The sequence below is a fragment of the Papaver somniferum genome, chromosome 3 (assembly GCF_003573695.1).
Source record: "Papaver somniferum cultivar HN1 chromosome 3, ASM357369v1, whole genome shotgun sequence".
Lineage (NCBI taxonomy): Eukaryota > Viridiplantae > Streptophyta > Magnoliopsida > Ranunculales > Papaveraceae > Papaver > Papaver somniferum.
Window position 1 is genome coordinate 25,422,472 of NC_039360.1, and position 72,089 is coordinate 25,494,560.

At 36.7% G+C, this 72,089-nt stretch overlaps 2 protein-coding genes and 3 pseudogenes across 2 annotated transcripts; 1 reads left to right on the forward strand and 4 right to left on the reverse strand.

Moving 5' to 3' along the window:
• Window positions 1–18,469: 18,469 nt before the first annotated feature.
• Window positions 18,470–19,877, reverse strand: LOC113361047. The gene is made up of 2 exons (XM_026604430.1): window positions 19,072–19,877; window positions 18,470–18,957 (listed from the first exon to the last, which is right to left on the reverse strand). The coding sequence occupies exons 1-2, from the start codon at window positions 19,167–19,169 to the stop codon at window positions 18,579–18,581; spliced, it is 477 nt and encodes a 158-aa protein (XP_026460215.1). The 5' UTR covers window positions 19,170–19,877; the 3' UTR covers window positions 18,470–18,578.
• A 2,034-nt stretch (window positions 19,878–21,911) lies between these two features.
• LOC113355615 (60S ribosomal protein L26-1) lies at window positions 21,912–22,634 on the reverse strand. The gene has a single exon (XM_026598519.1). It carries the CDS (start codon window positions 22,543–22,545, stop codon window positions 22,105–22,107), a length of 441 nt encoding a protein of 146 aa, XP_026454304.1. The 5' UTR covers window positions 22,546–22,634; the 3' UTR covers window positions 21,912–22,104.
• A 9,919-nt stretch (window positions 22,635–32,553) lies between these two features.
• LOC113361048 lies at window positions 32,554–32,769 on the forward strand (annotated as a pseudogene).
• An 8,546-nt stretch (window positions 32,770–41,315) lies between these two features.
• Window positions 41,316–41,415, reverse strand: LOC113362397 (annotated as a pseudogene).
• A 16,009-nt stretch (window positions 41,416–57,424) lies between these two features.
• On the reverse strand, window positions 57,425–57,524 carry LOC113362365 (annotated as a pseudogene).
• Window positions 57,525–72,089: the final 14,565 nt, after the last annotated feature.

Below are 72,089 nucleotides of genomic sequence, written 5' to 3' on the forward strand. Positions count from 1 at the left end.
ATTAGGGGTATTGAATTTTAGGTAACAAGACTTGATAGGTATGATTTATGGATCCAAGCATATTTTTGTGAGTAATATAATATTGAACCATAGATATTACCTTAGATCCAATTGTATCCCAGCATCGACGGTAAAATGCAGCTTGAAATTTATTAATTCTCCGGAGAAGCACAAGCGTTAGAGCATTGCTCATTCGAACTCACAAGGGTTTCTATCTCAAACTTGTTATCAAATTTAGTTATCAAAACTATATATTGATTTCTAGTCTACATTTAGTCAGTCTCGGATTAGGATAGAAGTGTGTTGTTGAGATTTGGATATCAGTGCTTTCTACCGTTTGAAAACGAAGATCAACATGAGCATTGGAGAACTTCAACATCAGAAGGTAAGTGAAGACTGAACCACCTATTTCTCAAGTTTTACCTTTCTATCTTTGAGACATTGCCGCATAACTAAATTAAACAATACATGCATAATAGAAATTTTGAGTTAAGGTTATCTTGAATATCTTCTCGAAATATAAATACTTAAGATTAAGAAAATTTGTTCATACCTGATGAATTTGGTTAAGAACAATTTAAAGTTCATGACTTAAATTATGATTCAAGATTTAATCATTTGAAAATAGCCTAGAACAGTGATATGTGTCATTGATGTTATTATGGAATGTTTCATATTAATTATTAGAGAGATATAGAACTACTGTTAATCTGGATACATGACAGATCACATACTGGGAGAACTGTTATAAGTCCAGATCCGTAGTACATGTAACCAGTACATGTACCGGCGCAGCTATAGTTCGGCAACGACTTTGTGGTACACATACCCGGTATCCATACCACAAAAGTTTGTGACTCATGAACCAGGAACGGTACACATACTCAGTACGCAAACCGGAAAAGATCTGTTAGTTTTGATACATAAAACGGTACGCATACCCGGTATACAAACCATAAAATATCTGTGAGTTCCTGAACTCGTTTTTGTCTTAAGGGTATCCAAACCCGTACACGTGCCATGACAAAACACATTCACGAACAGGTACAGTACACGTACCATTATTATTTTTACGAGATAGTTAGCATTTGAGAAACTCTCTAAAAACATTATCTACACATTTTTGATCATATATATAATTCAAGAAAAGTCTTAAAATGTTTTATGAAAATGGTTAAGTTTATTGTTCAATTGGATAGTTTCGGCTAACCTGCATGAACTAGTCATTGTATACGGTTCGGTTACGGCCCATCCTTTCCAAAGTGTATATTCTGCTATCAATGTTAATCTCAAGTCAAGTTTTTCATCTAACGGTGCTTATTGATTGCTTGGTTCTAAAGCTATCTTTGCTTAAACATAAAGCAACCTTGACCTTGAAAGTATATAAAATGATAACCTCTAACAACTGGGATCTTAGAGTCGTCCTCTCCATTAACCATTCTAAGATTTAGCGACTATAAAAATTTCACAGGTATTCGCGAAGCCGGGTCCAACTATATTTATCTTGATAGTTTGCGTATCCTGATCTTGTTTGATTGTTGATATGCTCACTCGAAAAAGATAGATAGAAATCAAAAAGTATCCTCGTCTCAGACTTTGTGATTCCACAAGTTTCGACTTCTGAGGTGAATAATAATTTATGCCTCTCTTCGGGAGTCATAAGACCCGATTTTGGGGTTTGCCATACTTTGTCTATTGCAATCGATTTCCTACCTCACCTTGATCTTTGATCAGAACGGAAGTCACAAATATGCTTATCTATGGGAGGCAGATTGGATTAAAGTCTTCAATTAAGTTGAAGAAACTCTTAGACTATAAAGAACATTAGATAATGGAATCATTTGCGCATAGTCCTGCTGGGATTCAAGAGGCATAAGGAGCGCAACTGTAACTGAATTTCTGTGATGGTTTAATTCGGTCTCAACTACATTACAGTCCAAAGTTATGATAGTAGGCTAGTGTCTATAGCGACTTAATATAGTTTGGTGTTCAGAACTGGAGAAGGTCCCGGGGTTTTTCTGCACTTGAGGTTTCCTCGTTAACAAAATTTCTAGTGTCTATGTCATTTCTTTTTCTGCATTATATTGTTTATCTTTATAATTAAAATATAACAGATTGTACGTAAATAGATCAAATTTGATATATCCATACTTGTTTGTTGGATTTGACTTCATTAATTCTTAGATATTTATTTTTGAGATCATCCAAGTAGTCTCACACATAATCAGGTTCACGGATTTGGTTATGTAACTTTATGATTGTGAAACAGAGATATAATCTCTTCGTATAATTTCTTGTTTGAGATTCATTAAGTTGAACTCTCATAATTGTATTCGAGTTTAGTTCATAAAGGTTGCATAATAAAAAGTTGGTGGTGTATTTTGGTACCCCCACACATTGTTAACTAATGGGAACATGATCGGATGCAATAGGTGTATTAGATGTTCAAGATGGGAAACAGTATAACTTTGATCCACATATTGTTAACTAAAGCTCTATCAAGTTTAATAAAGACATGAGCATCTCCATATATATGATCAGACCAAGTAGTATTTGAATCAGTGTAACCAAAATCCTAAACGAACCAAATTGCTGAACAAAATCTCTAATCTAGCATGATAAAGACGAGCCATGTGAAATAAAAAAGCCTAAGAACTGACCCTGCTAATCTTGGTAGCTGAGGCCCACCATTTTGTACATCGGACTGGGCAGACCAGCCCAAGCATGATTATAGTACAGGCCGGACTAGACGGGCTTGCAATCCTTACTACCCATGGTCGGGCAGTAGTAAAAATTTAATGCCCATGACCCGTCCATACCCGTATAACAATACATACCCGGCCAAGTCGGGTCGTGCAGGCCTCAGGCCCAAGAGATAATTAAAAAAAAAGTAGTTTTGTTTTATATCTTGATAATATATATGTAACTCGTTCAAATGATAGTGAAGCAATTCACATTTATTATCAAAAATTTTCGACAACCTCAATAAAAAGGTCCAAACTTGAAATTTAAGTTTTAGTGAAATCCATGACACTACTAGAAAACTTTGATTTAGGTTACAGGGAAGCCAGGCAATTCGGATGATTAAACAGGCTATCAAGCATGCAAACAGGCTGGACTCCAATATTTGAACAAATACCTGGGTCCGCCCATTTATAATCATCGGGCAGTCCATCCAGGCTCATTACATGCTGTCGGGCACCCATAGACTCCTTCGGACCCAGACGGTACATGACAGACTGCAGGATTCTGACATTCTATAGTATACACCCCTATTCACAAGAGATAATCCCTCACGAATTCTCTATATAATAACAGAGTTTTTTAACACGTTCTCATTCACCGGAGCTCCACATTCACCAGAACTCCACGTTAATTCTCGCTTCTGGTTGATTCTGGCCCCACCATTTTATTTTATTTTTGGAAAACTTATTAAATTTAAACAAAAAAAATCAGGAGAATATTTTTTTTATTCCAATAATAAAATAGTTCTTTTAGGCCTAAAATATCTAGATCTTAAGAATCTCAAAACATGCCAAAAATATATAAATTGATTGTTAATCACAGAATCAACGGTTTCATCATGATAATCAACAAACTAAATCACAACATCCATGATTTCATCATAATAAATCGAATGATCATCACATAATAAATATATAATGTCAAGTGTCCAATGTCCAATGCCCAATGTCCCTTTACATTCTTAAAAAAATAGAATTTTCCTAATTACAACCCAAACTATCAATTAAATTCCAAAATAGGTAAATCGGAAGAAGAAAAAAAACCTGATTAGCCCGATCATGAATCTCTTTAATTTCCGCACATCTTTGTTGGTGGTTCTGCACAACAGTTATAATTTTTGTTAGTATTTTGGATGAATAATTTAGAGCAAATATTATGATCTAAATGAAGCCAATACAAAAAAATAAAATAATAAAATACGAGCATGAAAAAAAAATTCCACTCAATAATCGCGGACAAAGGTTATTTTTCTTAGTTTGTTATTTTTTTCATGAATTAAGAAGAAAATATGTTTAGATATTTTGTGTGCAGAAATAGTGATGGACACTAATTGTCATAATTAAAAAGAAAATATGTTTAGATAGTTTGTGTGCAGAAATAATTGCCGACACTAATTGCATGAGGTATTATTTCCTGATTTGAGGATTTTGTTTCCAATTTTAAATATTTTCTTAAATGGAATCTGTAGGTAAAAGTAAACGAATTAGTTTTTTGGAGTTTTCTTTGGTAAGTAATATTGTAATTACCTCAGCTATCCTATTATAAAAGATACCTATTTCGGCTCGGCGTCTCTCTATAAAACGTCTGACCCAAAATCAACCTTTGGACGCGCCTCTCTTTGAACAGGTTAAAGTTTAAAAGTTTATTTTATTTTAGGGTTTCGTTGGCTGCAACCTTCTATTAGCATTTTATTTGATTAATGGGCGTGCTTCTGTGTGTGTTTTCTTTTTTGTACATGATGGACGCTGCTTTTCTCCTTTAACAACACGGGTAACATTTGTACTATCAAAACCCAGATCTTTTCTTGGTATTTCTTCGTTCTGTATGCAGGTTATTTTGCAAGATGCTGTTGTATATTTTTCTACCGTGCCAGATCCCCAAAATCACGTAAATAGGTATATTTTCTTTTTTGCATCTCTTTTTTATCCCTGCACCATTTTATGCTTCTTCTCAGGGCATCATTTTTTTACTCTATCGATCATTGTAGGAGAAAGCATTGTGTACTACGACAAGATCGTGGTTTACAAATGAAATCATTAGCAGTGTCCGGATTTCTCAATAACAATAGTATTAATAGCAAATTGTGGTTTACAAGATCGTTTTTGATTTTGTTGTGTGATCTGTGTCCATTATTTGCTGTAACCGATTGGCAATTGTGTGATCTCTTGCTATTGGTTGTTTCATAGGTATTCACAGAAAGTGTAGTCGATTGGCACTGCGGCAGGTCAGAAAATTGCTAGGGTTTTGTTCTTTAGTAAGGAATTGGTCGTCGTTTCTGTAATTCTTAACTTTGATCTGTACTTGCGGGTCTTATTGATGATTATTTGGCAAGAGTGTCAAGTTAGAGCAGCCATTGCCATATCATATGTTATACTTAATAAGAATAAAAAGGATGACTTACATGTTTTTCCCGTTTCAGTTCACTTTAGCTGTTTGAGAAAAATATCAAGGTGTTGTCGTCAACAAGTCTTTCTCTACACCAAGATCAGAGCCGCTTTTTAGGCTCTCCCTTGCGGGTAATCAATGTTCTTTTTTTTTTTTAATTCATGATGTATACTTATTAAGCAATTAAATTAAAAGTGATTTTGTGTGATCTGTTATATATAAGTGACAGTAGTTTCGAGGTTTTCATCATTTTTTTATGCTTCAAACAAATATAAAATCTTTTAAGAATATTGATTTGAATCAAATTTTTGCATAATTTTCTTTCGTATGTATAGGTGAGTTTATGCTTCAAAACAAATAAAAAATCTTTTATGCATATTGATTTGAATCAATTTTTGCATACTTTTCTTTCTTAACATAGAAGACTATATTTATAGTACTCCATATATAGGTTTATTTAACGGGAGGAAAAACTACACCTGTTTGGTTCATCCTAAGTTTCCATTATTAGTGCAAATCGTCCCTTTTCTGTGGGTTGGAAACATTGTTGAATCACCATATTGTTATGGAATCATTTTCACGTATCTAAAAATGCATATTTCAGCAACGGAATGATGACAATTTGATTTCGTGTTGTTTGTATGGTTTGAGATGCGATCAGGTATATATTTTTAGGAGAGTTTCCTAGCATATCCTAGCCAACTACTGATAGCCCTATTCTCCGAACTTCTTGGTTATCGGTTAGCAGAATTGTCAAGTCAAGAAAACTTAGCAGCCATCACCTGTGTAAAAGGAGTTTGTGTAAGTTGTGCTAAACAGTGGGAAAAGCTGCATTATGCTACTGTCGACTGGCATCCTCTCAGGGTTTATCTTTCAAATTTTTGTTTGAAGATTATGATCCATTTATGAACTTTTAATGGACGAAAATCTCCCATCTTCTCGCAATGCATCAATTAAAGAACATATCCATTTATGAACTTTTAATGGACGAAGATCTCCCATCTTCTCGCAATGCATCAATTAAAGAACATCTTCTAAGATCACAACCAATTTTACCATAGAGTCTAGACCTCAATTCGCCTTTCCCTTATTAGCTTTAAGTTACGGATTCGTTGTTGAATTTTTGAAGTTCAACAATTTTCAGTATCTGTTACAGTAATATTAGTTGCCATTGAGATCCTTCAATGATATGTGTGTTCTTTCAGATAAAAATATTTCCAAACTAGCTTGGCGTTGGAATATATAAAGTAAAACGAACATCTAAGTCACACGGAGGTAGAAGTAATTATCAACCGAAGTTGGGATAGTGTTTCTATGTTTCTATATCACTGACTCACTGGAATAGATACCAACTTCACGGTTACATCTAAGGCTTCATAGGATGGAGATTTTGCATGACTTTATGCATTCAAATGGACTAGGACTACATACTACTCTTTAGTCTTTATATCCCTCCAATGGCCCAAACACGGAAGAAACTACCCATTTCGGTCATGAGGTATCATTTACAACGTTGTTCATAGCCTACAAGTCACTGGGAGGCATCAAAATACTAATAAGACATCTTTGTAGTTACGGAGTGACACGCTATTGGCATAGTTGTTTTAACTACTTGTCCCAAATTAAATATTTTACTTTACACTTTTGATAGCTTCTGGTATAATTTTTCTCAAAATCTTAATTGTGGGGTAGTTTAATATATGCATTGGTGGCTAAGTAGATGATTGCAGGTATACGAGAAACGAGGTTTTATAATTCTTTTAATTTATAGAGTTTTATAGAGTTTATATAAAAAGGCATCAAAAACGTTAGATAATCATTTTGAAATGATTAATTCACATATTGTTGATCATTTTCGGAATAAATGTATTTTTGAGCGACTAAACTCTTTTTTGTCAGACAACTAATTTTTTCATGATGACATTTTTTGAACATCGTATAACACAAATAACAAGTACCGGAGCTGAATGCGGATAATCTCTACGACTCAAAAATATAGTTATAAACATGACAACTATATTTCCCAATGTGACATGTGGTTTCCCTATTGGTCTATGGCATTTAGTCCAGGTCTCACCACAGGGTCCAAAGAGTTTAAGGTTGCCAGATCTAGGATTTGGATTTGGACACGTTATGGGGAAAATAGTGGGGCTATAGGCGAGGAGTGCGTAGCAGGGACTTCTATATAACACAAGACTTAAAGTGGAATGTATACTTTACATAGAGCTAGATGTGCGCCTATGCGCTGCAAGGGCTCAGATTGGTTGTCCAAACCTACACTTAAAAACAAAATTACGCGTGTATATTTATTTTTCTTACCCGTGTAATTTTTTATTTTGCTTGAAGGAATTATTTTCTCATGGGGCCGGGTAAGATTTTTATTTTATTTTAGGTATTATTTTTATTATTTGAGATTTTTGGGTGAGTCCATAAGCTCTTATTTATTATTGGTCTAAATTTTCTCAAAATTTTTTATTGGCCGGAATATTTTATGGTGAGGCCAGAAACTCTAGGAAGAAAGCTTGATTCAGCTTTTAACCACAACAGTGGAAATTCACCTGAAATCATATTATTATTAATAGACATTGGGAGATTTTTTCTACAGTTAAAAAACTAAATTCTCTAAATAAAGTGCAGTATATTAAAAACAGACGTTAGGAAATTATTTAAATGAGTTAAGAAACCAAATTCAGCTTACTATACCGATGGAAAAGAAATCACTACATTGCTAATAATTCACAATCTCAATTTAGTATAGACATTAGGATATACTAAATCTCATCACCATCTACCAATCTCAATTTCGATGGTTAAAAACTCATTAATTTTCAACGATTTATTTTCAAAGCAGTAGATGATGGCGTTATACATATCGAAATATACTCATATTTAGTAGGTATGTATAGCTTTACAAGAAAACTATATATCTCTAGAATATTAGCTTCAAATTCGATACTATTTATTTTTTATTCACGAAAAAGACACTTAAAGTGTAAGATAGTATGAGAATAAAAGTGTGAAAAGATCCTCCTTCTTTTAGACCCCTCTTTTAAATTAATTATCGGGACAAAGTGGAAGTAAGAGAATTCTTTAGGACCGAGCTAACAGGGACAAAATGGACGGTTACCAGGACACAACTAAGGGTGCACACGGTACGGTTCGGCTCGGCTATTGCCAAGACCGAGTACCTGTGCCTCTATAGTCTCGCTTCCAAAATTTTGGACCGGTACATGTACCTTGTACCTCGGTTCCGGTACCATTCGGTACACGTACGGTACCAGGTACGGTTCTGGTTCCAATCGGTTCTTTTCTGTCAGAATTCCAGACAGATTTCTCTGTCAGTTTTCCAGACAAATTATGTACCTTTTTTACCTGTTTTTCAATATATTAAGCAATATCTCAATCAAAGAACAAAGTAACAACCCAAAAGTAGCAATAATTATACTAGCAAACCAAAGTGCCAAACAACCAAAGTCTTGACAAGTAGCAGTAGCACACAAACTGACAAACAACCAAAGTCTTAACAAAATAACAAGTACTCAAGTAGCAGTAGCACAAACACACACACTAATGACTGACCAACAACTAATAGAAAGTTAACAACTAATAGAAAGTTAGTTGAAGTTGTAGCATGGCTGAAGTGGTTGTGGAGATCTATTCCATGGCTACACTGGTGGTGGAATTATTTTTGATAGGACCCAGTAACTCTGCAATAAAAATTAACAGCAAGTTAGGCAGTTAGTAACTATTACTAAAAAAAGTAACAAGGAAAAAGAAATTTGTGAATAGAATATGTTACCTTCTTCAACTTCGACATCGTCATCTGGTATGTAGTCACATAAAAGATCAAATTGTATTGGCTTCCTTAGCCAGTTTTGTGTGCAAAGCAATGCCTCAACTGTCCTTGTAGATAAAGAGATTCTACAAGGACTTAACACTCGCTTTCCTGTGCTAAAATCAGATTCAAAGGCAACAGAAGACACATGAATGGCTAGTATGTCCTTAGCCATATGTCCAAGTATCTTATACTTGTTACTGTTGGTCTTCCACCAACCCAATAAGTCAAACTCATCATCATAACCATCTTCTCCTTCACCTTCTTCAAACTTGTCTATCAAATATCTATCCAACTCTGTTTTTCCCACATCATCATCTGGGTTGCTCTTGAACCTCTTACTCCTTGACATCAACTCTTTCATACGACTTGGGCTGCCCCAGGTTTACTCACTACTGATTTGGCTTGTCCCTGCATAGAAGTACTTGACTCCTCCTTATGAACTGAGTACACATCCTTATATTCTTCAAATAGAATCTTAAAATCTAATAACACACTCCTCATAACAAGTTCAACCTTTGGAGACTTCTTCCCATACAAACACTCAAGAGAAAATTCTAGTCCTTTTTCTTTCTATCTAGGATCCAACAACATGGAAAAAAAAGTTATAGAGTTCATCTTTGCATAATCGCCCCAATATTTGTTATACTTCTTAAACATTTTGGCAGTCATAGTTGCAATAAAAGGATCTTCATTTACATTATCTCTAAACTAAACTAGTTGTTCATAAATGAGAACTAATTGCCATAAGAATGTATGTGTTGTTACCTTAGTTGAGTCTGAAAATGCAACAGTGGCATCAAAGAATACCTTCAAACATTTCACAAGGCCTCTGGCAAAGATCCAATCCTCTTGACATGGAGCAGGTTTCTTCACTATAGCCTTCTTCTTCTCCTTATTCTTCTTTTGTGCCTTCTTCTTGCCTTTCACATCATCTTCTTCTTCTTGTTCTTCTTCACTAAATTCTTCTTCTTCTTCACCAACATTAACATCAATATCAAAATCATTAGCATCGGGTAAATCTTTCTCATTGTCTTTAGTGGGGAAATAAAACAACTTCCGATATTCCTTTTCATACCTTTCTAACCTAGTGAAAGCTCTTTCAAACACTAGTGCATCCTCTAGCATCAAGAATGTGTTGTTCCATCTAGTCTTAACATCTAATATCAGTGTTATCTTAGACTCTATTCCAACTAAATTTGCACAATGCCTAAGCTTAGCCAGCCTAGATGGAGAACCCTTTATATACTTGACAACTGACCTTATTCTTGCAATTGATTTGTTGTAGACCCTTACAGCATCTTTTACAACAAGTGCAAGTACATGAGCTGCACACCTTACCTGAAAAGATGTAGATTCATACAAGTATTAGATTTTTGTACAAAGTAATAACTAATAAACACAATTCTAATTAGGAAGTAAAAAAAATAATCATATACATATACTTACATGCAAATACTTAGCTATCTCTTCTGCCTTGTCATTGAAACAATACTAGTGGTCAAATAATCAATTGCTACCTTGTTGGCACTAACATTATCCAAAGTGACAGAAAAAACATCTTTAAGCCCTCAATCAGACAAGCACTTCTCCAACATCTCACCAATATCAATTCCTTTGTGACCACTAACCTCACAAAACATAATAATTCTCTTTTCTAACTTCCAATGCTGATCAATAAAGTGAACTATTACACAGATGTAGTTGAAATTATTTGGTGAAGTCCATGTGTCTGTTGTCAAACTAACCCTCTGTTTGCTTGACTTGAAGTAAGTTTTCAACTTCTCTTTCTCATCTACATACATTTCTAATAAACATCTGTAAACAGTCATTCTACTTGGTACAACAAATCTAGGCTCTAAGACATGCATCATTCTCCTAAACCTTTACCCTCAACTGCTCTAAAGGACATCTCATCAATTATAATAAACTCAACAACTGCCCTTTTAGATTTGTCTTGACTGAAAATATTAGAGACTAACTGACCTTCATCCTCACGTAGTGTTGCAGGTTTTAATTACAGAGTTTTAGGGCTGTCAACGGGTCCGGGTCCTCCCGGCTAGTACATGGTCCAGAACCGGACCCGACATATCAGCATCGGTTCCGGGTCCTAACGGTTCTGGGTCCGGTTCCATAATTTGTTGGCCCAGAACCGGACCCATTAAAGGTCACGGGTAATCACCGGGTCCGGGTACCCATCGGGTAAAAAAACAAACTTATATGACTTCCCAATTTTATGGCTCCTGAGTACTGAAAAAGGATTATTCAACACCTGAAAAGTGACCATCTTTAACATACATACAAAAGTAGAGTAAACTTGAGCTTAGAATCCTTAGATTAGGAAAATCAAAGTTACTTTCCTAGCTATAAGTAAGAATCTGCCATTATATATGATAAATATTAAATACAAAAGTTGGCAGACATTTTTTTAGCCGATAACTACAAGTAACGCCAGCCCTAATGGCTAATACAGTCTGTCGTATTATAACCACAAAAGTTGACAGACATATTATTCTATAAAGTGTAGAAGCCCCAAAAGATAAATGCGTTTCCTTCACAAGTACATATACAAAAAAGAAGGATGTAGTTCGCACTTCGCATGTTCTTTGGCTATGCCTATATAATATATATATACCAAAAAGAAGTTTCAACCAGTTCACTAAAGATTTCACCATCATATTTCCAATTGTTCTTGCAAGAGAAACAAAAACAGTTGATCATATTCCCAATTTTTCCCAATTCAGAAACCACCTCAAAATTATTATCACTACCACATTCTCTACCAAGTTTAAGGAAATACATTACGTAAAGACAATGTGCTACGAGTAAAAAAGTACAAATCTTGCATCTTCAACCAAACAACGTGTACAAGTAACCATATCACAATCAAAGACCTTGCCTGTGATGAAGCAAGAGTTTCTTCTGTGATTGCACTCACCAAATATACAACTAGCTAGGGCCAGGACCACAAACAAACATTAAAATTCCCAAATATACAACTAGCTAGGACAAATATTGTATAGACAGACACAAGTCAAACTTTCTTACGAATGTATTTCCTTATACTGTACTACTACTAATCACATTTCGACAAAGTTTAAGGAAATACAAATTTGTGCATTCCAAGGTTAGCTGGTTATTTTACCTTAAATTGATAGTCAGTCAGTTAGACAATGTGCGATGTTGCATCATCATCGTCTGACTCGAGCTCCTCCATTGCCTCCAAAAGAGTCTGAAGTGAAGTACTACCTAACCCAAATCACTCATCCAACACAATAAAATAGTTAGTTGACGTACAAGAACCATAGTAAATGAATCACTAACTAAAATTGATATAATAGCAAACATGAATTGAATATGTTACTTACTCTTCAACGCACTTCTTATCCAATCTTGTGTGCATATCAGAGCTTCAATTGTTTCTGGAAGCATTGAAGAACGAAATTTATCTACAACTCTACCACTGGTGCTGAAAACAGATTCAGAAGCCACCGATGACGCAGGAATTGCTAATATATCACGAGCTATCACTGCTACAATTGGATACATTGGTCCATGAAATTTCCACCACCCCAAAACATCAAAACTAGAATCATTCAGATCAATACCACTTCCTTTTCTAATAGGGTGAACGTCAGCTGATAGGTATTGCTCTAGATCTGTGCGAACAACGTCATGTTGTGAATTTTCTTCCAGAAATGCCGTCAAACCTTTCCTTCTAGAAGTAAAAGAACTTTGAGAAGATGAAGTACTACCACTACTACCAACTGAATCTTCCATGTTCACTTGATTTGTCAAAATGTTTGTTGAGTATACATGAGATGAAGAAGCATAATGTGTTGCATATTCATTATACAATCTTTTCAAGACTTCCATAACTTCTAACTTCTTCTCCTCGCTGTTACCAGGATATATTAATGGGAAATAGTAATCCAATAATTTCATTTTAAACCGAGGATCTAAAATGGAAGATATTGCAAATGTTTTACTAGTAAGTTGTCAATATCTTTCAAACTTTTTCATCATATTCACTGCCATTTTTGAGATTAATGCATCATCGGAATCACACCACTCACGAAGTTCTAAATACAAAGAACAAGCAGTATCAAAATAACGATTAACTGTCACGTATGACGTACCTGAAAAGAGAATGGTGACTTCATAAAAGAACTTCAAGAAAATTGAAAGACTACTTGCATTCTTCCAGTCTTCACTCGTTGGAGCAACATTAAGAAAATCAGGTTCAATCTTCCCTAACCGGTTAAATGCTTCCCGAAATAGAAGTGTTGTTTCAAGCATCAGATAGGTAGAATTCCACCTTGTATCAACGTCTTGAATCAACTTTTTATCAGGAGCATTGACTTGCAAGCAAACTTCTTTAAATTTTTGTTGTCTTTGTGGTGAACCTCTAATAAATTTCACTGAATTTCTTCTTTAATTTGCAGCATCCCATGATCAACAATAATGGCAACTACATGAGCAGAAAATCGAACATGAAATAATTCCCCATCCAAAAGTAATCCATTATCTGGTTTTAGCTGAGCAAGAAGTTCACTTACCAGGACTTTGTTAGTTGAAGCATTATCCAGCGTAATTGAAGCTATCTTCCTATCTATATTCCACTTGTACAACTGCTCCATCAGTACCTTTGCAATGTTAACTCCAGTGTGTTGCACATCCACAGCGTTAAAAGATAAAATTCTCTTCTGAATCTTCCATTCTTCATCAACATAGTGAGCTGTCAAAGCCATATAACCTCTATTCTGAGTGGTACAAGTCCACATATCAGTAGTAAGGCTTATGTGACTCTGTACCTTACTAAAAATCTCGTACAAATGCTTCTTTTCCATTTGATAAATCTTTATGCAGTCTGACTTCGTAGTGTTCCGCTTCACAAGTTTAATATTGGGTTGTAATGAAGTCAGCACCCTTCTAAAACCAATGTACTCTACAAATGAGAAAGGGAGTTCATGCAAGATAATCATTCTTGCAATACAATCACGAGTTACTTCTTGGTTAAACTTAAAGTTATAAGCAGCTATTGACCCATCTTGTGTTTCACTAGCTTTCAAGAACATTTGGTTAATTTGCTGTTGTGCTCCTTTGTACGCCATACAACTATTTAGATGTTTCCTCAAACTGCTTGTCCCATTTTTGCTCTCCGCACCAATATTCCTCTTGCAGTGCTTGCATTCTCCGTGTGTTTTCCCTTTTATCAATACCTCTTGAAATTCATCCCAATACTTTGAGGTTCTTTTGCGTTTACGTGTAGGTGACAGAACCACATCTGTTGTTGCCGCTTCTATATGATCAAAATCAGAATCACCAGAATCACTTGACTCACTGGCTACAGTTTCTACTTCTTTCGGCTCTGCTGAGTTTACAACTTTACTCTTCTTTGCAGCCTTCGAAACGGCAGCTTTAGGAGGCGGCATACACGGGGATTTCGAAACGGTAACTTTAGTCTTCTTTACATGAACACAATGATCACCAACACTACTTCCTGTTCGAATTTTCATGTTTCCTCTGCAAGGAAAAACCAACAAACATCTGTATCAGCCTATCAGGTGTCATAAAGTATAAACGATAATAAATTTAACAAGCATATACAGTAAGAAAAAGACAAATGTTCCAAGCATATACGCATAAACAGCATACGCATCAACCACACACAAGGAATTAGTAGTTTATGACTTAATTGCCAAAATGGCAGTAGAAGACTTGCTCTTGTGCATGTTTGCTGCAAGCTACTGAAAACACCCAACCTTCAAGCTATCATTGATTTCTCACAAAAACAACCATAGAGTTCACATATTATTGAGATTACAGGGATACCCATTCAAGCATAATAAGTTTGCCTTGTCTGTGCAAGAGAAATCATCAAGAACAAGGAAAAAAAATGATACAAAATGAAAGAACTTAAACAGTAGACTAATAAGAGATGAGCGATTCATTTCAACTAGACAATTACTAGATAAGAAATAGTATAATAACTAGACACAACAACAAATCTAGGCCGGCCTGTTTGACAACTCTACCCAGAAATCTAACTTTACTAGCAGCAACAATTAGAGCCATAAGTTCAATTATTGAATTTAGAGAAATTGAGCACACCAAATACTGATTAAAATTGAGAAATTGAAAGATACCCACTGATTAAAATTGAGAAATTGAAAGATACCCACTAATTAACCTTATCACCCCTGATTTTTTTAATTGGAATCTCTTCTAAAATCATACTGTAACAGATTCAAGAAGATTCAAAAGCCTCTAAAATCGATTCAATAAAAAACACGCGCATCACTTTAAGAATTTGTAGAGTAGCATATCATACTTTTCTTTCAGTGAAATAATTTGAGAAACAAAGGATTTCCACTTCCAGTGTGTAGAAGTAGTTGCAGGCAGGAGAAGAAAGTAGATCGGCTGAAATGGGTGGTGAGCTTCTCATCCTTTATATATGACCTAATTTTCTCTGGGATTTTTACAGAATTAGCCTTTATGAAATACCCGAATACCCGCGGGTACCCGACGGGTAGGATCCGGATGGACCCGTTCATAAACGGGTATATATGGGTAATTACCCGCCGGGTCCAAAGTGGTTAATGGGTCCAATTTAAGGACCCGGAACCGGAACCGAATCCATCGGATCCGGTTCCGGACCCGGGTAATGGGTACCCATTGACAGCCCTACAGAGTTTGTTGTCCTTTTGGCTTTGGCTTGTTAGGATTCTGCTTGCATCTGTTAAAGTGCTTCCACATTCCACTTGTACCATTCCTTCCAGTACGAGCCTTTATTACATTCTTGCAGTATTACATTCAGCTTCTTGAACATTCTTCCTAGTGAAATGATTCCAAATGTCAGAAATTATTTTATTCTTACCACCAATTTGAGTAAAAGTAGTTTGTACATCTATTACTGCTGGCTCTGCTGCTCCATCTGTTGGTTGGATAGAGGATCCAACAACTGTATCTGTAGCAGTTATAGGTGTAGCATCTGAAGCAGGTGTAGGAGTAGCTGTTCCATGAGCTTGATTTGATGCATCCATGCTTAAGCTTGATCACTGAGAAATCACAAATAAACATAAACATACATTCACATATATTCATACACTTATAAAGAGAAGAAGAAATAAGTACTGAAATACATTCACATTTTCAGGGCTTTCATACATTCATACTTATAAAGTGACAAAGAAATAAGAACTGAAATGCCGAACCTCAAAGGAAGTAAAAATTAAGAACTGAAAGTTCTAAGCATTAAGTTCATACATATAAAGTCTAGTATTGTTTTATACATATAAAAGTTCATAAATATTAAAGACATTGTTCATAAACATTAAAGGCATCAAAGTTCTAAGCATTAAGCATAACTGCATAATTTTTTAAGCATTAATTATGTGAGCTCTGTTATGATTAGGATTGTGGGTGCATCTCTTAAAGTGCTTCCACAAGGCAGTAGTTCCATTTTTGGAGATGTTAGCCCTAAATGTCCTTCCACAATAATTGCAAGTGGCTTCTTCAACATTTCTCCTAGTGAAATGGCGTCATATTACGTTTTTTGAACCCTAGCTGGAATTGATGCATCCATCACTGACAAACAATTCCATATAACCTCAGTAAACTACACAGTGCCAAACTAGTAAACTACACACATGGGTGACATGACACAACACAACAAAAAAGTAAAATGCTAACCAACTAGATGTCCTGTCCTGTCTCTAGTCCAATAACAGATTTCAGCGACTAATCAAGATTACCTGCAACCTTAAGTCAGATAAACAAATCAAGATTATCTACAACTTAAGAACTCATACAACAATACACTTGATCAACTAATCCAGATTATCTACAACTTAAGAACTCATACAAGTCCATCAAAATGTAAAAAGTTCAAAAGCAACAAGAAAAGAATTAAGCAACAATTAACCCATCAATCTAAGTTGTAAAAGAAATCAGAACAAATTGATTAACAACAATTACCAAGAAACAATTACTAACACCCTAATTTCATTAACAATTACTAACACCCTAATTTCATTAACAAAAAGAAAAAGAAGTACTCAAATAGATAATTCTCATAAACCCATTTCTCAAATTGTTCCAATCAACAACATTGCAAGTCCAAAGGATGCAACTTTATTACTAAAACAGCACCATTACCATTCAAAGATTAGCACTAGACAGTGAATTAGGAACAACATAGTCCAAAACAATAACATCATACAACAAATCTCTAACCTTTTCCTTCTCTTTCTCCACTCCATAAGAATATTTCACAGGATTAAAAACAAAGATTTTGATGAACTTACCCTTGGTTAACAATTTCAATTTCTGAGTTGGATTGTTCCTTGAATCTTTTCCCTTTGTCTTACCCTGTGAAAGTGAAACCCTGAATTAAGTTAATCCAGTTGGTAAACAATGTATCAACAGTAATTAATTTGGTAAACAATACAAATCATCACTAATTCAAAACCCTAGGTTCAAAAAATCAAAATAGGAGAACTGAATCAACTGATTCAGCACTTACCTTTGGTTAACAATTTCTCCTTCTTCTTCTGGATCGAGATGTGATAAGTAATGGAGTTAACAATGGAGAAGAGAAGATTCAGAAGAAAATTGTCTCGTCCCTGTAATGGAGTTCTTCACTTCTTCTCCTTCTCAGAGACAGAGGAGAGGAGACGGGAAAAAAAACGAAAATGAGAAGAGAAACCCTAGCCCTATAATGTTCGCTTATATACCAAGCTTTAATCTAACGGCTATTACTGATTTATCATCTCGTAAATCTAACGGCTACTATTACTCAGTACATACGGTACGGTTCGGCACGGGACTAGGTCAGGACCATGTACCCGTACCTCCCTAGTCCCGGTTCCTATTTTTTGGACCGGTACCTGTACCCCGTTTCTCGGTTCTGTACAAAATCAGGTACGGTTCCACCGGTTCCGGGACGGTTCGTCGGTCCGGCTCGGTTCCTGTGCACCCTTAGACACAACTGAAATGGAAGACTGCTTTACAGCCTGGTCAAAAAGAGTGGAAATATGCGCACCAACTCAGACATTAGCTTGGTTTGTATTAGCCAACATGGATCCATAAGCAAGAAACATACCCGTGCATAGCACGGGTGACAAACCAGTCGCTATAATTCTCTCGATGTGTAGTATAACATTTTCGTTTAGACGACGAGTATGCGTAAAAGCCATCGGTCACTTGGTAAGTCACAAAACCCAAACTAAGAAGTATCAAACAAAGATTATCGAGTGAGACTTTGGGATAAAACTTAAAATATATGTGACCCTACTACTAACACTAGTGGTACTACTGACTATGACATGAAATTTCATCTTTGTTTGGTTATGTACTTCATATGTGTAGTACATTTTGAGGAGGAATCTAAGGTTTGGTTGTGCATTTGTCATATTGTAGTACAATCAGAAGATCCCAAATCAATAGAGTTGTACTCCAAATTTTGTGGATAAGATAAAACTGATAAATAGTAAAAATTGGTAGAAGATTAATAAAAATGATATTATTATTGTGCAACACAAATTTTTGACATTTACAAATTACAAGAACTAAGTACTGCCTACTATTATGTACAACTTGTGTGTATTATTCACATGGAAAAGCAGTCATTCACTGTTCTGATAACTCTTCTAAAAGTGAAGCTTGTAGTAGTTCCACGGCTAACAGACTCGGATTTCCGATGAGCTGAAGGTCTAGGGAGATTTTCAGGAACGATAGTTTCGATGGAATTGATATGCCATGGTGGGCATGCTCTAATCTTATCACTCCATTTTGTTGCCGTAACTTCCCTCTGTTGTTCAGATTGGACTAACAACTTCGCCGTCTGATGGTGATCACCAGCACCACCTGTGTAACTATCTGCACCATTACTAATAGAAGGCATCATAATGTCGGATCCATTGATAATCGCGCATGCCATCATCCCAACCATACACTGACGGCTCCATGAACCTGTTTCCTTCCTTTGCCTGCAGATTGATACAAGAAAATTCACATGAATCAAAAGAAAACACAGGCATAAAGCTAAAAATGAAATGAAAAGACTTGCGACATATTTCTATGGAAAGTTATGATCATTTTACCATGGAACAAGATTGGTGGTGGTGGTGGTTTTAGATGAGGATTGGGACGGAGGAGAAGAGGAAACATTGAAGCTGCAATTTATCGCTGAGACGGCCATGTACACCTTCTTGTTTGGATATTCTGCTTTTGATTGATCTTTTTTTTGTAGGTAAAATTGTGGTGGAAGATCTTTTCCTGGTTAAATAGAGCTAGATGGCGTGTGGAGTTACTAATTAGAGAAAAGAAGAAGAAGCAGAAGAAGAAAGAGCGCAAAATTTCCAAGAAGAGAAAGTGCAATGGAGTTATGCTATTATTATTTTGTTATTGCCTTGTTGTTGTTGTTGGTCATAACACGCCTGCTGAAGACTGGGAATTGAACGGTTGGCAACTGTTTGACAAATACTCATGGGACCAGTATTGCTTGCCGTCTCATAGCCCTCGCATTAGGCACGTGGGTGTACATCATTTACACGTTTCCCCCATATCCCACAGGCCACTATGCCTGCACGTTGCACTGCAGTCTACATAAGACTAGCAATTCTGGGGATAAAATGGCATACACGGCGAGAATGGAAGAGGAAGTTTTCCTGCTGCTGTAATATGAAAGCTATAGCCGAAGGGAAAAACAGATGCTAAATGAAACATTTAGAGTAGCCGAATAAATGGACAACACGACAGGAAGGGTTGACGGGTAGAGTACCTACTGCCTAGACAAAAGGAATTGGAGCAAGTTTAAGGACACTCTTCACCAAGTAATACAGTAACTAGACGAAAGGAACTGCCGCGACTTAACCATACTCCTCACCAAGTTCTCAAGGTTTGATGGGTACTTTAACTAGACAAAAAGGAATCCAGTGCAGGTTAAGTGCACTCAACAATAACCGTATGCAAGTTGTTAAGGCTTCATAATGCCATGAAAGAAAATCTTTCATGACTGCATTAGCAAGAAACAACAATGAAGAACAAGAAGACAACATGTAGAGCTTCTATGACTGCATTAGCAAGAATACAACCTTGTATCCATGAAATGCAACAAGTACTAGATGACCAAAAAATATAGGAAAGCGAGAACATTAGACACTCATTTTCATACTGCATTAACTACTGCAACGGGCTTACTCTATCTCTCAATTCTCAAGTAGGAGAAAATTGTAACTGTAACTGCAACAGATAATAAACTAGCCACTAATTGTCATAGACATTTCCAGGGACAGACAGCAAAATTCCATTTCCACACAAAACACTAACATCCATAATACAACAAATGAAAACACGGTAATTCAGATTATCAAAAGGGCAAACAGTTTCATGAATAAAAACATTGCACTTGGCAACGTGAAACTTTTTAAGTCAAATTCCCTTAAATTCCTCTATGAAAGGTGCAAATCTTTATTTAGGAGCAAGCGAACTTATCTGTTTGTGACAAAATCAACTTGGGGGGTCAAAACGAGAACTACGAAAATATAGTGAATACTAGTTATTTATGTTTGTAGAACTAATCAGTACAGTTTCACCAATGCAATATACACTGTTTTACACTACATTGGTGAAAGGGACGTCAAAGTAAACCTCTTAAACCTAAACAGCAAAAGGAAAGAGCTGCTATGTCACCGTTTTCTGCAAATTCATGTGCCCAATACAAAGACTACTCCTAAATTCAGAGTCACAACTAATCTTTCATACCACTTCAACATTGTCAGGTAAAAAAATTTAACAGCTAAAACAATTCAAGAATGTTCAATCCAAACCGAAATCCACCCCAAGAACTAAGCTCCTGCAGCTAAGCATTCAAAGTATATCAGAACCCGTAAAGATTCATATTCCAATACAAGAAGATTTTCTGGAAATGATTCACACCCCTAACCTTTGGCATTTATCAACTATCATTACACCAAAACAGTATCAATTCTCTCATAATCTTAAGTTGAAACCATGAAATCCTATACTAATCAATGCAAGTGAAAATCAAAAACTATAGAAGCCCTTCAAACCAACATTAGCAACATATCAAAACTTCAAAAATCACACATTTTAATAACCAAATGATTACCCATTAACCGGAATCCACAAATACAGATTAAGGTAAATCGAGGAGGGCTAATAGTTTCCTGAATAAAATTTTCAGGCACCTGTCACCTAGAGAAACTATAGTTATAAATCTATGTTGGGACTTTAGGAGCACAAAACTTATCATTGTCACAGAATCAACTTGGGAGTCGAAACTGGCGCTAATAAACTAGTAAAAACGACCTATAATGTTTGTAGATTTGATCAGTATAGTTCCACCAATGCGACATACGCTTTACTACACTATTTTGGTGATAGGATCGACCAATTAAACCTAAACAGCGGAAGGAAGGAGCTGATTCATTGCTGTTTTTACAAAATCATGTTCTGCTACAAAGACTACTAAATTTAGTAAAATTCAGATCCTCATAAACGATAAACTATCCACTAAACATTCACAGTATATCATAACCCATAAAGACTGACATTCACAACCCACAAGAACTTGACAACTAGGCTTCTAAGACAATTTTCCAAAAATGATTTACACCCTATTAACCATTGTCATACAGAATTATTGCATTTCTCCACTAATCTAGTGCAAACCATGAAATCCTCTACTAATCAATCAAACATTTAGATGGGCAGTAAGAACTAAGCTCCTGCACCTAAGCATTAAAAGTATATCAAAACCCATAAAGGTGGACTTCCTGGGCACAAGAGAATTGGATTTTCCGAAAATGATTCACACGGAGACCTTTCACATATAAACAAGCACTGTCACTTTTCTACTAATCTATAATTCAAACCATGAAACCAAAATCAATCTTCAAAACTAACATATTCAATATATCAAAGCTTAAAAAATCACTGGAAATTTTCAGAATCATAAAATTGCCCATTACTCAGTAATTCAAAATCACTAAAATAACATCCAATACTGCAAAAGTAAAAATCCTTCCCTCCTGATTAAGTAAGAAGAAACAAAAGGGGCAAAGATAAAATCTAAAAACTCAACTTGATTAACCAACCAACCAGCAAATCAATCAATCAACGTTCTGCATAACATCATCAGTAGTAAACTTGGTACCCTTATCTTTATCAGCAGCAGCTCTACCTTTAGCTTTACGATCCAAGAGCGATTTCCTATCCTTGTCAAGTCTGAGCTTAGTAATAACACACTTTGATGGATTAACACCAACATTAACAGTAGATCCATTCACTTTCTCTCTTGTAATTCTCTCCACATGAATAACCCATTTCTTACGATAAACCTGAATAACTTTTCCTTCACGACCCTTGAAAGTTCCTCTTACAACCTGAACTTCATCGTCTTTGCGAACTGGAACAGATCTAACATTGTATTTGCTGCGGAGTTCAGATGAAAGGGGGGAGCTCATAAGAACTCTACGAACACTTGATGGTGCTGTGAAATGAGCCTTGCGGTTCTTCCTCCTTGATGATGAAACTCTAGGATTGAACTTCATGATGGGGGTTCTGTGAAATTCTCCTACCTCGAAATCTCTCTTCAGAGAACAAAAAGAAGGGAAGCGGAAGAGATGAAGGTTTAGGGTTTCGAAATTTATAGTCTTGATACGGGTTATATCCTTCCCCTTAATTATTAGGTTTCGTGATTGAGTCTTTTTAGCCGCTGGATTGGTATTTGACGAGATGGCGGGACCATGAGTCTCCAAGGGGTGTTTGAGGCCGGTTCCTATGGGTGTGGCGAACTTGAGAGTTTACCATTTTGCCCCCACTATGGAGCTGGCAAACTGGCCTGGCTAAGTGGCAGGCCAGGTCAAGTTTCTACGGAGTGGTCGAGTCTCGACCGTTGGGTCAAGACTAAACCGTTCGGTGTTTTCTACACGGTCAGCGGCTTTCGTAAGACCGACCGGTCTAAACTACATCGCTACGTAGAATCTGATCCAACGGCCATAGATCTTCCCCTATAAATACAAAATTCCTCTTCTACTTTAACTCATACTTCCCTTCTATGTTCTTCGCATTTGTTAATCTAAAACAAATTTCATCATCCAACTCTTTCATTCACTCGTGTTGTATAATTTCTTCAATATGTTTAAATCTAATAAAAATAAGAAGATTAGGGGTGCAAAATTTACCGTAGCCGAAGATGAAAGCATTTGCAGAAACTATGTGTTCTTTAAACAAGATAGTAAGCATGGTGCCCGACAACAATCTACCAAATTGTGGGATAACATATTTGCTAAATTTCGTGAAGAAACTACAAACATCAACGATTGCAATGCAAATGGATTGTCCGGTCGCTTCGTTATAATCAACGCCCAAGTTTCCTTGTATGTCGCTGCTCTAATGCAAGCTACTCGTGCTCGATCGAGCGGTCTTGTCGATATTAATGTCGAACTGATTGGCATCATAAACATGGGAAAATTTTTGCTTATGAAAGTTGTTATCATATTTTGAAAGTGTTGCCTAAATATAATCCAGAAGTGCTAGCAAACATGCAGAATATGCCTGCAAGTTCACCATACACTTCTTCACCTTCAACGCCAGCTTCACAACCATCTCAAATATCTCATCCCCCTTCGGATAATCCTTTTTTCTTCACCAAAAACCACAACAAACAACAATTCCAACTTGAAAATCAATGTTGCGATCAAGAGAAAATTATTAGGAAGAAATCATGCAAGAGCACGAGAAAAGTTGCCTAAGAAGGAGAAGCAAGTGAAGGTGTTTTGGATACTTTGATAGAGCATCAGAAGACCGTCGAAAAACAAAGAGTTGTAGACCGACAATTCTTGACTAGGGAGATGAAAAACATCGACAAACTCAAGAGAAATTTGTTTCAGACTATGACAGGAATAAGATTCTAAATGCAAACACCTCAATAATAAATACCAGACAATTAATGGTATGAGAGATGGGGATGCACAAGTTAGTAGAGGAGTTGGAAGAAAATACAAAAAAAAAAAAACATGAAAAACAATTTGGAATTCAAGCTGAAGAAGAGGATAATGAAGACCACGATGAAGTAGTGCCACTTAATTAATTAATGTATCAGTTTTAAATTTAATGAAGATGTAGTAGTTTGGTTATGGTGAATGATATTGTTCTAGTTTTTCATTACATTAAAACTTAAACTTGATAACATCCATGAAAACTAAACTTAAAACTAGAACTAAACTTAAGACTAGTCTTGCATTGTTCTAGTTTTTTCATTACATTAAAACTTAAACTTTGACAACATCCATGAAAACTAAACTTAAGCCTAACATCCTATACGAGTTATTAGAAACTCCTTAAGAATTTGGTAATGCGCTTCGTATTCAAAAAAAATTCATTTCCATCTTCGCCACTCATCTCGAGTTCGTATTCCCAATTCGGCATTGGTGTCACCTCTAAGACGATATCGAGTGACAATCTTTTTCATAGCTATAAATTCCACAAGATCTTTTTAGATAGTCATTAATCAGCAAAACAAAACAGCACGATCCCGGTTATGAGGATTACATGTCTCTGTGCAGAAGTCATCATGAATTTTACCCAAATAACTCATACTAGGTAAACCGTTCATCCGTAGTTCTTCACCTCTCTTCGGGTAGTATATTACATAATTTCTACAAAAAGATAAATCTCCATCTTCAGTTAATCTAGGATCATCCATAAATTACCCATAAAGTAGAGAAATTTTTACGAAGAAGTGAAGGTGTGATTTTGAAGTCGATGAAGTGGAAGTTTTTAAGTGAAGGTGTGATTTTGAAATGGATGAAATGAAGGTATATTTATAAGGAATGTTGACGTTTGAGTCTAGACCGCTACTTTTAATGACCGTTAAAAAAATTAAACTTAAACAGCTTCAAAACAAAACTTTAAAGCTCACAAATGAAACTTAAACAATTAAACAAAACTATGAAACAACAAATGAAAATTAAAGAAAACTATGAAACAACACTACTCAATTGTTACTCCATCTTTTCCAAACTCAGTCCACATATTCGCTCTGAGATCTTCCCTTAACCTGTTATACAGAGTTCTGTTCTCAATATGACTAGTCATTTGCGCATAGTTCCTTGCGGGTAATCCTCTTGCTGGTATAATCTCAGGCCTTAAGTCTTCATCTTGATGGTTAGTCCAATTCTTATTACGACGAGTTTCCTGGATTACCATGTTATGCATAATGATGCAAGTCAGTATAGTCTTATACATTTCACGAGCACTTAGACCACGATAAGGCCCACAAATGATTGCGAACTTCCACTTCAGAATTCCAAAATCCCGTTCCACATCCTTTCTCAGTTTCATTCGTCTACTATTGAAATATGAGTATGAACGACCCATTTCACCGGCAGGTGGCTGACGGTAACATTGAACTAAAGTTGACCATTTTGGATAAATTCCATCAGCAGGATAATAAATATGAGTGTAGTGATTCCCACTGATAGTGAAATTTACCTGAAGAGAAATTCCATACTTAAAATCTTCAAACAAAGGCGATTTATGTAAAACATTTAGATCGTTTTGAGATCCCGGGAGACCAAAAAAAACGTGTCATTTCCAACAATCATAAGAAGCATCAGCCTCAAGGATAACCGTTGGTTTTGCGTAGTGACCCTTATATTGACCGTCCCAATAGGTATGGCATCCGGTCCATACCCAATGCATGCAGTCAAGACTACCCAGCATTTCGGGAAAACCCCTTTTCTAATTTTGCTTTAATATTTCTCTAACATCCGACTCAGTTAGTTTTCGTAAATAAGTTGGACCAAAATGATAAATCATTATTTCGAAAAACAACGAAAGTGTAGCGCCCCCTAAGCTAGCAGCTGACTAATCTAAGAGATTATCTATAAAATGAGGCACTAATGATCTAAAACATCTATTTAAAACACTAAGAAAAATATTCTAAACAAAGATTAACCCGAATTTAAACCCTCTCTGAAATAAATACAAGAACTCAAGTGATACATATTTAATAATGAGTTGGTTTACGAATAGGATATAAACACAAAAATAAACATAGCGGAAGCTAACATACTAACGAAACCAACTCCTCGAATCTTATATCGCCACGCGCACAACTGATACCTGTGTTTTGGGAGTAATTACTTATTTTCAAAAGGTGATTCTTTCCATTGACTGGAAAGTGGTTACAATCTTAATTTAATGCTAGCATGAAAGGGAGAAGGTTTCCTTTTGATTGGTGTGAGATGTATGGCCCAAATGTTATATCTATTTTATGCAACCTAGATAGACCTCATTGGCTTGAATATTATATAGGTCTGGTTTTAATTTGGCCATTATATTTTCCCTATTTATGTACGGGCATCGCATGTCTCATACATGAATGTTTATTGTTCTTTTAAATTACTTTCAAAAGCTATTATGTTATGTTTTGGTGTTTAGAGAGAATGATGTTGAGCATATTATATATGATTGTTGGATTTACGCGTGGGCGGATTGTGGGCTCTCCACTGTGTAAGCACTTCGAACGGATATAATGTTGTTACCATTAGATCTCTTTAGATACTTGATATGTAGAGTGCGCGTAGAATAAGGTACTGGTAAGGTACTTATCGTTTATGACTTGAGGATGGAAACCTCAGGGTGCTTTAATGATTATTGAAGAATCTGCAACAGTCATGCCTTGCTACTCCGAAGGAAGACGTCGCTAAACTATTATTTATGTTGTGAATGTGTGCCGGTTTATGGGTTGGTAAAACTTTATATTTTAGTATAATTATTATTATTCTAGTATGTTTTATTTGTATTCCGCGTTTTAACGGTTTTCAGTTAAAACCTGCATTGTTTTTAAATCATTTTAGTATGAGAGATTCTTAATAAGCTTAGTAACATGTTGATCTGAGGAAGAAGGTGATGCTGTTGTTGTTGATTGAGTTCTGGAAAAGCAGAATTCTGGTAAGCAGACTTAGGGTTTCGTTTTTGATTGAAATTTCTTTATGAAATTGTTTGTTTTGATCGATTATAGAGTGGGTTAGTGTTAATTGAAGTGTGGATGAATTTATGAAGTTTAGTTTTGATTTCATAGAAAATTAGGGTTTTTGTTCTTCCCTAAATCAACCAGAAGTTAGGGTTCTTGTGAATTAGGGTGTTTGAATCTGAATCAGCAGATGAAGAAGATGAATTGTTTAGAGGTAATTGAAGTTGGGTGTTGATTTTAAGGTTCTGCAAAGAAGAAATGGAATTTGGGGTTTGAGTTTGTATTGGGAATTAACAGAATAGTATTGAGAGGAAGATGAATTAGTGAATTGGGATTGTTGTTAATGGTGTAGAATTATAGTTTTGTGACAAGAAGATTGTTTCTACTGAACTGGTGCTGCTAGTCGTGTTGGAAGTTGCAAATGGATGGGTTGTGCTTGTTGAGTTGACGGTATTATAATTACAGATGGCATGTGAAGTTGTTAGTTAATGAATTTGAATTACAAGACTACTGAGTTGAGAAGAATATAAATGAAGATGAGACTCTGGTAGTGATATGGTGTATGACTGGTGTATATTGGTGGTGGTGTTAGAAATCCTGAGTTTGCATCTCAGATGATGATGATGTTTGTTAGTTAAGTTGTAGATCAGATTATCTATCACAGGGAAGGTCTCTAGAGGAATGTAATTGGTGGTGGTGACTCTATAGGATGAATGGAGCTGTAATGGTTGTTGCAGGGTGTTGGAGTTGTAACTGTGGTATGAAGTAACAATGACCTGTGGTGGGGAGATGGTGGAACTGAACTATAAAGGGATTGACATTGATCTGGTTATGAAGAAGATGAAAACTGTTTGGTTTGTATGTGAAATTAAGAAGTTATAGTTGGAAGTTAAGTTACAGGAGTTGGGGTTATAGATGAATGTTTAGGATTTTGCACGGGGAGTGAATTATGCAGGTTGGAATGGAAACTGGAGTTGTTTGTGAGATGATGGAACTGTATTAAGTTTCAACTGAACTTTACAAGAATGAAGAGTGCATGGCCATGGTATGAAATTGATTGACAATAGCAGAATATTATGGTGTTGCTGATATGGAGACATAATAATGAGTTATATTGTTGTTGTTGTTCAACTGTTGTTGGAGATGATATGCAAGTTGGAGTGATTGTGCAAGATTGAGATGATGTTAAGGTTGTAGCTTCTGAAATGATTGTGATGTTGTTGAACTGAGGTGATTGAAGACAGTGGCAATGAATTTGAGATATGAAGATGACTGAGTTATGGTACTGTGGTGAAATGTAATTAAAGTGAAGTTGTAAGTTGTGTAAGAATTGTTGATGAAGTAGTAATGGAATTGAGATTCAAGAATGTGAATTGAATATTGTAAATTGATTAAGTTGTAGGTTTGCAATTAGAGTTAGAAATGCATCATGTTAGTCTTGACATGAGTTGTGTTGCTTCATGAGTGTGCAATAAAAGTCTAGCATGTGCAAGGGCCTTGATTTGTATATTTTGAATCAGTCTTGTTGACTGAGTTGTCTCACTGAATTCCTATTTAACTCAGTGGACCTTGACCAGTTCACTATTGACCAGACTTGACTAGTTTTACTAGTTTGACTTGACCTTGACACTGGACTTTAGACGTTGACTGTTATTAGACCTTTTTGACCACATGTGGATTGTTAGTGACTGTTAGTTGACTCAGTTGGACTGGACCTTAGTTTAGTGGGCTTGTCTAGTGGACTTGAGTTTAGATTCAGTTTTTCCTATATCAATGAATTGGACCACTTATGGTCTGAGTTGACCTTTGGTTTCTTCTTCAAAGTTGTAGACATTGTTAAGACTTATCTAACAGACTATAAAACCAATCTAATTGAATTAGTAAACCTTAGATGTGCTAAAACTAGATAATGAAAAGGTGTAAAATCATAAATGGGCTTAGAACCGTTAGATAGTTCACTTAGTTTATAATTATTAATTAACTAGAGATTTGTATGAGATTATGATATGAGCCTTGTGTGAACCTTTTGGATAACCTTTAGAGTGATTGTGTGATTAACAGTTAATCTGTATTAACAACGAACGATCTAAAGAAATGAACCAGTGGATTATGAATCTCAAGGTAGGCGAGACTTGTCATCAAAAGAGGTGGGAATCGATAATGAACTCTCTTGTACTCATTATTGTTTTACAAATCTATCTTTTATAAAATGCATGCATGTCTTTGTCACTATATGATATGTGTATGCATGTATTATTTGTGTGTATTACAACTATTTTTCTTTTATATTTTTAGGATGGGCTTGGATCTTTAGAAACAACTAATATATGTGTTTTGGGAGTATTTACTTATTTATCAAAATGTGATTCTTTCCATTGACTGGAAAGTGGTTACAATCTTTATTTATTGTTAGCATGAAAGGGAGAAGGTTTCCTTTTGATTGGTGTGAGGTACGTCCCCCAAATGTTATACCTATTTTATGCAAACCTAGATAGGCCTCGTTGGGTTAAATATTATTTAGGTCTAGTTTTAATTTTGCCATTATATTTTCCCTATTTCTGTACGGGGGCAACGCATGTCTCATACGTGGATGTTTACTGTTTCTTTTAAATTACTTTCAAAAGCTATTATATTTTTGTTCCAGTATTTTAGTAAAAGAATGTTGTAGGTGGTTGTTGGTCTTGTTTTATGGAATGTGATGGCATTCCATAAAATTTTGACTTTCAGTCAGATATACTGTTTCCATCATTTGTTTCTTTGAATACTTGTTATGTAGAGTGCGCGTATAATAAGGTACTGGTAAGGTACAAATATTATATGACTACGGGGTCGTCAAACCTCGGGGCGCTTTAATGATCATTGAAAAATCCGCAAGAGTCATGCCTTACTAATCTGAAGGACTGCGTCGCTTAACTATTATTTCTGTTGTGAATCTATGCCGCAAGATTGGTTGGTAGAACTTTATATTTCAGTATAACTTATTATTTTATTTATACTTTATATTTTTTCCGTGTTTTATCGGTTTTCAGTAAAACCTGCATGGTTTACAAATCATTCTAGTGATTGCTTGAAAGTTAGTTGTTATTTCTACTGGGCACCCCTCGGGATAATGTGCTCACTCAATTCCCACTTTCAGTTTCAGAGACTGATCAAGATGTGCACGTGGCGATGAAAGCTTTGGAGGAGCTGGTTTCGTTAGTTGGTTAGCTTCCGCTATGTTTATTTTGTGTTTATATTCTATTTGTAAATCAACTCAATATTAAATATGTATCACTTGAGAGGAGTTCTTGTATTTATTTCAGAGAGGGTTTAGATTCGGGTTAATCTTTGTTTAAAACTTTTTTATTAGTGTTTAAATAGATGTTTTAGAGCATTAGTGCCTCATTTTATAGTTAATCTTTTAGATTAGTCAGCTGCTAGCTTAGGGGGCGCTACAGAAAGATACTTGTATGCAGTTGTTTTGCCAATGCGAAGGTACTCATCATTAGAATATGGAGGTCTGCCATATCCTAGAATTCTTAAGCCTGAAGTAACCTTTTGTTCAGGGTTATGACCTATAATATTTAGTTCATCATACTGATAATTAAATTGAGGTTCTACCTGACAAAGCTCACCAATAATCTTTAGCACCATATGTCGGGGCATGCGGAATCGGCCTTGGAAATTTTCATCAGAGAACACACAGTCGGGAAGAAAATAATCGTACATCAGCTTCTCGTTCCATTCATCCCTACCCCGGTACGTATATCTTCTTGTGAACACTTCATTTGACTCTAGATCTCTAGGTATTTGCCCTAATGAATATAGCTGCAGTAAATTGTTAGATAGTTCTTTATCTTCATCGGACTCATCATCAATTTGTTTCAACGCTTGAACAAATATTCGTTGTTGTTCTTCAAATCGATCCATTTGAATACGCACTTCTTCGTCTGAAGAATCCATTGAGTTGAAAATGAAAATTAAACAGAGGATTAAAGGTACAAAGGAGTAAGATGATAGAGGTAATGAGAAAATGAGGTATGATTAAATTGAATTGAATGAGATGAATTTATAGGGAGACGTGGGGGAAAATATCTGTTACTTAACTATTTAATATGCGACGATTACAAGACAAACCGGTTTTATGAAGACCGCTAACGGTCGAGTTTCCATCGCTAGCGGTCGAGTCTCTACCGCTAGAGGTCTTCATAAAACCTGTCGGTCTAGTCTAAACCGTTCGGTGGAGACTCGGTCGCTTATCTTTTTTCCCATAGTGGCACGGCCAGTTTGCCAGGCCAGCTGGCATGGCAAATGAAGGGTTTAGTCAACCCCAATAGGAACCGACCTAGAGAGGCATGAATAAAATTTGCTCGCCAACTGCTCAATCGTTTTCTACTTTTCTTTGTCTAGCAACTAAACTGAGACAAATCATTTCTTCCCAAAAAAGTTGAGGTAGGCCAGATATGAAAGCCAATATAGGCCAAGAGGTCGGTTCTCCTTGCGTTGACGCATCGCAGAAGGGTATCGTCCCAAACAAATAATCATATCTCATTATGATATGGTTGACTTTAACGTTGGCTAGCCAGTCTCACACAGCACTCCTTTTGTGCTAGACGATATGGCTGAATTTGACGTTGAATTTGCCGTTGGCTGAGGTAACAGGTTGTGCAAAGAGGAGCACACAGGCGGAGTAGAAATCTTGGGCGCTTTCCACACCAAGTTCTGTTTGTTTTTTTTAGCATGCAAGTGACAAGTCTCCCCACTTGTTACACCACTGGACTTGGGTTCAAAGTCCGCAGATTGTAGTTATCTCACAATAAAAGCTAAGATATAAGTCAAGAGAACGGCTCACCTCGCTTTTTCAACATGAAAAAAAATAGGGTATCTCCCGGCGTTATACCTTTTGGGTTTCACTTTCGAGTTAATCCTTGGCGCTTTCCGCACCCGAGGATCACTTTTTTCGGCATCAGGAGAGGGCGTTAAACCGAATCTTTTACCGGATCTCAAGTTCACTAGTTCCCAGGTTGAAGCCACCTCGATAAGATAATTGAGTTTGTCGTTCGCCTGGTAGATCGGGGAGCCAACAAGCACACGAGAATCAAATACCGCTCATACACCAACGCGTATTGTACATAAAACAATGATCGTCTATGGTAGAACTAACAACTCAAGCCAATTAAAGAAAAAAAGCACGAGCACCATAGACACATCGTTCTAGGTGAACACATTGTGTGTGCGAATAGGAACTAATCATTGAAGAATATGACTGCATTTAAAATGATTTGTGGCTCACACTTTTGGTGCACCTAATGCACCCAACCTTAACCTTAGTAGGCATCTAAATGAACCTTTTTCCTTCACAAAATAAGAAACCAAGATTCATCCTAAAAAAAGAGTGGGAAAAATTAGACAAATCGCATACATAACTTTAGGGGACTTTTTGGTTAAATTTGCAAAACTTTATCGATACTTTCTAATTTGGTTTTAAAGATTACGCTGTAGTATGATCATACTCCTCATTTGATCGTATGATTTGTTAATTAAACTTCATTTCGTTTGTAGCTCATTCCTTTCTGAAAACCCTAGAAACCGAAACAAGATGCCAAAGCAAATCAATGCGATTAAGGATTTTCTTGTCACAACAAGAAGGAAAGATATACGTTTCGTGAGGATCAAGAAGTGCAAATATGTAGTTACGCCCAAGGTTAAAGCCTGATGCTCGAAGTATATGTACACTATGTGTGTATTCAATCAACAGAAAGCTAGGAAGTTGAAGCAGACACTTCCACCAAGCTTAAGTGTCCAAGACATCTAAATGCAAAAGTAGCCGGAGATTTCTGATTTATTCATAAATGAGATATTGTTTTCTTTTCCTTATTTTTAGATAGTAGTTAACCAACTTATTATGTAGATTTTTGTTGTAAAAGCAAACTTAATTTAGGTTTGCACTCTAAACCCCACTTTAGAACCTAGAGTGATGCTAGCTAGGTTGATCGAGTCTTATCCCGTGGAACCCAACGATGATTTTAATACGATCTTAGCGTTGGGATAGGTGGGTGTTGGAGTTGGTCCCACTCTCTCTCGTACGGTACACCACTCAGGATAAATCTCACGACACACCGAGCAATTTTGTAGAACCTTATGTTTTTGTACTACGGTAGGATTATTTGTACAACTGACAAAGAAAAATTATTACAATTTGTTTGTTCTCCTAAAACGTTGTTCATGTGACTTCTTTATAATATCTGGGATTGTGGAAGTAATACACGTTGGAGTACCGCCCGGTCGAACTCGCAAGTTTTGCTATCTCAAGCTTGTTATCAATGTTAGTTTTACAAAACTATATCTTGATTTATAATCTGCTAGAGTCAAGTCTCGGATTATGATTAGAGTATGTAGTTAAGTATCATACATCATTGAATAACCCTCGAAGATTAAAGACTGAAGAACAAACAAAGTTATTTGGAGAACTTCATCGACAAAGAGGTATATGAAGACTGAACCATCCTATTTACTCACGACATATACCATCATATCTTATGATACTATGTCGTATGGTTTTAGTATATTTAATATTGTAAAAAAGAAGTTTTGAGTTAAGCTTGTCTTGATGAATCTCCCGAGATTCAAGCAATTAAATGTTTTAGATCTTTTAGCAATCCTGGTTAAGAACAAAAAAAAAGCATGGTAATTTATTAAATTAAGAAGCAATTACATGGGGGTGTTTTATAGTCCCGGGTTATTTTTGATAAATTTCCTATTGCGCTGTCGTTCGTTGTTTTGTTTGAAAAAACGTCTGCTTCCTTATTTCCTTCCTTGTAGTTGTGTTTTATGGTGCAATATGGGATTTGGGCCTGTCTAAGCTTGATTTCAGCTATCATATTTCTTAAGTACCAAGGTGGTTCTAAGGTCGAGTTTATAAATCTCATAATATTTTCCGAATCCGCTTTGAATTGCAACTTTGTCCATCCTCGTTATGCAGCCGTTGTTGACGCGATAAGCATGTTTCACGTTTCAGCTTTGGTTATACCTAGAGGTTGGGCACTTGGTAAGATTGTGATAACTTCATCGTTTCTGCATATGATACCCGCACTTTCTAGTCCTGGGTGTCCAATATCTACTCCGTCAGTGTTGATTTTGATCAAATCTAAACGAGGTTTGATCCATCCTACTAAGATTGTAGTTGAATTGGGAATCTTATGTGCAGGATTTGCAGATAGCTTCATTCCAGGTAGTACCGGTGGGAGGTTGTATTGAGACCATGAATATTCTTGCTGAAGATTGGCCATTTGCATTATGCTTGTGGGATTCGGTTGCTTTTGGTTATATATTACATTGTTTCTACCTAGTCATATGGACCATAAAAGAAAACAGAATGCTATAATAACTTCGTCATGGGTTTTTGGTTTAGAACAACTTATTTTTCATGAACTATGTTTATTTCAAGTTGATCATTTGGAAATTTCTCAAGCAATAATATTTATTATCTATAGCGATTGGGAATGTTTCTAATTACTTAAAGAGAGTTTTCAGAACATACTGACAGGGTAAGTACACATATCAAGTATGCATACCCTAGTGGTATGAATTTTGAAAGTGAGATAGGTGCGCATACCCAGTATGTGTACCTCATTGTTTTGAGTTATTGAATGGGGAGGAGGTACGCATAGTTGATATGTGTAACCATGGGATCTGAGTTCGTGAACGGCTAAGGGTACACATACCCGGTAAGCTAGGGTATCCCAAGAGCCTAAGTTCGCGGACTGCTTCATAGGTATGCGTACCTTTATAATACCTACCCAGTACTGAATTAAGCTGATGTTGATAAAATATTTTCACAAATATGTTTGGCATTGATACAACTCTCATAAACACTTCTAAGACAACTTTGTTCGCTAAATTAGTTTTTGTTTGTGAATCATGGTTCAAGTCTTAAGTGTTAGTGAACACGACTTATGCTTGAAAGTTCAAAAGGCATATTTTCTAATTCGAACTATCATCGTACATGGTTCCAGAACCCTGAACCATAGTGTATATTCTTCTGTGTAATTTCAAGACGGACTTCTTACATGCTTAAATGAATTTCTAATAAGAATTTCATATAAATTGAGAAAGTGTTTCCTTGGATCTAAAGTTATCTTAACTTGAATTAAAATTTACCTAAAGCCTTGAAAATATATAAATAAAGAGATGCAACATGATTCTTTAATTCCTGACAATTTTATGTCCTAGTTGCTTGCTAGAGTCGCTCTCTATATCCTAGTTCCTCTTAGAAACATAATTTGGTTACAACTTTAAAAATTTACTTAAGGATTCGTAAATCCCGATATAACTCTTTTACTTGATAGTTCGTGTATCCTGATCTTGTTCTTATTGATCTTCGAGGTACTTGTTATCTTAGATCAGGAACATGAAAGGTAGAAATCACAAAGTTCTATTCGTTTCAAACTTTGTGATTCCTCAAGATAGATATATGAACTCTTCTTAGATTTGTTTGGATTTTTCTTGAGAGGTGGTTACTAGTCCAGGCTTCTCACCTAACTGAGTGAAAGTGTTTCTGATTCGTGAGGTTTACTGGACTTTGGCTATTGCAAATTTATTTCCAAACCTACATCTAAAATTCATAAGGGAAATCAAATAGGTTTATATGTTAAGGTGGATTCGAGTTAAAAGTCTTCACTTAGGTTGAAGCAACTCTTAGGCTATAAGGGAAGTCAGTTAAGGGAATAAACTGCGTAGAGCTTGCGAGGTTCAATATACGTAGGGAGCAAAACTACACCTGAATTGCTTTGGGGTTAATTCGGTCTCAACTACATTCTAGTCTGAAGTCTGATAGTAGGCTAGTGTCTATAGCGGCTTAATACAACTTAGTTTTCAAAGCTGGATGAGGTCCTGGGGTTTTTTTGCAGGTGCAATTTTTCTAGTTAAAAAAAATTCTTGTGTTTTTCCTTTTTTGCATTATATTATTTAATATTTATAATAGGAATGACACAAATAGTACGTAATCAAACTAGATAGTTTAATTCCTTATTGAACTGTGATCAATAACGAGACCTGTTCTTGTTGAATTCGTATCTTGAGAGATGGATCGCAAAATTCTTACTTGTTAGAATTCGGATTCTCTTGATTTGGATACGACTAGACTGATCCTGTAATTGATTTGTGGGATCGTCCAAGAACTCTTCTACACAATTAGGTCCACGAACTTTTCAAGTATAAACATATTAACTGTGGAAGAGAAAGAGAAAAACTTTATACACATATTGTTCAAGGATCTTTAACTCAAATCTACTTGCAATTGTATTAGGTTTTATCCATATAGGTTGCCGAACATAAAAATATTGGTGTACTTGGTACCCTCTCATTTTCAATTGGAATCAGAGCAGGCAAACGTCGTTAGGCCTAACAAGTCTGTGTTTGTGGCGATCTGAATCGATAGACAAGAGTCAAACTCTGGTAACGTACCATCAGTTCTTGAAAGCGTTATCTTTATGGATTCTAATAATGAGGTCGGATCCTCTTCCTTATGGAAAATAGAAGAATATCATGTTCCCATAAAACTGTTAAGTATTTGAAAATTATTATCCCTACTATCTCACTGATGACTCTGATTCGAAAGTGGAAGGGGAAGCAGCCAAAGAAAGTGCTGAAAATTTTAAACATCCTATAATTCAGGCTTTTTGAGATCAACAAGCTGAATAACAAATCCAATAATCTCATTGGTAAGGTTAATGAAAAAGATTCACGAATAAGGATCCTTCTCGAAGAAAAGACCTTAGTGGATAATGAATTTATCTTACTCGAGCCAAGACAAGAAAAAAACACCGTGGAACTTAAACGTCTATATGATGCTCCTCTTGCTCTCTGTAGCACTTTCTGTGAATCGGAAAAATTATCCTTATCCATGGTTTATGAAAAATTAAGGAGTTAGAAAAAGTGATTTTCATTGGTACTCATGATGTTCTAACAAATCTCCTTTAGAAGATCATGCTCGAAGAGTCTCTGCTTCAGTAAGGAATGAACAGTTGAATTTATATGACCAAGAAAAAATTGTCTCTCCAAGAGGCAAGGTTATTCTGGTATTTCTTATGCCAAATTAACTTATTCTGGTCCCATCATAGCTCAGGATTTTTGATACTTCTTGAAAATGACAGGGTACCAAGCACACCACCAACTTTTTCGTTCGAAAACCTGTATGTACAAAACCTAATACAAATGCAAGTATACCAACTTAATGATCCTTGGAAATATGTATATAGAGTTTACATCTCTATCTCTTCTCAATCAGAAAGTCTAGACAATAGAGTCCGCGAACCTGATTGTTAAGAAGAGTGCTTGGACGATCTCAAAAATCAATAACTAAGATCAATCTAGTTGTATCCAAATAATAGAATCGGAATATTTGCAAGTAATAAACTTGTTATCTATATTTAAAGATACGAATTGTAAAAGAAACAAGTCACCTAATCGATCACAATTATATGGACGTATCTTCTAAGATTGAATGCTTTACTACTTGTGTAAATCCTATTATAAAGATAAACAATGTAATGCGGAAAAGGAAAAACACAAGACACCAGAATTTTTGTTAACGAGGAAACCACAACAGGAAAAAAAAAGGGACCTCCTCCAGATTTGAACACCAAATTGTATTAAGACGCTTCAGACACTAGCCTACATAAGACTTCAGACTGGAATGTAGTTGAGACTGAACCCACCCTCCAAACGATTCGGTTGTAGTCACGCTACTTACGTCTCTTGAACCTCGCAAGGCTCTACGCAATTGGTTCCCTTAATTGAGATCCTTTACAACCTAAGAGTTGCTTCAACCTAAGTGAAGACTTTTGATACCAATATGCCTCTAAAAGATAAGTCTATTTGGTTTCCCTTTTGATTTTTTTCAATATAGGTTTGGAAATATATTTCAATAGACAAAGTCCAACAAACCTCATGAATCCAGAACACTTACAGTCGATATAGGTTTGGAAATATATGTTAATCTTGGGCATGGGCATGAAAGACCAACCCTACGGTCCTGGGCATCTAGAAATTGATCCAAGGCATGCCAAATTTAAACTTGGGCATGGGCATGAAAGCACAACCCTACGGTCTTGGGAATCTCAAAATTGATCCTAGGCATGTCCAATTTAAACTTGGGCATGTCAAATTGAATCTTGGGCATTGATAGACACATTTTTGTGTCAGATTTGTCTCGATTCTATATATTGTTAGGGCTCATTTTTGTACTTATTATGGTGTTTTATTTATTTGTAGGTATTTTTGGCCAATAAACATTTTTGGAAAAAATTGGCTCGAAAAGTTGTCGGAAAGCACCCGGAGGACATTTGCTATTCGGACTCTCACTTTGGATAAGGGGTAACCTAATTGCACCCCTACTCTGGATAAGGGGCAACCATCTTCAACATTTCAAAAACCATGTTTTTGGCGGGAAAATAGGTGCAGTGAAGAACAGTTTTGGCAATCGTGATTTGGAGGAGTTTGAGGTCGATTAAACCTCTGATTTTCATAGGATAGACTTCTTATGGGTCTACGAATCTTATATGGGTGTTTAAATCGATTAGACTGGGCTCAATCGACGGATTTTTCTCACAACAGAAAATATGGAAAGTCACGTGTGTGACCTATTTTAGGGACTTTTAGAGAGATTAAAGCGCTGTAAACCTTCCCAAAGATTTGTATCTATCTAAGGAAGAGTTTATAATAAAAAGGAAAGCTCAGAAACGCGTAGAAATTCTAAAACAAGAAATTGTCGCAACTTGGCCGTGAAGAGAAGGAAAGAGATTTTGGAAGATTTGAGAGAGATTTAATCGGTATTTTTGATATAAATAGATGTCTTGGGTCATATAGAAGAGGTGTCGAGATTTTGGGAACCTAAGGAGAGCCAGAGAACAAGAAATCAGAGCTTTACCAAACTCTGTTTCTGCTGCTGCTGCTTCTAGAGAAGAAGAACGCGAAGAACATTGATGCACGGGAAACAGTCGCAGAACAGTGTCGTTGTTTAACAGCTGAAGAACATTAAGTTGTGCAGGGCAGTCGTATTCTAGGTTCTTAAAATCAGCGACAAAGCAACAGTTTTTCTGTAACAGTTCCATTGTAACAGCTGTTTTGCAACACCAATACACTGTTGCAAACAGTCTGTGTTATTAATTTTCACTCTTTTAATCATCTTTTGAGCAACAAACACATATTTTGAGATCATGATTAATATGAGGAGATAAACCCCATTGCTGAGGCGATAGAGGAAGCTATTTTTCCAACAAAAAGTGGTATATTCTATTTTATCTTTTTATTTGCAATAATTATATGATTATTTGCCTTGAACTGTTATTGAATATGATTTTTATTTGAGTGATTGTGATCTATTTGGATGGAGTATGCTTAGTTTTAAGACTTTTGATGCTTCATACTTGGTATTTACAATTATTACTTTTCAAAATCTACTTGTTGCAATATTTTAGAATCAAATTAAACAAGAAAATTGCATAAATATAAGTATTGGTTTAATCACTTTGAACTTGGAAAATAGTGGAATCTTAGCCTCAGTGTTTCTTTTAGTATTGATATCATCTTTGATTGAGTTTGCTATAGTTTTTAGTGAGTTTTCTATTTTAATATTAGAATTTAAGTCTAATTAATATCCTTCACAAGTCTGAGAATCGAACCACTTTTACCACTATCTACAAATCACATCAATTTTTGGCGCCGCCGACGCGGACTTGTTTTTAGGGCTTTAGATTTATTTTATTTATTTATTTATTTATTATTATTATTTTTGTCCTTTTCTATGTTTTTGGGTATTTATCTTGTGTCTACAGGTTCTGGATCATAAAGAAAATTGAGCCAAGGAGTTTGGTGATTTCATAAAGACTTGGAGCTAAAGATTAAAGCAAAAATAACAGAAAAGAAGACAATTTTATTTTAGACAATTTTAGTTTAGGGTTTGTTTATTTTATTTTATTTAAAAAAAAAAAAAAACAAAACAAAACTGTATTAGGGTTTATTATTTTTGTAATTTTTCTTTATTTTTTTGGACTTTTGGACTTTGGGACATTATTTTTTTTTATTACCCTACAGAAGGGTACTTTAAATATAAACTGTTTGCAGAGAAGGAGGACAATTACGATATTGTCTCTGCACCTTGGGTTCGTACAGTAGACATTGGAGTCAGTGGCCCGAGTCGACTACAACCGATTCATCCCCCGTCTGGAATGGGAGGTAAGATTCTAAACACTCGCGAATCCCCCGTCAGCGAGTTATTGGACTCCTTCGTATGCATATATGTTGAGGACTGAATACGAACATTTATATTTCTAGTAAAGGGCATGGCCTGGCCATACAAGATAAGGGTTTGGATTTCATCACCGTTCTCTTCTTGCCCGCTTTAAGAACACGTAACCTACGCGAACCTAAGCCTAAATTTTTTACTAGAACGAGACCGATAGGGTAACGAGCTTAACAGGAAAGTCATTCGAAAAATATTGGTTACTCTTTTAAGCATACTTCGAAGTTCTTGACGGTTTCTGTAAGTTAAATGCGTGAATGCGCCGCCTTGTAATACCGGTGAGGCCTTGGGTATCAAAGCTCCACCGAGCTTCCCTCGCCTCTATTCAACTTACTTTAACTCGGATTGATTCCAGAGGGGTTTGCTTAAATTGTAACGAATTCCCGTTCGAAGGATTAGAAGCTGGTCTAGAAACAATCTAAGTGGAGCCATCATGCTTTTTTTTTGCTAGAAATCAATAGGTTTGATTTGGTTGAGTCAGCCTTGATCTGTGTTTGCTTTACCCTTCCAATTTAGAAAATTCTATTGTATGCCTGAACGTAAAAGAGACGCACTAGGTAGATTTGGTAAAGAGAAACCTAGTAGTTCGAAGCGTCTCGATTACCTTAATCTAGAAAGTACGGCTTTTGAAGAGTCTGTTTTTGAACGTTCTTTGACTGAGGAGAGAATCCATGTTGCTCCGACAGCGCCAGAAATGACAACTTTGAAAGCTTTATTTAATCCAACTAGACCTACCCGTCCTTCTTGTATTAAGTTAGCTGAAACGGAGGTACCCTATGAACTGAAACCTGGGACCTTACAGATGCTCCCAATCTTTTTAGGGAAAGAAAATGAAAACCCTTATTACCATGTTAGGGATTTTGAGGAAATTTGTAGTACTCTAAGAATTATAGGCTTAGATGATGATGCTTTGAAACTTAGGTTATTCCCATTTTCCCTGAAAGATAAGGCCAAGTCGTGGCTGTATAGTTTGGACTCCGAGTCAATAGAGACATATGAACAACTTACATCTGCCTTTTTCAATAAGTTTTTCCCTAGGCACAAAACATCGTCTATTAGGACGCAAATATGCACATTTTCACAACAAGAGGGAGAATCTTTATATAGGTATTTGGAAAGGTTCAATGATTTATTATCCCAGTGTCCTCATCATGGTTTAGAAAAGGTTAGGCTGATTCAGATCCTTTATGAGGGTCTAGATTATTTCACAACGACCATGGTTGAGTCTCTATGCACTGATGGATTTGAAAACCAAACTGTTGATGCGGCGATGGAATTTTTTAATGAAACCGCCGAAAAAACCCAGCAATGGGAAAATAGTAGGGCATCCCAGAAAACAATTCTTTTAAGTAGAGGAAACGTTAATAGGGTAGAAGGAGGCTACGAATCAGATGCCAAAATTGTTGTTATAGCAAAAAGGTTAGAAGCCTTATAAGTGGGCCAGACTAGTGGTAGAGTGGAGCCTTTTTGGGAAGGCCAGAATATTGAAGAGCAGACCAATGCTCTTTATAATAACACTAGATTTGATAACCGTCAAAAGATTGACCCATATTCAGAAACCTATAATCCTAGTTGGAGAAACCATCCGAACCTTTCGTGGTCTAAGGGCCAAAGTCAAGGTCAGTTAGTAATTCTAATGCTCCCCCAGGTTTTGGCTATACTAAGAATCCTTCAGGACTAGCTCAGTTTCAGAATCAGCCAGATAAGAAAATCCTAAGTTTAGAGGAATCTCTCGCCTTGTTAACTCAGCAAACTGCAAAATTCCAGTTATCCGTAGAACAGAGTTTACAAGCTAGTAACAGGATAGGACAAGAAAATAGTCAGGTTATTTCCGAGTTAAAAACCCAGGTTGGTCTGATAAGTGATTCTTTGAGAGAAAAAGGTAAGTTTCCTAGTCAAACACAACCCAACCCTAGAGGAGTTCATGAATTAGGTACAAAACCATCGAATCAATTGAATGCTGTTAGAACCCTTAGAAGTGGTAGAGTTGTAGACAATAAGGTAACCATGCCTGATAGTGAACATACTGTAGTTCCCCCCTCAGGATCTCACCTCTCAGAACCAGTAGCTGAAGAGACTGATAAAGTTTCTGATGATGTGAATTCGGTTCCTGAAAGGTCTGATTTTAGGCCTAGAGCCCCATTTCCTCAGCTATTAGTACCAACAAAGAAGGAATCGAACTTTAATGACATAGTGGCGGTTTTTAAGCAAGTTACCATAAACCTTCCCTTATTAGATGCAATTAGGCAAATTCCTGCTTATGCCAAGTTCCTTAAGGATATGTGTACGCGAAAGCGAAAACTTAACGTCCATAAGAAATCCTTTTTAGCTAGTCACATAAGTTCAATAATTCAGAACACCACAACTCCAAAGTACAAAGACCCAGGTTCTCCTACCATTGCTTGCACAATAGGTAACTTCCGGGTAGAAAAAGATTTACTTGACTTAGAAGCCAGTGTGAACTTACTGCCATTCCATGTATACTTACAGCTAGGACTTGGTGAAATGAAACCTACTCAGATGACACTGCAGTTAGCTGATAGGTCTGTTAAAATCCCTCGAGGTGTTATCGAGGATGTTCTTATTGAGGTCGACAAGTTTATTTATCCAGTGGATTTCGTGGTCCTAGATACCCAACCTGACCCAGGGAACCAGATACCTGTGATTTTAGGTCGCCCATTTTTAGATACGTCTAATGCGATCATTAACTGTCGAAATGGTGTGATGATTTTATCTTTTGGTAATATGAATATGGAGATGAACATTTTTCATGTCAGTAAGCAACCTCATGAGCTAGATGACACATGTGTTGAGGAGGTGAACATGATAGAAGCCTTAGTTCAGGAGTCATTACCAAACATCTTGTCTGAAGACCCATTAGAAAGTTGTCTATCCCATTTTGGTTTAGATTTTGACGACGATAGCACTATTGAACTGGTGAATGCTCTATTAGATTCTACCCCTGTGTTAGACACTGATAGATGGAAAGCTAGGTTCGAACCGTTACCAATTTCTGAGACTACCCTAATTCCTTCTTTAGAAGAGCCCCCAAAGTTGGACCTTAAACCACTACCCGATACTCTAAAGTATGTGTTTTTAGGCCCATCTGAGACTTTACCTGTGATTGTAGCTTCCAATTTGGATAGTGATCAGGAAAGTAGGCTAGTAAATGTACTTCAATACAATAAAGAAGCTTTAGGGTGGACTATAGCAGACATTAAGGGTATAAGTCCTACTGTGCGTATGCATCAGATTCATTTGGAGGAAGACTCCAAACCTTCTAGGGAGATGCAACGTCGACTGAACCCTAACATGAAAGAGGTAGTTCGAAAAGAGGTGCTTAATTTTTTAGATGCAGGTATTATTTACCCAATTTCAGACAGTAAGTGGGTCAGCCCTGTTCAGGTTGTCCCCGAGAAATCAGGTATCACTTTAGTCCAGAATGATAATAATGAATTAATCCCAACCCGAGTGACCACGGGATGGCATGTGTGTATTGAATATAGGAAATTGAACAAGGTCACAAGAAAGGATAACTTTCCCCTTCCTTTTATCGACCAAATGCTAGAGCGATTAGCTGGATATAGTCACTATTGATTCTTAGATGGCTACTCTGGTTATAATCAGATCGTTATTACCCCATAAGACCAAGAGAAAACCACTTTTACCTGTCCCTTTGGTACCTTTGCGTACAGACGCATGACTTTCGGGCTATGTAATGCCCCTGCAATTTTCAGTGTTGTATGATGAGCATATTTTCTGATATGGTAGAACGGTTCTTAGAGGTCTTTATGGATGATTTTTCAGTGTTTGGTTCATCTTTCGATGAGTGCTTGCATCATTTGACATTAGTGTTGACTAGGTGTAAGGAAAAAAATTTAGTGCTTAATTGGGAAAAATGCCATTTCATGGTTAAATTAGGAATTGTATTAGGGCACATCGTCTCTTCAAAGGGTATAGAGGTAGACAAAGCCAAAGTTGACCTTATTAAGACTTTACAGGTCCCAAAAACCGTAAATATTAGGTAATTCCTAGGGCATGCAGGTTTTTACCGTAGATTCATTAAGGATTTTAGCTTGATTTCTAGACCTCTTTGCAATTTGCTTGCAAAAGATGTTAAGTTTGTCTTTGATGATGCTTGTTTAGAGGCTTTTTAGAAGCTTAAAAATTTACTCACTACTGCCCCCGATAGTCCAGGCACCTAACTGGAACCTACCCTTTGAGATTATGTGTGATTCTTCAGATTATGCTATATGCGTCATTTTAGGACAACGAGAAAACAAATTACTTCATGTGATTTATTATGCTAGCAAAACTCTGAATGATTCTCAAATGAACTACACAACTACCGAGAATGAACTTTTATCCATCGTGTTTGCCTTGGATAAGTTTAGATCCTACCTATTAGGTTCTAATATCATAATCTATACAGATCATGCTGCTTTGAAATACCTTTTATCTAAGAAGGATACCAAACCTAGATTGATTAGATGGATCCTATTGTTACAGGAATTTTGACCAGACATTAGAGACAAAAAGGGTGCATAAAATGTAGTAGCAGACCACTTGTCTAGGCTAGTTGTTAGTTCCCCTAGTGATTCCCTTCCTATAAGGGATAACTTTCCTGATGAACAATTGTTCTCTGTTTCCCAATCACCTTGGTATGCAAATATAGTGAATTATCTTGTTACTGGTCAAACCCCTCAACATTGGGGTAAGCAAGATCGTTCTAGGTTTTTAGCCGAGGTTAAGCATTTCTTTTGGGACGATCCTTATCTGTTTAATTATTGTCCGAACCAGATTATTAGGAGATGTGTATCTGAGAGTGACCAGTCTAGCATTATCTCCTTTTGTCATGAACATGCATGTGGGGGTCATTTTAGTGCTAAGAAGACTGCTGCCAAGATTTTGCAGTGTAGATTTTACTGGCCTTCGTTATTTAAAGATTCCCATAGTCATTGTGTTTCTTGTGAGCGTTGCCAGAAGTTAGGAACCATTTACCGTAGAAATATGATGCCTTTGAACCCTATTTTAGTGATTGAGGTCTTTGATGTGTGGGGCATTGATTTTATGGGTCCATTTCCTATTTCGTTTGGTTATCTTTACATACTTGTCGCTGTAGACTATGTGTCTAAGTGGGTTGAGGCGGTTCCGTGTAAAACGAATGACCACAGGGTCGTAGTCCAGTTTTTGAAAGAGAATATACTTACAAGTTTTGGTATGCCGGGAGCTATAATTAGTGATGGAGGTTCACACTTTTGTAATAGACCGTTTGCTCTTTTAATGAAACAATACGGTATTATCCATAAAGTAGCAACCCCATATCACCCTCAGACTAGTGGTCAGGTAGAGGTTTCCAATAGGGAAATTAAACGTATTCTAGAGAAACAGTTAATCCAAATAGGAAAGACTGGTCGTCGAGGCTTACTGATGCCTTATGGGTTTACCGTACTGCGTTTAAGACACCCATTGGAATGTCACCTTATCTTTTAGTGTTTGGAAAGGCATGTCACCTGCCTATTGAGTTAGAGCATCGAGCCTATTGGACTATTAAGAACTTAATCTTTTCATTTGACAAGGCAGGAGCTCAAAGAAAGCTCCATCTCAATGAGTTGGACGAGATTCGTAGAGATGCATACGATAGTGCTAAGGAGTATAAGAACAAATTGAAACTTTTGCATGATAGGAATATTTTACGAAAGTCATTTTCTCCAGGTCAAAAAGTTCTTATGTATGACACTCGTTGGAATCTATTCCCCGGGAAGTTGCGCTCTCGGTGGACCGGTCCTTTTGTGGTCCGTACTGTTTTTCCTCATGGCGGTGTTGAGATTGAGACACCAGATGGTAGTAGTTCTTCGAAGGTTAACGGTCAGTGATTGAAGCCCTTTTTAGAGCCTTTTCCTACAGGTGATGTTGATGAGGTCCCTATGGAGGACCCTGTTTACCTTGATTGACCATCGAGGCGATTTTGTATGTTGTATAATATTTTTGTAGGTTTTTGGTTACACTTCATCCATGTACTATCTTTCCGACTTCTCTCTTAACTATTTCCTCATGTTACTTATATTTTTGGTACTGTTCTTTGATTAGAAACATTGAGGACAATGTTAGATTTAAGTTTGGGGGTGGGGTAGAACTTTTTGTTACCTTTTCGTTGCAATAAATAAACTCCAGAGCCTAGAAATTTATCCCTATTAAGGATGGCACTAACCAATCTAAGTGGATGGAAGCATTTTGGTTGTAGGAGTTGAGGAACCAATCTGACTAGATGGCAACATCTAAAGAGTCTATTCATAAAAGCACAGAGCTCAGGTGTTAGAAATAACATGATAGTTTCACCATATCTCGTTGAGTCCTTTTCACTTTTGTTTTTATTTTGTTTTGTTTTGTTTTTAAACTATGTTTCTCTAAGTGATTAGGTGGGGCTCACGATTCAAGTTGTTACCAATGCTAGGGTGAATTAGAGTGATTGAGATATATATATAAAAAAAGAGACCAGACCATCAGACCAACTGGAATAAATTCAATAAAGTCGACCACTGGAACCCTTGTATATTCCAGTTGTGTTGACCTAGAGTTAGGATTATCGACCACTGGTACCCTTGTATATGCCAGTATGCTGATATTAGTCAGACCGGTATCTCAGTCCATTAGGATAGGTTCATTTTGGCGTAGGCCTTCAGACAGATATGAGAAACACCGTTCACCTAGTAAACATCAAAACCATCTATGTTTTTATATATCCATCTTCTTGATCTATCCATGTGATTAGTTTTGAATCCGGATATTGATGTCCATAGTGCGACTATCTGAGTAGAGCTCTGTCACTTTATATGAATTTTAGTATGCTTGAGTGCAAAATCGTATACAACAATTGGAATTTCGCATCAGGGTACTTCCTCCTGTAGTCAATAAGTATGCCAACCAAGGAGATTATTTAGTGCCTTCCAAGGTTCTGTGTAGATAGCTAGGGTCTGGAGTATAAAGGTTTTGTGGATATACCTCTGCTAAGCCCTCCGGAGACAACACTCCGCCACTAGGGACACCTAGGGGTTTAAATGCTTATTGCATACGCTAAATGCAATCGACGATGCCTGCGACAGTGAGTTAGGATTTTATTTCTATTTTATTTTTGCTCGAGGACTAGCAAATAATAGGTTTGGGGGTATTTGATAGACACATTTTTGTGTCCGATTTGTCTCAATTCTATATATTGTTAGGGCTCATTTTTGTACTTATTATGGTGTTTGATTTATTTGTAGGTATTTTTGGCCAATAAACATTTTTGGAAAAAATTGGCTAGAAAAGTTGTCGGATAGCACCCGGAGGACATTTGATATTCGGACTCTCACTTTGGATAAGGGGTAACCTAATTACTAAGGGGCATCCCATTTCCGAGCAGTTGCTAATCGCACCCCTACTCTGGATAAGGGGCAACCATAGGATAAACTTCTTATGGGTCTAGGAATCTGATATGGGTGTTTAAATCGATTAGACTGGGCTCAATCGACGGATTTTTCTCACAACAGAAAATATGGAAAGTCACGTGTGTGACCTGTTTTAGGGACTTTTAGAGAGATTAAAGCGTTGTAAACCTTCCCAATGATTTGTATCCATCTAAGGAAGAGTTTAGAATAAAAAGGAAAGCTCAGAAACACGTAGAAATTCTAAAACAAGAAATTGCCGCAACTTGGCCGTGAAGAGAAGGAAAGAGATTTTGGAAGATTTGAGAGAGATTTAATCGGTATTTTTGATATAAATAGATGTCTTGGGTCATATAGAAGAGGTGTCGAGAGTTTGGGAACCTAAGGAGAGCCATAGAACAAGAAATCAGAGCTTTACCAAACTCTGTTTCTGCTGCTGCTGCTTCTAGAGAAGAAGAACGCGAAGAACATTGATGCACGGGAAACAGTCGCAGAACAGTGTCGTTGTTTAACAGCTGAAGAACATTAAGCTGTGCAGGGCAGTCGTACTCTAGGTTCTTAAAATCAGCGACAAAGCAACAGTTTTTCTGTAACAGTTCCATTGTAACAGCTGTTTTGCAACACCAATACACTGTTGCAAACAGTCTGTGTTATTAATTTTCACTCTTTTAATCATCTTTTGAGCAACAAACACATATTTTGAGATCATGATTAATATGAGGAGCTAAATCCCATTGCTGAGGCGATAGAAGAAGCTATTTTTCCAACAAAAAGTGGTATATTCTATTTTATCTTTTTATTTGCAATAATTATATGATTATTTGCCTTGAACTATTATTGAATATGATTTTTATTTGACTGATTATGATCTATTTCGATGGAGTATGCTTAATTTTAAGACTTTTGATGCTTCATACTTGGTATTTACAATTATTACTTTTGAAAATCTACTTGTTGCAATATTTTAGAATCAAATTAAACAAGAAAATTGCATAAATATAAGTATTGGTTTAATCACTTTGAACTTGGGAAATAGTGGAATCTTAGCCTCAGTGTTTTTTTTAGTATTGATATCATCTTTGATTGAGTTTGCTATAATTTTAGTGAGTTTTCTATTCTTTTATTAGAATTTAAGTCTAATTAATATCCTTCACAAGTCTGAGAATCGAACCACTTTTACCACTATCTACAAATCACATCAGGCATGGGCATGAAAGAACAAGCCTACGGTCTTAGGAATCTCAAAATTGATCATAGGCATGTCAAATTTAAACTTGGGCATGTCAATTTAATCATGGGCATGGGCATGAAAGTACAATCCTACGGTATTGGGCATCTCAAAATTGATCCTAGGCATGTCAAATTGAAACTTGGGCATGTCAAATTGAATCTTGGGCATGGGCATAAAAGAACAAGCCTACGGTCTTAGAAATCTCAAAATTGATCCTAGGCATGTCAAATTTAAACTTGTGCATGTCTAATTTAATCATGGGCATGGGGATCTCAAAGTTGATCCTAGGCATGTCAAACTTAAACTTGGGCATACTAAATTGAATGTTGGGCATGGGATTGAAAGCACAACCCTACGGTCTTGGGCATCTCAAAATTGATCCTAGGCATGTCAAATTTAAACTTGGGCATGTCAAATAAAATCTTCGGCATGGGAATGAAAGAACAGGCTTACGATCTAAGGAATCTCAAATTTGATCCTAGGCATGTCAATTTTAAACTTGGGCATGTCAATTACTTGCAATTGTATTAAGTTTTTTATATACAGGTTGCCGAACGAAAAAACTTGGTGGTGTACTTGGTACCCACTCCTTTTCAATATATATTGAAAAGACGGTGGTACCCAAATACACCACAATATTTAAATTATCCACCTATAAGTCCTTTTACCGAAAGTGATTGTCCATGGACAAAGTCTAGACAATACGACAAATAGGTATTCACACTTTGGGTGATCGTCTATGGATTCGAGATCGAGACAATACAACAATCAAAGCGTGATGACTTGATAATAGGTTCGGACTTAACCAAACTCTATAGGATCACTATCAAGTAAAGCGGAGTTAACGTTTGTGTATTTTACTTCTAATTATAATAAACACTTATAATTGCGGAACTAGAAAAGTAAAAGACACACAATTTTGTTAATGAGGAAACCGCAAATGCAGAAAAACCTCGGGACCTAGTTTAGAATTGAATACTCTCATATTAAGCCGCAATAAAAAATATAAACCAACTTCGTATAGTTGAGACCAAGCAACTAAATCTAGTTCACTTAGTTTCTTCAGTATCCCTGCGCTTCCGACATTTAATAAGTGCATGCAATGGAACAATTCCTTTGGATCGTGTTCCAAACAGTAAAGGAACAACAAATCTGTTTGGTAACAACTCTATTGATTTTTTTCCAGATAAAGATATCTCAAGTCATATGCAAAGGATCTTCCTTTTAAACTAATAAACTCCTTTGCCTGGTTAGATCAATCCAATCTCTATTACCTAAGTAATAAGATTCGGATTTGTAACAATCAAAATAGAACTCAAGAGAACTATTAGGTGTTACTGATCTCACACAACTAATCAATTGAATAAATCCGATTCTAGTTGGATCTCAGCTGATCAAGGCTTGTGCTACACAATGATATGAGAAACTAATAATAAATCTTCGTTGTCTTCAAATCTTCTTTAATCTTCAATTAAACATGCACAACACCACTTGAATCTCTTGTAATCAATGACGCACAAAAAGGAGTCTGTTAACAATGGATTATCACAAGATCTCTTTATATCTACAAACAGTTTTAAAGATCTCGTCGACACTTCGATCTAGTTTGAGTGAATCTTATATCAGAAGAGAAGATTCTCTAGAATAAACAAACTAGGTGCAATCAAAGTTCAACAACCGTTAATCAATCAAATCAATCGAAAATTAATAAACTGCAATTATCTAGTTTCCCATCAACGATACTCATAGAGATTCTTTGTCCCACATAAGTCTTTAAACGAGAAGTCGAAAAAAGATTTCGCCTAATTTAGGTACTTTCCTCTCCGGATAGACGGGTCCACTAGAAACAACAAAAAGATGAAGTTTGCCTGGCTCTTGGGATAGTTTGCTAGAAATGCAAACTTAGGTATTTATAGACCAAGGATGTTCGGACACCAAGGAATTTCCAAAACCGAAATTATTCTCAAGATATGCAATAAATACCCAAATCGGTTTTCATAATTCCTAGAAAAGCTTTGTCCAATATTTTCCAAAATCTCTCAATAAAAAATCTCCAATTAGTAAATGCACATTATTAATTTTTATTCTCTAGAGATATGCATTTAATTGCTGGTAATTAAAGCATATAAAACTAACAACCTTAATTAAAAGATTCTTAATTTATTTCGGATCGGGATCTCCTTGAGTAATTAAGGAATATCCTTGAACAATAGAAGATAAGAGTTACTGTTCGCATTCAAAGTGTGTTGACATCTTTTCTTTGTAAATCATCTTTCATATTTACAATCTTGTAATCGATTATACCACACTTCCAAACAAGTTTAGAATTAGTTCATCTATATTCCAAGACAACTATGTGATTGATCAAATATCAAATCACAATCATGGATTCAATCGGTTCTACCAATCACTGGGATCGGTTATACCTAAATATGGATTGCTTGTGATCGGACACACAAGTTACCAGGACCGGTTAAGTCAGTTACATGAATCGGTTACGTTAATTACCAGGACCGGTTACCATATACTCATGGTATTGCTTATGATCGGTTGCACAAGTCACTAGGATCGGTTACACCAATTACCAGGATTGGTTACACAACTTTTTTGTGATCGGTCACACCAATTACAAGACACGTTTAGGTACGGTTACTCGTATCTAAATGAAGTCACTTTTCATTTGTGTGTAACAAGCTAAGTTCGATCTAACGATTGAAAGGTATTAGCTTGAGTCTAATCAGGTTTTCATCTAACACTGAATATTGAATACTTTGTTACCAAGGTAACATTGATTGTAAACCCTGATTTGAAGACTATATAAGGGAGAAATCTAGCAACTGGGAAACCTAATCCCCACACCTCCTATGTGATACTAGTTGCGACTAGAGTCGATTCTCCTTTAACCTTAGGTTTTTCTAAAATCCTGTAGGTTAACGACTTGAAGACTTCATTGGGATTGTGAAGCCAGACCCAACTATTTTTTTTGTAGTTGCGTGTTCTGATCTTGTTGTTTTCTATTGCGATTGAGTACTATCTTCTCTAAGATTTGATCGAGATTTAATCTCCAATAGGCAAGATAAAAAGTAGTCAAAAACATCTTCGTCTCATCATTTGTGATTCCACAATATCTTGTTTCGCTACCATACGATTAAGATTATTGTGAGGTGATTGATATTTCTAGGCTGTTCTTTGGGAATATAAGTCTGGTATATGAATTTGTCCTGTTCACATTGATTTATCAAAAGATGGAACAAAACTCACAGGTATATCTGTGGGAGACAAATTTACATATTCAATAGAGTTTTCTGTGTGAGACAAATTGGTTTATCAAGTCTTCGACTTTGGGTCGTAGCAACTCTTAGTTTATGGTGAGATCAACTAAGGGAATCAAGTGCGCAGAATCCGGTGTGGTTCTAGAGGCGTAAGGAACGCGATTTTACCTTGATCAATGTGAGATTGGTTAGGGCTCAACTATATTCCAGTACCAAGTTAACTTGGAGTAGGCTAGTGTCTTTAGCGGCTTAATACAGTGTGTTGTTCAAATCTGGACTAGGTTCCGGGGTTTTTCCTGCATTTGCGGTTTCCTCGTTAACAATACTTCTGGTGTCTGTGTTATTTCTTTTCCACATTATATTTGTTTATATAATTGAAATATCACAGGTTGTGCGTAAGTTCAATCAATTGTGAATCCAACCTTTGGTTGTTGATTAAATTGATTGACACTTGGATATTGGTTTTTGGTACCGTCCAAGTTGTTTCTTATATTAATTAGGCTCACGGATTTTTATCTGTTTGATTTGCTGATTACATTAAGAAACAGAGATGTAACTCTTTGATATACTTTTCTTAAGATTGAGTATGATTGTCTAGTTGATTCTCTTAAAAGTATATTGGAGTTAGTCCATACAGAGTGTTAAGCGAAATATTGGGTATTTTTTTTAGACCCTGCTTTTTTAGGTATTATACCCTTGGCACATTTCCATACAAATAACCTGATTCTAGGGATCATATCCATATTTCAAAACATGCAAATTCACATCATAAGGCCGGTTCCTATTCACAACGACAAAAAGTTTCATTTGTAATACTAAATGGCCAGGAAAACCAGCTACACACCACCATGGGAAAAGGGTCAAGCGATGGAGTTCTTATTGAATGGTCTGGTGCATATCGCCTTCCATAGAGAGTTGATTTCCGACGTCGGAGATTTTCGCTCGATGATATTTTATCGTTAACGACTATTTGGCCCCTATTTCATTTCTAAATATACGCCCCACACTTCATCAATTTACTCACACCTATCATTAAATATTTTTTACACTATTTACCTATTTCTTTTATTTGTATTCACTATTTACTTACTTTATCTTTTACCTAGATTATTTTGATGAAAACATGCAAATTCATGTAGATCGGTTTAAATCACAACAAAAGAAGCATGTTCGGATATTACAAGAACTTGATGATGAGACAAATGAAGATAGAAAACCAAACAATACTATGATGTTGATACATTCGAGCCAAATACTAAAAACTCCAAAACCAAAAGAAGTATTCATAAGAATATATACGTATCGAGGGAGGGAGGGAGGGAAGGAGCAGTTTCCGCCAGAAGCTGATGCACAATTATTTTCTTCCCAAATATGTGTACTCTGACCAATATTTTCAACATCGATTCCACATGCCCGGAACTTGGTGATAAACATTACTAATGAGCTTCTTCAGGTAGAACCTCAATTTAGTTATCAATTTGATGTACGAATATTAGAGGTCATAGTCCTGAAAAAATGGTTACTTCGGTCCTAAGGATTGCAGGTTATGGAAAACCTGCAGATTAGAACGATGAGTACCTTCGTATGGGAAAAACAACTCCATACAAGTATCTTTCATTGTTTTGCAAGGTAATGATTAATCATTTTTTTCCAACATATTTATGAAACCAACCGAGAAAGATGTTAGAAAAATATTATAACAAACGAGGATGAGGGATTCCCAAAAATGCTAGGTAGTCTTGACTGTGTGCATTGGGTATGAAAGGAATGCCCTACTTACTACGTCGATAAATATAAGGGTCATCACCCAAAGCCAATTTTTATCCTTGAAGTTGTTGCTTCTTATGATTGTTGGATATGACACGTTTTTTTTTGTCTTTCGGGTTCATAAAAAGATATTAATATTTTTCACAAATCGCCTCTGTTTGAAGATCTAAAGTATGGAATTTGTCCCGAAGTCCATTTTAGAATCAACGACCGTCAACATACTCATGGGTGTTATCTTGTGGATGAGGTCTGTTCAAAATGCTCAACCTTAGTTCAATGTTACCGTCAACCCCCTGTCGGTGAATTGGATCGTTCATGCCGATACTTTATAGACAAATGGATTGGCGGAAGGATGTGGAATGGGCTTTTGGAATTATTGATAGATACATTTTTGTGTCCGATTTGTCTCGATTCTATATATTGTTAGGGCTCATTTTTGTACTTATTATGGTGTTTTATTTATTTGTAGGTATTTTTGGCCAATAAAGATTTTTCGAAAAAATTGGCTCGAAAAGTTGTCGGAAAGCACCCGGAGGACACTTGCTATTCGGACCCCCGGTTTGGATAAGGGGCACCCCCAGGACACCCCTTAAGGCAGCTGCTAAAGGCACCCTACTCTGGATAGGGGGCGACCCCCCTTTCTTCACAAATTCAAATTTCGAATTTGGCCGTAAAAAAACCCAGCATGCATGCAGATTAGGGTTCGCATTCTTGGGAAGATTTAAAGAGATTCAATCTCGGATTTTTGTTGAGCTGGACTTCCTAGAGCATAACAGGTCGGTATATGTGATTGGATCGAATGAATTGGGTTAGATCGACCGGGAGAAGGAAACAGGGGTGTTATGGTCACGGGTTGCTGTTGGAGTATTTTTCGACAATTCAGGGAGATTAAAGGCTAGAAAAGCTTCCCCAACATTCGTAGTTATCTAATAAAGAGTTTGGAAGTATTGGGAGAGGTCAAATACGCGTGAAGAGAGTTTGGCGGAAAGAAAACTCCGAAACTTGTTGTGGAGATAAACCAAGATTTTGGGGGAGATTTAATCGAGTTGTGGCCTATAAAAGGAGAGGGGATAAGTCATATAAGAAGTACGCAACCTTAGGAGAAGTTTGGAGGAGAATAGAGAGCCGAAATCACGAGTTGAAAATTGTTTTTTGCTGCTGCTGCACCAAGAACACGAAGAACATTGACGCACAAGCAACTGTCGCAGCAAACTATCGTTGTTTCACAGCAGTACCTATGTGTCGTTCATCACAGCGGTTGCATTAGGTCTTTAGCTACTATTTCTCCCTGTAACAGTGATTCTGCAACACCAACAAACTGTTGCGAATCGTCTGTATCATCACTTTTCATCTTTTTAATCATCTTTTGAGCCATAAACAATTATTTTGAGATCATGATTAATATGAGGAGCTAAACCCCATAGCTGAGGCGATAAAGGAAGCTATTTTTCCAACAAAAAGCGGTACAATCTATTTTACTTAATTTATTGCAATTATTATTATGATTATTTTCCTTGAACTATTATTGAATATGATTTTTATTTGAGTGATTGTGATCTATTTTTATGGAGTATGCTTAGTTTTAAGACTCTTGATGCTTCATACTTGGTACTTACAATTATTACTTTTGAAAATCTATTAGTTGCAATATTTTAGAATCAAATTAAACGAGAAAATTGCATGAATATAAATATTTGGACCAAATCACTTTGAACTTGAAAATAGTAGAATCTTAGCCTCAGTGTTCTTTTAATATTGATACCAACTTTGTCAGTGTTTGTTATAATTATCAGTGAGTTTTCTATTTAGTTTTGAATTTAAGTCTAAAGTTAATCGAATCACTTTTTACCACTATCTACAAATCACATCATATTTTGGCGCCGCCGAGGCGGACTTGTTTTTAGGGTTTTAGATTTATTTTATTTTATTTTATTATTTTTGTTCTTTTTTATGTTTTTGGGTATTTATCTTGTGTCTACAGATTCTGGATCATAAAGAAAATTGAGCCAAAGAGTTTGGTGATTTCATAAAGACTTGGAGCTAAAGATTAAAGCAAAAAGAACAGAAAAGAAGACAATTTTATTTTAGAATTTTAGTTTAGGGTTTGTTTATTTTCTTTTAGAAAAAAAAAACTGTATTAGGGTTTATTATTTTTGTAATTTTTCTTTTCTTTTTGGAATTTGGGACATTATTTTTTTATTATCCTACGGAAGGGTACTTTAAATATAAACTGTTTGCAGAGAAGGAGGACAATTACGATATTATCTCTGCACCTTGGGTTCGTACACTTGACATCGGAGTCAGTGGCCCGAGTCGACTACAACCGATTCATCCCCCGTCTGGAACGGGAGGTAAGATTCTAAACACTCGCGAATCCACTGTCAGCGAGTTACTGGACTCCTTCGTATGCATATATGTTGAGGACTGAATACAGACAGTTATTTTTCTAGTAAAGGGCAAGGCTTGGACATACAAGATAAGGGTTCGGATTTCATCACCGTTCTCTTCTTGCCCGCTTTAGGGACACGTAACCTACGCGAACCTAAGCCTAAAATTTTGACTAGAACGAGACCGATAGGGTAACAAGATTAACAGCAAAGTCATTCGAAAAATATTGGTTACTCTTTTAAGCATACTTCGAAGTTCTTGACGGTTTCTGTAAGTTGAATGCGTGACTGGCCGCCTTGTAATACCGGTGAGGCCTTGGGTATCAAAGCTCCACCGAGCTTCCCTCACCTCTATTCAACTTACTTTAACTCGGATTGATTCCAGAGGGGTTTGCTTAAATTGTAACGAATTCCCATTCTAAGGATTAAAAGCTGGTCTAGAAACAATCTAAGTGGAGCCATCATGCTTTTTGTTTGCTAGAAATCAATAGGTTTGATTTGGTTGAGTCGGCCTTGATCTGTGTTTGCTTACCCTTCCAATTTAGAAAACTCTATTGTATGCCTGAACGTAAAAGAGACGCACTAGGTAGATTTGTTAAAGAGAAACATAGTATTTCTAAGCGTCTCGATTACCTTAATCTAGAGAGTACGACTTTTGAAGAGTCTATTTTTGAACGTCCTTTGACTGAGGAGAGGATCTTGTTGCTCCGATAGCGCCAGAAATGGCAACTTTGAAATCTTTGTTGAATCCAACTAGGACTACTCGTCCCTCGTGTATCAGGTTAGCTGAGACGGAAGCAACTTATGAACTTAAACTTGGGACCTTACAGCTGCTCCCAATATTTTTAGGGAAAGAAAATGAAAACCCCTATTTCCATGTTAGGGACTTTGAGGAAATTTGTAGTACCCTCAGTATTAGAAACCTAGATGATGATGCTTTCAAACTTAGGTTATTCCCCTTTTCCCTGAAAGATAAAGCTAAATCGTGGCTATATAGTTTGGCTTCCGGGTCAATCGAAACGTCTGAACAACTTACATCTGCCTTTTTGAACAAGTTTTTCCCTAGACACAAAACATCGTCTATTAGGACGCAAATCTGCACGTTTTCTCAACAGGAGGGAGAAACTTTGTATAGGTATTTGGAAAGGTTCAATGATTTATTAGCCCAATGTCCTCATCATGGTTTAGAGAAGGTTATGTTAGTTCAGATCCTTTATGAGGGTTTGGATTATCCCACCACAACCACAGTAGAATCTATGTGTACTGGTGGATTTGAGAACCAAACAGTTGATGACGCGATGACATATTTGCATAAAGTCGCCGAAAAGACCCAACAATGGGAAAGTAGTAGGGGACCCCAGAAAACAATTCTTCTCGGCAGAGGAAACGTTAATAGGGTAGAAGGATGCTATGAATCATAGGCCAAAATTGCTGCTATAGCGAAAAGTTAGAAGATTTAGAAGTGGGTAACATTAGTGGTAGATTGGAGCCTTTTTGGGAAGGCCAGAATAATGAAGAGCAAGCCAATGCTCTATATAATAACACTAGGTTTGATAATCGTCAGAAGTTTGACCCATATTCAGAAACCTATAATCCTGGTTGGAGAAACCATCCAAACTTTTCATGGTCTAAGGGCCAGAGTCAGGGTCAGTCTAATAATTCTAATGATCCCCAGGTTTTGGCTACACTAGGAATACATCAGGCCCCGAAAATAAAACGACTAGCTTAGAGGAATCTATTAAGATGTTAGCAAAAACTCAGGAAATGTTAGCACAGAGCCATGTTAGTTTTCAACAGGAAACCAAGTAGAATTTTCAAACTAATGCTCAGAGTCTTGCTAAGTTAGAACTTCAAGTCGGCCAAATAGCTAAGACCTTAAGTGAGAGAGATAACAGTAGGTTCCCTAGTCAAACTAATCCCAATCCTAGAGGAGTTCATGAAGTAGGTACAAAACCATCGAATCAATTGAATGCTATTACAACCCTTAGGAATGGTAGAATAGTAGACAATCAGGTAACCATGCCCGATAGTGAACATAATGTAGTTCACCCCTCAGGACCACTAGCTAAGGAAACTGATAAAATTTCTGATGATGCCAACTCAGTTCCTGAGAGGTCTGATTCTGTGCCTAGAGCCCCAGTTCCTCAGCTATTAGTACCAACAAAGAAGGAATCGAACTTTAATGACATATTGGAGGTTTTTAAGCAAGTTACCATAAACCTTCCTTTATTAGATGCAATTAGGCAAATTCCTGCTTATGCCAAGTTCCTTAAGGATATGTGTACGCGAAAGCGAAAACTTAGCGTCTATAAGAAATCCTTTTTAGCTAGTCACGTAAGTTCAATTATTCAAAACACTACAACTCCAAAGTACAAAGACCCAGATTCCCCTACCATTGCTTGTACAATAGGTAAACACCGGGTAGAAAAATCTTTACTTGACTTAGGTGCCAGTGTGAACCTACTTCCGTACCATGTGTACTTACAGCTAGGACTTGGTGAAATGAAACATACTCAGATAACACTGCAGTTAGCTGATAGGTCTGTTAAAATTCCTCGAGGTGTTGTTGAGGATGTCCTTATTGAGGTCGATAAGTTTATCTATCCAGTGGATTTCGTGATCCTAGATACTCAACCTGTCCCTGACGCAGAGAACCAGATACCTGTGATTTTAGGTCGCCCGTTTTTAGCTACATCAAATGCGATCATTAAATGTCGAAATGGTGTGATGAATTTATCTTTTGGTAATATGACTATAGAGATGAACATTTTTAATTTCAGTAAGCTACCTTATGAGCTAGATGACACATGTGTTGAAGAGGTGAACATGATAGAAGCCTTAGCTCAGAAGTCATTACCAAACATTTTATTTGAAGACCCATTAGAAAGTTGTTTATCCCATTTTGGTTTAGATTTTGATGACGATAGCACTATTGAACAAGTGAATGCTCTATTAGATTCTAACCATGTGTTATACACTGATAGATGGAAAGCTAGGTTCGAACCGTTACCAGTTTCTGAGATTACCCTAATTCCTTCTTTAGAAGAGCCCCAAAAGTTGGACCTTAAACCACTACCCGATACTCTAAAGTATGTGTTTTTAGGCCCATCTGAGACTTTACCTGTGATTGTAGCTTCCGATTTGGATAGTGATCAGGAAAGTAGGCTAGTAAATGTACTTCAAGACAATAAGGAAGCTTTAGGGTGGACTATAGCAGACATTAAGGGTATAAGTCCTACTGTGTGTACGCATCAGATTCATTTAGAAGAAGACTCCAAACCTTCTAGGGAGATGCAACGTCGACTGAACCCTAACATGAAAGAGGTAGCTCGAAAAGAGGTGCTTGAGTTGTTAGATGCGGGTATTATTTACCCAATTTCAGACAGTAAGTGGGTCAGCCCTGTTCAGGTTGTCCCCAAAAAATCAGGTATCACTATAGTCCAGAATGATAATAATGAATTAATCCCAACCGAGTAACCACGGGATGGCGTGTGTGTATTGACTATAGGAAATTGAACAAGGTCACAAGGAAGGAACACTTTCCCCTTCATTTTATCAACCAAATGCTAGAGAGATTAGCTGGACATAGTCACTATTGCTTCTTAGATGGCTACTCCGGTTATAATCAGATCGTTATTGCCCCAGAAGACCAAGAGAAAACCACTTTTACCTGTCCCTTTGGTACCTTTGCGTACAGACGCATGCCTTTCGGGTTATGTAATGCCCCTGCGACTTTTCAGCGTTGTATGATGAGCATATTTTCTGATATGGTAGAACGGTTTTTAGAGGTCTTTATGGATGATTTTTCAGTATTTGGTTCATATTTTGATGAGTGCTTGCATCATTTGACATTAGTGTTGACTAGGTGTAAGGAAAAGAATTTAGCGCTTAATTGGGAAAAATGCCATTTCATGGTTGAATCAGGAATTGTCTTAGGGCACATCGTTTCTTCAAAGGGTATAGAGGTAGACAAATCCAAAATTGAACTTATTAAGACTCTACAGGTCCCAAAAACCGTAAAATATATTAGGTCATTCTTAGGGCATGCAGGTTTTTACCGTCGATTCATTAAGGATTTTAGCTTGATTTCTAGACCTCTTTGCAATTTTCTTGCAAAAGATGTTAAGTTTGTCTTTGATGATGCTTGCTTAAAGGCTTTTGATAAGCTTAAGACTTTACTCACTACTGCCCCGATAGTCCAGGCACCTAACTGGAACCTACCCTTTGAAATTATGTGTGATGCTTCAGATTATGTTATAGGCGTTGTGCTAGGTCAGTGAGAAAACAAATTACTCCATGTGATTTACTTTGCTAGCAAAACTCTGAATGATACCCAAATGAACTATACAACTACCGAGAAGGAATTGCTAGCCATCAGGTTTGCCTTGGATAAGTTTAGATCCTATTTATTAGGTTCTAAGATCGTAATCTATACTGATCATGCTGCTTTGAAATACCTATTGTCTAAGAAGGATACCAAACCTAGATTGATTAGATGGATCCTTTTGTTACAAGAATTTTGTCCAGACATTATAGACAAAAAGGGTGCAGAGAATATGGTAGCAGACCACTTGTCTAGGCTAGTTGTTAGTTCCCCTAATAATTCCCTTCCTATAAGGGATAGTTTTCCTAATGAAAAATTGTTCTCTGTTTCCCAATCACCTTGGTATGCAAATATAGTGAATTATCTTGTTACTGGTCGAATGCCTCAACGTTGGGGTAAGCAAGATCGTTCTAGGTTTTTAGCCGAGGTTAAGCATTTCTTTTGGGACGATCCTTATCTGTTTAAGTATTGTCCGGACCAGATTATTAGGAAATATGTATCTGAGAGTGACCAGTCTAGTATTATCTCCTTTTGTCATGAACATGCATGTGGGGGTCATTTTAGTGCTAAGAAGACTGCTGCTAAGATTTTGCAGTGTGGATTTTACTGGCCTTCGTTGTTTAAAGATTCCCATAGTCATTGTGTTTCTTGTGAGCGTTGCCAGAAGTTAGGAACCATTTCCCGTAGAAATATGATGCCTTTGAACCTTATTTTAGTGATTGAGGTCTTTGATGTGTGGGGCATTGATTTTATGGGTCCATTTCCTATTTCGTTTGGTTATCTTTACATACTTGTCGCTGTAGACTATGTGTCTAAGTGGGTTGAGGCGGTTCCGTGTAAAACAAATGACCACAGGGTCGCAGTCCAGTTTTTGAAAGAGAATATACTTACACGTTTTGGTACGCCGCGAGCTATAATTAGTGATGGAGGTTCATACTTTTGTAATAGACTGTTTGCTCTTTCAATGAAACAATACGGTATTACCCATAAAGTAGCAACCCCATATCACCCTCAGACTAGTGGTCAGGTAGAGGTTTCCAATAGGGAAATTAAAAGTATTCTAGAGAAAACAGTTAATCCAAATAGGAAAGACTTGTCGTCGAGGCTTACTGATACCTTATGGGCTTACCGTACTACGTTTAAGACACCCATTGGAATGAGACCTTATCGTTTAGTATTTGGCAAGGCATGTCACCTGCCTGTTGAGTTAGAGCATCGAGCCTATTGGTCTATTAAGAACTTAAAATTTTCACTTGACAAGGCAGGAGCTCAAAGAAAGCTCCAGCTCAATGAGGGACGAGATTCGTAGAGATGCATACGATAGTGCTAAGGAGTATAAGAACAAAATGAAACTTGTGCATGATAGGAATATTTTACGAAAGTCATTTTCTCCAGGTCAAAAAGTTCTTCTATATGACACTCGGTTGCATCTATTCCCCGGGAAGTTGCGCTCTCGATGGACCGGTCCTTTTGTGGTCTGTACTATTTTTATTCATGGCGCTGTTGAGATTGAGACACCTGATGGTAGTAGTTCTTCGAAGGTTAACGGTTAGCGATTGAAGCCCTTTATAGAGCCTTTTCCTACAGGTGATGTTGAGGAGGTCCCTCTGGAGAACCCTGTTTACCTTTATTGACCATCGAGGCGATTTTGTATGTTGTATATTATTTTTGTAGGTTTTTGGTTACACTTCACCCAGGTACTATCTTTCCGACTTCTCTCTTTACTATTTCCTCATGTTACTTATATTTTTGGTACTGTTCTTTAATTAGAAACATTGAGGACAATGTTAGATTTAAGTTTGGAGGTGGGGTAGAATTTTTTGTTACCTTTTCGTTGCAATAAATAAACTCCAGAGCCTAGAAATTTATCCTTATTAAGGATGGCACTACCCAATCTAAGTGGATGGAAGCATTTTGGTTGTAGGAGTTGAGGGACCAATCTGATTAGCTGGAAACATCTAAAGTGTCTATTCATAAAAGCACAGAGCTCAGGTGTTAGAAATAACATGGTAGTTTCGCCATGACTCATTGAGTCCTTTTCACTTCTATTTTTATTTTATTTTTCTTTTTAAAATATGTTTCTCTAAGTGATTAGGTGGGGCTCACGATTCAAGTTGTCCCCATTGCTAGGGTGAAATAGAGTGATTGAGATAGCCATTAAAAAAAAGTTGAAAAAAAAAGAGAGAGAAATTTAGACCAGACCATCAGACCAACTGGAATAAATTCAATAAAGTCGACCACTGTAACCCTTGTATATGCTAGTTGTGTTGACCTAGAGTTAGGATTATCGACCACTGGTACCCTTGTATATGACAGTGTGTTGATATTAGTCAGACCGGTATCTCAGTCCATTAGGATAGGTTCATTATGGCAGTGGCCTTCAGACAGATATGAGAAACACCGTTCACCTTAGTCAACATCAAACCCATCTATGTTTTTCTATATCCATGTGATTTGTTTGATTCTGAGTGTGGATGCGACTATCTGAGTAGAGCTCTGTCACTTATATGAATTTTAGTATGCTTGAGTGCGAACTCGTGTACAACAATTGGAATTTCGCATTAGGGTACTTCCTCCTGTAGTCAATAAGTATGCCAACCAAGGAGATTCTTTATTGCCTTCCAAGGTTCTGCGTAGATAGCTAGGGTCTGGAGTATAAAGGTTTTGTGGGTATACCTCTGGTAAGCCCTCCGGAGACAACACTCCGCCACTAGAGACACCTAGGGGTTTAAAGGCTTATTGCATACGCTAAATGCAATCGACGATGCCTGTGACAGTGAGTTAGGATTTTATTTCTATTTTATTTTTGCTCGAGGACTAGCAAATAATAGGTTTGGGGTATTTGATAGACACATTTTTGTGTCCGATTTATCTCGATTCTATATATTGTTAGGGCTCATTTTTGTACTTATTATGGTGTTTTATTTATTTGTAGGTATTTTTGGCCAATAAACATTTTTGGAAAAAATTGGCTCGAAAAGTTGTCGGAAAGCACCCGGAGGACACTTGCTATTCGGACCCCCGGTTTGGATAAGGGGCACCCCCAGGACACCCCTTAAGGCAGCTACTAAAGGCACCCCTACTCTGGATAGGGGGCGAACCCCCTTTCTTCACAAATTCAAATTTCGAATTTGGCCGTAAAAAAACCCAGCATGCATGCAGATTAGGTTCGCATTCTTGGGAAGATTTAAGGATATTCAATCTCGGATTTTTGTTGGGCTGGACTTCCTAGAGCATAACAGGGTCGGTATATGTGATTGAATCGAATGAATTGGGTTAGATCGACCGGGAGAAGGAAACAGGGGTGTTGTGGTCACGGGTTGTTGTTGGAGTATTTTTCGACAATTCAGGGAGATTAAAGGCTAGAAAAGCTTCCCCAACATTCGTAGTTATATAATAAAGAGTTTGGAAGTATTGGGAGAGGTCAAATACGCGTGAAGAGAGTTTGGCAGAAAGAAAACTCCGAAACTTGCTGTGGAGATAAACCAAGATTTTGGGGGAGATTTAATCGATATGTGGCCTATAAAAGGAGAGGGGATAAGTCATATAATAGGTACGCAACCTTAGGAGAAGTTTAGAGGAGAATAGAGAGCCGAAATGACGAGTTGAAAATTGTTTTTTGCTGCTGCTGCACCAAGAAGACGAAGAACATTGACGCACAAGCAACTGTCGCAGCAAACTATCGTTGTTTCACAGCAGTACCTATGTGTCGTTCATCACAGCGGTTGTATTAGGTCTTTAGCTACTATTTCTCCCTGTAACAGTGATTCTGCAACACCAACAAACTGTTGCGAATCGTCTGTATTATCACTTTTCATATTTTTAATCATCTTTTGAGCCATAAACAATTATTTTGAGATCATGATTAATATGAGGAGCTAAACCCCATTTCTGAGGAGATAGGGGAAGCTATTTTTCCAACAAAAAGCGGTACAATCTATTTTGTCAGTGTTTGTTATAATTATTAGTGAGTTTTCTATTTAGTTTTGAATTTAAGTCTAAAGTTATCCTTGACAAGTTCGAGAATCGAATCACTTTTTACCACTATCTACAAATCACATCAATTATGAAGCGGAATTTTCACTGTTATTTGTGGCTCGTCATATCGTGGTTTAAGTGCTCATGGCATAGCAAATGGGGAAAACCGTCATAATAAGGATTGGGCTAACCATAATGATGTAGAGATTAAAGGCCTGAGATTCAACCAGAAAGAGAGTTACCTGCAAGGAACTATGCACAAATGATTAATTACATTCAGAACCACAATATGTATATGACAGGTTAAGAGAAGTTTGAAAGTGAATCTTTCGGTAGAGTATGAAATTTATAGTTTTAGTTCAGATTGTAAGTCAATGTAGACCAAGAGATGAAACCTGTGATTAAAAAATTGTTATGCGACCTCGAGAGGAATGACGAATATGAAAAAGAAAGAATTTTGAATACAGAGCTCATTTTTACATCCTCAAGGAGTTTCTCATTAACCATATGGAATTTTGATACAATGTAATGTGCTTTTATAATTAAGTAAAACTTATTAAATAGAATCAGAAAAAATTAGTAAAAGTTATCATTTCAAATTAAAATTTTATGTAGAATGAAGCAAAATTTTAAAAATCGGCTTAATACATCAATTATCTAATTAAGAGGTTCCAGTTCATCGAATTCATCATGGTCATCATCTTCATCATCATCACGAGATGGCTTGTTAAATGTCGATTGTTGTTCCGCTTCTCTTTTTTTTATCAAAAGCCAGTTGCCACACATGTTTTTGTTGGTTGTTCATTATTACAAAATTTTCTTGATAAAGCCGACTTTTTTTTCATCTCCCTATTTTTGAAATTTTCGGTCAACCGATCTTTGCTTCTCTACGATCTTATGATGTTTCATAAACTCCCTCATGTTAAAACCTTCAGAGATCCCTCATTCTTGATCCACTTTCTCGTCAGTCTTGCATTGTTTTTCCCTAGTATTTTTTCCTTAGTACCATCATTAATAATCAAGTCGGAATATAGTTTTTTTTTATATTATATGGCGAAGAAAAAAGATTTGATGGACCCGGTAAAAATTGGTGAAAATTTTGGTGTTGAGGGAGTACAAGTGCATGGTGATCCGCCAGGTACTTACTGATTAACTGCTAACAACTCTATAGTATATTTGGGTAACACTTTTGAACTATGGTAACAAATTTCGTATGCAGATTTTTTTCGTGTTGGTGTTGCCAACCCGTACGACCCTGTTATTGGAGTGTTGGAATCAGTAAGTTCACATTATTATCTATGCTAAACATGTTTTTTTTCTTCATTTATTTCACTTTTAATTTCTTTTTTAAGTGTTGATTTCAAATGTGTTTTTTCTTTAGGTTTATTCAGTTGTGTCAGCTCTATACTCTATAATAAAAGGAGACATCATTGAGTTACCTATCAGCGGAGTGGTCACCGCCTGTTATGTTCACAATATTGGTGTCTTTGAAACAATATTGGTATCACGCACTTCAACGTCGATCGTAAAATGATTTGTAATCTAACTCGGTGGGATGATGATGCCGCCCTAATTTCACTCTCACTTAATAATTCTGTTAACTCCACTCACAATTCCTTAATCTTTATGGTTGCAAACAACCACACCTTTAACTTCCACCAAAAAAACCACCTAAATTTTCAATATCTTCAACAACACAAGCCTCGTCTTTCAAGAATGCACAAACCGATTTCATTGAGATGTGAGAATCAGATTGTAAAATCATTCACTAGTGTCTGTTGGAAATAATTGGGTTTCACAAAGGATGAATGAATCAGAGAAGAAAGTGTTGCACTCCAAAACTTTCAAGGCTTGTATAAATTTCTTTTAGACAAATATTTCTACCCTCCCAATAACAATTGGCGATTACAACAGGTATGCGAAATATTGCCTTCAGGATACAATGAAAGCCCTGCAACGAAAACTGAATTCAAGGTTTGTACCCCTTGATTCAATCAAGAACACACAAAGAGATTTCTGATTTCTGATGATGCTTTTTGAAACAGAGAAAACAGATTGAATTTTCTTATGTGTTTAAACGAAACTGGGAGAAGCTATTTATAAAGGGTTTTGCACCTGTTGGGAATAGGTTTTTATTCGCCAACAGGTTTCTATTCACGAAACGTCGGGTTCCTTCATCAACAGACATCAATGGTGTCTTTTGGATTCGAAATTTTCGAACAGGCTTTTATCGGCCAAATAAAACCGTCAGTTCAAAAAATTCTTCCGGGGGCGTTGCCCCCTTGAAACCCCCACCAGGGGCGGTCTCCCCTGGACCCCCACGACCTGACCTGTCAGGTCGACCACAGCCTGGGGGGCGATGCCCCCCAGGACCCCCCTTTGGTAAGCGGTGTTGAAAATATTCCAACATTCTCCCCCTATTTTCAAAAACCATAAAACAAAGTTAAAACTTTTAAATCAGAGTGACTGCATCACCGAAGTGACTGCCTACGTACCCGAGTGGGATCAAGCCAACGTAGTTCAAGCACAATTGAGACTAAGCATCATCGTTGAAATCAACACATAAATGATAGGTATCTTTTAGATTTGAACCTTCACTTAGTGTAAGAAACTCAAAGCCTTATCGAGGTTCTATGGTGAAACCAGTCTTGAACCAAGTACCCCTTATGATAAAACCGGAGTCTCCACACATATTGATTTCATAAAATCATGTGTTCTGTAGCCAAGCACGTTAATGGCCATGTGCTTATATCCTTGTTCATGAGTCTTCTTTAGAGAACGGTCTTCTTCTCTTAGGAAACGGCCTTATTTCCATACTCATATAGGTAAGTCTCGAAGGTGTTTCTGCGATACACCTTTTACTAATCATAGACTCATTAAGGATTTACATCCATCCTATTTTCTTGCAGAAACCAGCACTAATAAGAAATGGGAAGTTTTTATATTAGTGCTCCATAATCTACTTCCATAACTTGTTGGTACCACATTGAACCTTGTTTATCCTTTTCAAAACATAGGTTGGGTTTCTGCTATGGGAGATCAAACTTCCTTCACAGACCTTAGTCCCATTTCTTTCCTTTTTATTGAAACCACTGAACTTGGTAGACTTTTCGTAAATGGGTCTGCCAAATTCCTCTTTGATTCAATAAAGTTAACCGTAATTACTCCCCTCTTGAGTAGTTGCCTAACCATGTAGTGTCTAAGACTTGCATGTCTAGACTTTCCATTATAAGTCTTATTAGAGACATTATAGATTGTAGCTTGATTATCACAATTAATCAAGACCGCCGGAGTTGGCTTCTTCCAAAAAGGAATCTCCATAAGTAGGTTTCTAAGCCAATCTGCCTCCTTACATGCATCAGTTAAAGCTATCAATTCTGACAACATTGTTGAATCAGAAATACAAGTCTGCTTCTTGGAACTCCAAGACACAGCAGCACCCCCTAATGTAAAAATCCATCCAGAAGTTGACTTGGAATTTGATTCTACATTGTTCCAGTTAGCATCGCTGTACCCCTCTAGTGCAGCGGGATAGCCTTGGTAATGCAAACCAAAATTTATTGTTCCTTTCAAGTAAGCCATAACTCTTGAAACTGCTTTCCAGTGTTCATATCCTGGATTACTTGAGAAACGACATAATATTCCCACGGCTTGGGCTATGTCCGGTCTTGTGCAATGCATAGCGTACATAAGACTCCCAATAACACTAGAATACTCAAGTTGAGCATGAGTACGGCCGGTGTTCTTCATTAACTTGATAGTATGGTCTAAAGGAGTAGGTGCTGGATTGTCATCAAAGTGACCATATTTCTTGAGAAATTTCTCAATATAATGAGATTGAGTTAAAACCAACTCATCTCCCTTTCTTAGGATCTTAATTTCCAAGATTACATCAGCCTCTCCTAAATCCTTCATATCAAAGTTAGAACTAAGAAACTTCTTTGTTTCTTCCACAACAGATATGTCAGACCCAAAGATTAACATATCATCAACATACAAACAGAGAATCACACAACCAGAACTATCATGCTTACTATAGATACATTTGTCCGCATCATTCACCACAAAACCATATGACAAAACTACTTTATCAAACTTCTCATGCCATTGCATAGGGGCTTGCTTCAAACCATAGAGAGATTTCACTAACTTGCAAACTTTCTTCTCTTGGCCTGGTGATATGAAACCTTCAGGTTGTTCCATATATATCTCTTCTTCTAAATCCCCATTTAGAAAAGCAGTTTTGACATCCATTTGATGCACAACCAACTTATGAATAGAAGCAAGTGCAATCAAGCAACGAATGGATGAGATGCGGGCAACAGGAGCATATGTATCAAAGTAATCAATACCATGTCTTTGTTTATAACCCTTGGCAACTAGCCTTGCCTTAAACTTATCAACTTCACCATCAGCTCTCAACTTTCTCTTGAATATCCATTTACTTCCTATTGCTTTAGCACCAGGAGGTAAATTTACTAATACCCAAGTCCCGTTAGTCAAAAGCGAATGCTTTTCATCATTGATGGCTTCTTTCCAGAAATTTGCATCTCTAGAACTCATGGCTTCAGCATAAGTTTTAGGGTCATCATTAATATGCATAACATACTGGTTAACACTAAGAATTCTATTCTTATTTGCCTCTACAAGGTAATAAATAAAGTTTGGATCAGGCTTTTTCTCAATCCTTCCTCTCTTACTCCTTCTAGGTTCGATATCTTCAGTAGGCACTGAAATATCATTGTCATGAGTAGGAGAGGGATTTTCATCATTGTTATCAATCTCCATAGGTTCTAGATCAGGTAACAATGGATTCTCCATGGGTTGCATTTGAGAACTGTTCCTATTTAAGTTCTCAAAGAATTCCACATCTACAGATTCTATAATCTCAAAAGTGTCAAGGTTTATAAATCTGTAGGTGATACTATTAAGAGAGTATCCCACAAAAGCACATTTATAAGCCCTGTTTCCCAACTTTGGTCTTTTGGGATCAGGCTTTCGAACATATGCTAAACAACCCCAGACTTTAAGTCTTCTCAAGTTTGGTTTCCTGTTAAACCACAACTCATAAGGAGAAACACTCTTCTTTTTCAAAGGAATTCTATTCAAAATATAACATGCAGACAACAAAGCTTCACCCCACAAAGAATTAGGCAAACCAGAACTTATAAGCATGCAATTAACCATATCAATCAAAGTTCTATTTTTCCTTTCAGCCATACCATTTTGTTGAGGTGTGTAAGGTGCAGTACGTTGATGAACTAAACCATGCTCTTGACAAAAGGAATTAAATTCAGTAGGAAAGTATTCACCACCACGATCAGAACGTAAAATCTTAATTTTGTGCTCTAATTGTGTCTCTACTTCTGCTTTATAAATCCTAAATTTATCAAAGACTTCATCCTTAGATTTCATTAAATATGTATAAGCATATCTAGTACTATCTTCTATAAAAGTGACATAATACTTATTTCCACCACGAGTGGCAGAACCATGCAAATCACCCACATCACTATGTACTAATTCAAGTAAGGAAGAATTTCGTACTACAGACTTATGGGAAATTCTAGTTATCTTTGCTTGCACACATATTTCACATTTAGAAGCATGATCAAAATTGCAATCAGAAATCAAGCCTAATCGATTCATGTTTCTAAGAGAACCATAATTCACATGCCCTAATCTACCATGCCATAAATTAACAGAGTTAACAATATAAGCAGAACCATTATTTATTAAATTAAGCTTAATCATCCCATTACAAGCATATCCTTGTCCAACAAACACACCATTTTTGGACAACACAAACTTATTAGACTCATAGGTCGTCTTGAATCCAGCCTTCATAACAAGGTCGCCGGAAACAAGGTTCTTCACGATGTCAGGGACATGTAAAACATTAGTAAGAGTCACAGTCTTTCCCGAAGTAAACGAGAGTTCAACAGTGCCTTTCCCAATAACTTTGCTGCGTTGACCGTTTGCGGAGACAACATCGTTTCCTTCTCCACTAACCGGTTCGTATGTCTTGTAAAGATTTCTATCCTTACAGATATGGATGGTTGCACCATTGTCGTACCACCATCCACCCCCAGTTTCAGCAACAGCATTGGCGGCTTGCACCACGATCACAAGTTTGTCATCGACCATATTTGCCTCCTTTTTCTGGTTCTGCTGTTGTTTCTTTTTGAGACGACAGTCACGAGCAAAATGGCCGGGTTTGTCACAGAAGTAGCAAGGGCCGACAGCGCCCTTCTTCTTACTCTTCTTGTTGGGATGCTTCTTAAACTGAGTATCATTCTTAGGTTTCAAGGAATTCGGTGTTTTAGATTCTTCTACGCTATTCACCTTAGAATGGTTTTCAGAATGTGGACTATCCTTAAGTTCTCGCTTACGAGAGTCCTCTTCTATGCGAAGATGACGTTGTAAGGCCTCTAAATCATAGTCAGTCTCAGCATGCTTAAGTTTCTTCTTATAACCATTCCAGGAAGGGGGGAGACGAGAAATAATAACCCCAACAACAAACGCAGAAACAAGATCAATTCCAGCATCCTTAAGTTGATTAACTATGAGTAAAAGTTCACTGACCTGGGCAATGATTGACTTACTGTCAACCATCTTAAAATCCATGAAATTGCAAATCAGGAATTTCTTGTTGCTTGCTTCAGAAATCTTGTATTTGTTGTCAAGCGCAGTCCACAATCCCTTTGCAGTCCCAATACTCCGATGTGCATTGTACACATGTTTGTCCAGAGCATTCAAAATATGACCACGACACATGAAATCATCTTCCTGACGCTGCTTTCGTCTAGCCTTCAATTCCTCAGTGTCATTGTCAGTTGCAGCAGGAATTTCCTCCAATCCATCTTCAAGTATGTACCACAACTTGATGGTGATCAGGAAAAACTTCACAGTCTCTTGCCAACAGGTAAAACCTTCACCATCAAAACGTTCCAATCGAGTAAAGGTTTGGTTCATCACTTGCAGAGATTGAGCAGTAGCATTCGAATTCGAAGATTCACCCTCCATTGCCAGAAGATATTTGTCTAAAAACTGTTGGAAAAAAATTGGGTTTCACAAAGGATGAATGAATCAGAGAAGAAAGTGTTGCACTCCAAAACTTTCAAGGCTTGTATAAATTTCTTTTAGACAAATATTTCTACCCTCCCAATAACAATTGGCGATTACAACAGGTATGCGAAATGTTGCCTTCAGGATACAATGAAAGCCCTGCAACGAAAACTGAATTCAAGGTTTGTACCCCTTGATTCAATCAAGAACACACAAAGAGATTTCTGATTTCTGATGATGCTTTTTGAAACAGAGAAAACATATTGATTTTTCTTATATGTTAAACGAAACTGGGAGAAGCTATTTATAAAGGGTTTTGCACCTGTTGGGAATAGGTTTTTATTCGCCAACAGGTTTCTATTCACGAAACGTCAGGTTCCT

Coding starts and splice junctions, on each gene's coding strand:
- LOC113361047 (XM_026604430.1), bottom strand. CDS start 19,169: ATGGCCGTCTCAGCGATAAATTGCAGCTTCAATGTTTCCTCTTCTCCT. Junction 18,958..19,071: donor ACCACCAATCTTGTTCCATG/GTAAAATGATCA, acceptor ATCAATCTGCAG/GCAAAGGAAGGAAACAGGTT.
- LOC113355615 (XM_026598519.1), bottom strand. CDS start 22,545: ATGAAGTTCAATCCTAGAGTTTCATCATCAAGGAGGAAGAACCGCAAG.